The sequence below is a fragment of the Chiloscyllium punctatum genome, chromosome 1, assembly GCF_047496795.1.
Source record: "Chiloscyllium punctatum isolate Juve2018m chromosome 1, sChiPun1.3, whole genome shotgun sequence".
Lineage (NCBI taxonomy): Eukaryota > Metazoa > Chordata > Chondrichthyes > Orectolobiformes > Hemiscylliidae > Chiloscyllium > Chiloscyllium punctatum.
The window spans coordinates 25,638,281-25,710,369 of NC_092739.1; the positions used below are offsets into that span (position 1 = coordinate 25,638,281).

Below are 72,089 nucleotides of genomic sequence, written 5' to 3' on the forward strand. Positions count from 1 at the left end.
GCTATTTTCATTTAGTAATAAATGCCAAATCTCCATCAGCCTTCCTAATAAACTGCTGTATCTGTTTCTGGAATTCATAGAGCCAAGTAACAACTTCAGTCATGTGACTGGTGTTTTGGCTTGAGATACTGAGCAAACAAAATGGATTTTACATTCCCTTGTCAGAATCCTTTGGTATTTTCTTTGGGATAGGTGTGGCATCATTAGCTCCAAATCAAGAATAGTGTCTTCCCATGCCATCTTTCATTCACAACTGGCTGAGACAGACACCTAATTTCCTGTTCCTTTGTGTTACCTTAGCTGAAATGACAATACAAAAAGGGAGTGGTCCAGGAGGATGATGTAAGCTTTTGTCATCCGGTTACTGTTGACCAGAATTTTCTAGAAATTGTGCTCAACTGACATCATGTGATCAGTAGCATCCATGTTGTCAATTGAACAAAGTTTCTATTTTTAAAAGAATTTGAGCAGAAATAAAGTTTATAGAGTCATAGAGATGTACAGCATGGAAACAGACCCTTCGGTCCAACCCGTCCATGCCGACCAGATATCCCAACCCAATCGAGTCCCACCTGCCAGCACCCGGCCCAAATCCCTCCAACCTCTTCCTTTTCATTACCCATCCAAATACCTCTTAAATGTTGCAATTGTACCAGCCTCCACCACATCCTCTGGCAGTTCATTCCATGTACGTAACACCCTCTGTGTGAAAAAGTTGCCCCTGAGGTCTCTGTTATATCTTTCCCCTCTCACCCTAAACCTATGCCCTCTAGTTCTGCACTCCCCGACCCCAGGGAAAAGACTTTGTCTATTTATCCTATCCATGCCCCTCATAATTTTGTAAACCTCTATAAGGTCACCTCTCAGCCTCCAACGCTCCAGGGAAAACAGCACCAGCCTGTTCAGCCTCTCCCTGTAGCTCAGATCCTCCAACACTGAACTCGAAACATTAACTCTGATTTCTCCCCACAAGTGGTGCCAGACGTGCTGAGTTTCTTCACCAATTTTTGCTTTTTTTTAGACATTCAAAGCAAACATTTTGAAACCATATTTCCAACCACGCAAAAACGAATCCCTCAGGACCTTTCAGTTTGCCTCATGATGAGACTTCCCTTTGTTGAACATATTGTCAGATAGGGGCAGGGAATTGGAGACAGATTACAAAATGGGAAGAAGCCATACCATTTGACACCTTCAGATTATGAGACTGATGCACTGCCTACTCTACCAAGAAGGCAGTCTATAATGCTCTCTCATCTGAGTTTTCCAGACAAGCATATGCAGCACTATTTCTATCATCCACCCGATCTTCGTCACAAAGTCTCCCCCCATCGGTCAATCTGATTCCTTCAAAGGAAAACTGCCAGGTTAATCAGATGCCATCTTTACTTCCAAATCCACATTGACTCTGCTGGATTGATCAATCAGACTTGAAATAACCATTTACCGGATCTCATAAATTTTACTCAGCTCTGAAAAGCAGCTGTCCCCACCCTACCCATTCCTAATGAAGGGCTTTTGCCCGAAACGTCGATTTTCCTGCTCCTCCAATACTGCCTGATCTGTTGTGCTTTTCCACACCACATTCTCAACTCTAAATGTCAGCATCTGCAGTCCTCGCTTTCGGCTACTCTACCCCTTTAATTTGGAAACGATTGAAAAATTTCGAGAGATGGATCTGATTAATTTCAACTTGGAGGTTTTGTCATTTAAGAATCAGTTTAACAATAACAGCATTGCGCTGGCTGGGAATGGAACCTGGGTCAACTGTTTGGAAGGCAGCTATGCTCACCATTATACGGCCAGTGCTCGGCCTGACATCTGTTTGTGATTTCCAAAAAAGACCCATCTCTAATCATGACCAATTGAATAGGGCTGAAATAAACAACAAATAAACGGAAATTATTGGTGGAGCTCAGCAGGTCTGGCAGCATCAGCAATAGGTCTCCTCAGTTTGGAAGAAGAGTCACTGGATTCAAAACGTTCACTCTGCTTTCACCCCACAGATGCTGCCAAACCAGCTGAGTTTCGCCGGTAATTATGATTTTCTTTCAGATCTCCAGTATTGACAGTTCTTTGTTTCAAATAGAGTGAGCGTTGACCCAAAGAAGGTGATATCAGGTCAGGTGAGATTAACTCAGCCATAAAGGCAGATGTGTAGAAGCTTCTGAAATCAGCCAGGGATTTGGATAATTGAAGCGGTTTAGGGAGAGAGTACAGAAGTTTAGACAGCTCACTAAATCATGGTGCTTAATGCTCTAAGATTAAGATCAGTTAAGATCTTTCTGTGGCGACATATCATCCAGTCCATAGTAAGAAGGTTTGTATCACTCTCTTTCACTTTCTGCCCTTTGAGAACCACATCTGTAAAAGCAACCTATGTCAAGTAATTAAATAGCCAACTGGCTCATTTAAACACCTAACTAAGGACCACTTCACACCTCTCAGCACATTTTGCCTTGTTGGGAGTGGCTTCTTCATGTGGGGAGATGACAAAGTCAATCATGACTGTTTCCCAGAGGGTTCTGGAGCAAGTTTCCTCTTTGAATGGGTAGTTGGTTGCTACCTTTGCATCAGTGTATCTTAGAGAGTAATGTCTTGTCCTGTAAAGAGCTAAAAATATACATATTCTCTACCTTTTTTTAAGGGAGAAACTTACCTCTACCCTATCATATTGAAATCATTGTGTTAAGGTTTCTATCTGTAAAGTGACCTTGCACTGAAACATGGCAGTGATGATCATGTGAAAACGATGTCAGGGCCGTTTCTTGGAAATGCGTTGACCATAAGAATGAAACTATGAGAACAGAACCAAGAAAAGATTATTCGAGGAAAATGCATGTATTTGAGATGAAGCCACATTGAAGAGATTTGAATGGGGAGTGAATAGAAAATGCACACATTTGGATGTGGATTTGCGAGTAATTAGTTTCTTAAGCAAACAAAAGGTATATAAATAGATATTTATCAACTAAAATGACTGTGACAATGCTGCTCCTTTAACAAGGTTATGTTGTCCTTCACTGTTTTTTTCAGAGACCTCATAAAAGCAGCGATTCTAAAACATCTGGCTTGATCTATTTGAGAATGCTTTCAAATTTAAAAGAAACAATGAAAAGGGAGTGGCCAGTTCTCCCAGCTCACTTTTTCTCTGGTTTGGTTTGGCTTTCACAATCTGGCAGTTCACTGAAAGCAGTCAGTCAGTTTTGAGGTTGCTGGACCCAAAGAAGCAGGTCCATGCTGAATCTCTCTCTGACATCTTTCCTATAACACACTGTGTTTGATTTAATTTTTTTTTGCCAAGGGGTGTTAATGGGGATTATTGCATTAATTTGGAACAGCATAATTATGTTAGAATCGTAGAATCCCTACATTGTGGAAACAGGCCCTTCGGCCCAACAAGTCCACACTGACCCTCCGAAAAAAATCCCAGCAAAACCCATTGCCCGTTATCCTACATTTACCCCTGACTAATGCACCTAACCCACACATCCCTGAACTAGCGTGGCCAATTCATCTAACCTGCACGTCTTTGGATTGTGGGAGGAAACTGGAGCACCTCTCGGAAACTCATGCAGACAAGAGGGAATGTGCAAACTCCCACAGACAGCCACCTGAGGCTAGAATCGAACCCTTATCCTGAGTACTGTGAGGCAGTAGTACTAACCACTGAAGTAATGTGCTGCCCCCAGTTAGGATATTCTGTGGGTTTTGGATAGGTTAAATTATTTAATATTCTGTTCTCTTATGTTTATGTTTCAGTCAGCAATCTTGCAAATAAATTCTGTTTTGTGTAAAACTAAGTGGTTGTACCTGCTGCATCCCTCCTGTAATATCCACAATACACCTGCTTAAAACAACTAGTAAAGGGAGGGTCTGGGTAGGTGGGGGTTTGGTCTGGCCCATAATATATTGAGAGCTTGTCTGGGATTTGTTTTGTAATTTAGGATTAAGGTTGTTGGTCTCGAAGGCAGCAAGTGGTAGGTGATAGTGTCTTGTTGTTGGGCTTCCTGATTTTGATCATTTTAAACAGTGCTTGGGATAACAGTGGCGCTTTCAGTCACCAGGAGTTATCTGGGGATTGAAGAAGTGACTTTGGGAGTTTTACAAAAGGTGATTAAGCTGCTGGAGTTAGCGGACATGCTGGATCTGGAGCAGCCTCCTTCCATGAGAAAAGGAGGGATGATTACAGCAGTAGCTCAGCATGTACATTTGATGGAAACACCAGCAGAATCTTTCAAGATGGCTAAACATCAATTGAAAATGAAGCAGCTTGAGTTAGAGGCAAAAATCAAGGAAAGAGCAACAGAAATGAAACAGTTTGAATTATAATTAAAAGCAGAGGAAAGAGAAAAAGAAAAACACAGAATTGCTTTAGCAGAACAAAAAGAGAGAAAAAAAGAGAAGAGAGAGGAGAGTCTGAACTTCAGAAATTGGCCCTTAGGCAAGAAAATCAGTGTAAAAGGATAGAGATGAAGACTGAAGGTAAGCTTAGTGAAGAGGAGAGTGAGGGTGAGCCATGGTAGCCAAAGGCCTGGAGAGAAGTTGTTTAAAATTTTCAAGCATTGCCTAAATTTGATCAGAAGAATGTAGAAATCTTTTTCATCTCATTTGAAAAGGTGGCTAAACAAATGCGCTGGCCAGTGAACGGGTTTTGTTGATCCAAACAAAGCTAGTAGGTGGAGCTAATGATGTATTCACACCACTATCAGAGGAAGTATCTGCAGTGTATGAGGAGGTGAAGGAAGCCATCTTAGCTGCAGAAGCCTATGGATAATGTTTTTGGAATCTAAGGAGAGAACCTGTTCAAACATGTATTGAGTTTGAAAGAATCAAACAAAGAAACTTTGATGGGCGGATAAGGGCATTAAAAATAGAGCATACCTATGATGCTCTTAGAGAGACAATTATTTTGGAAAAGTTTAAAAATTCACTTCCTGAAATAGTGAGAACTCACGTGGAAGAGCAGAGAGTTAAAAATGGCAAGATCAGCAGCAGAAATGGCTGATGATTATGATTCGTTCATAAATCAAAGTTTGGCTTCCAAAATCAATTTAAATCCTTGAGGGATAGAAATTGGAGTAAGAGAAATCCTTGCTTGGAACAGGAAAGGGTCATCTTGGTGCAGATCAGAAGGATAACTTACCACAGGGTGAAAAGGAAACCCTTGAAGGGAAAGAGAAGTCAAAATGTTTCGGTGTTTTCACTGCAATAAAGTAGGCCACATGAAATCACAATGGTGGTGGGTTAGGATAAGCACTGGGAAGCCAAATGTTGGAAAACAGGATAAGCCAGTAAGTTTTGTTGGACTGGTAATGGAAAGCACAGTGGAAACTAGAAAGCTGAACCTGGTCAGAGGTTAGTTAAGGAGGAAGTGCCAGATCTTCTTAAACCATATGCCAGTGAAAGTAAAGTTTACGTGCATAGGCCAGGAGCAGCAGGTAAAGAGGTTACAATATTAAGGGATATGGGATTCTCTCAATCTGTGACGTTGAAAGATGAGGACCTATGTAGCTCTGACGGACCATTGCCAGAAAGGTGCGAATAATGGGAATTTTAGGTGAGACACGAAGTGCTCAATTATGTAAAGTGAGGTTGGAGTGACCAGTGAAAAGTGGAGAAGTCATAGTAGGATTACTGGTCAAAGTGGTAAAAATAATGACTGCAGATGCTGGAAACCAGATTCTGGATTAGTGGTGCTAGAAGAGCACAGCAGTTCAGGCAGCATCCAAGGAGCTTCGAAATCGACGTTTCGGGCAAAAGCCCTTCATCAGGAATAAAGGCAGTGAGCCTGAAGTGTGGAGAGATAAGCTAGAGGAGGGTGGGGGTGGGGAGAGAGTAGCATAGAGTACAATGGGTGAGTGGGGGAGGGAGTGAAGGTGATTGGTCAGGAGGAGAGGGTGGAGTGGATAGGTGGAAAAGGAGATAGGCAGGTCGGACAAGTCCGGACAAGTCAAGGGGACAGTGCTGAGCTGAAAGTTTAGAACTAGGGTGAGGTGGGGGAAGGGGAAATGAGGAAACTGTTGAAGTCCACATTGATGCCCTGGGGTTGAAATGTTCTGAAGCAGAAGATGAGGTGTTCTTCCTCCAGGCGTCTGGTGGTGAGGGAGCGGCGGTGAAGGAGGCCCAGGACCTCCATGTCCTCGGCAGAGTGGGAGGGGGAATTGAAATGTTGGGCCATGGGGCGGTGTGGTTGATTGGTGTGGGTGTCCTGGAGATGTTCCCTAAAGCGCTCTGCTAGGAGACCGCATTGGGAGCAATGGATACAATAAATTATATTGGTGGATGTGCAAGTAAAACTTTGATGGATGTGGAAGGCTCCTTTAGGGCCTTGGATAGAGGTGAGGGAGGAGGTGTGGGCACAGGTTTTACAGTTCCTGCGGTGGCAGGGGAAAGTGCCAGGATGGGAGGGTGGGTTGTAGGGGGGCGTGGACCTGACCAGGTAGTCACAGAGGGAATTGTCTTTGCGGAAGGCGGAAAGGGGTGGGATGGGGTCTGCTTGGAGGTGGCGGAAATGTCGGCGGATGATTTGGTTTATGCGAAGGTTGGTAGGGTGGAAGGTGAGCACCAGGGGCGTTCTGTCCTTGTTACGTTTGGAGAGGTGGGGTCTGAGGGCGGAGGTGCGGGATGTAGATGAGATGCGTTGGAGGGCATCTTTAACCACATGGGAAGGGAAATTGCGGTCTCTAAAGAAGGAGGCCATCTGGTGTGTTCTGTGGTGGAACTGGTCCTCCTGGGAGCAGATACGGCGGAGAAATTGGGAATACGGGATGGCATTCTCAGCTCCAGAACTACAATTTGTCCTTGCTAATGATCTAGCTGGTTCACAGGTATGAGTGCTACCTACTGTGATTGAAAAGCCAGTGGAAGCTCAGGCAACTGGACTATTGCAGGGCACATGGCCTGGGGTTTTTCCTGACTATGTGGTAACAAGGTCACAAAGTCAATCGTGGAAACAGGAGAGATCAAAGCGTACAGATAAGAAAGTTGGAGTGGAATTAGCAGAGACCCTGTTTGATCAGAAGGTTGACACAAACCAGGCGCATATAGATGACAAAACAAACATTTTTAGCCCAGATAAATTAACTGAATTACAGCAGAAAGATGAAAATTTAAAGCAATTGTATCAAAAGGCACACATGGAAAAAGAATCTGGTAGTATCCCTGAATGCTACCATCTTAAAAATGATGTCTTAATGAGGAAATGGAGACTACCACATATTTAGGCAGATGTGAAATGGGCAGAAGTTCATCAAGTTGTATTGTCAGTGGATTATAGAAGGAGGTATTGCAGGTGGCGCAGAATCTAACATCACGAGATCATTTAGGAGTAAGAAAAACTCAAGCTAAAATACAGCAATATTTTTACTGACCTGAACTGCACAAGGATGTAGTTGAATTTTGCCAGACATGTCATACATGTCAGGTAATTGGAAAACCTCAAGCAGAAATAAAACCTGCTCCTTTAATACATATTCCTTTTACAAGAGTCTCAATTGATTGCATAGAACTTCTACCTAAAACAAAAAGTGGGAATCAGCATTTGTTAACAATAATGGATGTGTCCATTAGATTTCTAAAGACTGTTCCATGATGCAATTATGACAGTTAAAAGAATTGCAGAGGAGTTACTCAAATTTCCTCATTAGGACATCATTTTTAAGATGGTAGCATTCAGGGATACAATCAGATTCTTTTTCCATGTGTGCCTTTTGATACAATTGCTTTAAATTTTCAGATATGGACTACTCACAGAGGTACACATAGATCAAAGGTCAAACTTCCCATCAAAACTATTGCAGGAAGGTATGGGCAGCTTAGGGAAAAAGACAATTCAAATCCACTGAGTACCATTCAGAGTTACAGGGAGTGCTAGTGAGGAGCCATTGACACTAAATACCATGTTGCGAGCTTACAGCCAAGACTATCCAGATGACTGGGATAGAGGAATTCCATTTGTACATTTTGCAGTCAGAGATGCACAAAAATTCAGTCCATTTGAATTAGTTTTTGGGCATGAAGTGACAGGACTGCTAAAATTGATTAAGGGTAAATTGATAAGTCATAATTTAGAGGCCACATATGTTGGACTATATGTCAAATGTTTGCGAATGATTAAGTAGAGTGGGGGAGTTGGCTTGATAGTACAATGAAACAGGACGCAGACAAGAAGTCAAAAACTCACAATTTTGCAAATGGAAATAAGGTGTTAATGTTACTTCCAGTGATAGGTGAACCTTGAAAAGCAAGGTTTAGTGGATCTTATCAAGTGGAAAAGAAATTGAGTGAGGTGAACTATTTGATAAGGACTCACTACTGGAAGACATGTTACAGACTGTGTCATGTGAATAAGCTTGAATGGTATTTTGACAGGTCAGGAAAGCCAAAAGAGACTGTGTTATTGGTTTCAACACAAATGGAAGAACCAAGTTCAGAATTGGACATTCCTCAAATTAAATTGGACAATGAGGAAGTTGTCAAAAATGGGCATAAATTATTGAGTTACTTTCCAAAGTAAAATCAAAATGCTCTGAAAGAGTTCTTACTATCAAATGGGGAGATATGTGGAAATAAGCTGGGCAGTACTAACCTAATTATACATGATGTACAGATAGGAAGTGGTGTTCTGAAAAAGCAACATCCTTATAAAGTTGGCATGGGCTCAAAAGGAAATTGACCGCATGCTCAAAAATGACATAATCGAACGGAGTTATAGTGACTGGAGCTCACCCATAGTAATAGTGCATAACCAGATGGTACCCAAAAGTTATGTGGGGACTATCGCAAAGTCAATATAGTTACAGAGACTGGCGCATATCCAGCTCTGCATTTGGAAAACTGTGTAGAAAATGTGAGACAAGTAACTTACATTTCTCAGTTGGACAATACTGGCAGGTACTGTTATCCAAAAGAATGAAGTCAATTTCTGTTTTCATAATGCCTATTTAGTTAAGAAAAGTGGTCAGGAAAAGCCAGGGAACTATAGACCAGTGAGCCTGAAATAGGTGGAGGGCAAGTTGTTGGAGGGAATCCTGAGGGACAGGATTTACATGTATTTGGAAAGGCAAGAACTGATTAGGGATCATCAGCATGGGAAATGTATGGGAAATCCTGTTTCACAAACTTGATTGAGATTTTTGAAGAAATTAAAAAGAGGATTGATGAGGGCAGAGCAATAGATGTGACTTCAGCAAGGTGTTTGACAAGGTTCCTCATGGGAGACTGTTTAGCAAGGTTAGATCTCATGGAGTACAGGGAGAACTAGCCATGTGGACACAGAACTGGCTCAAAGGTAGAAGAGAGCGGGTGGTGGTGGAGTGTTGCTTTTCAGATTGGAAGTCTGTGACCAATGGTGTGCCACAAGGATCGGTGTTGGGTCCACTATTTTTGTAACTTACATAAATGATTTGGATGTGGACATAGGAGGTATAGTTAGTAAATTTTCAGATGTTACCAAAATTGGGGGTGTAGTGGACAGCAAAGAAGGTTACTTCAGAATACAACGGGATCTTGATCAGAAGGACAAATGGGCTGAGGAGTGGTAATTGGAGTTTAATTTTGATAAATGCGAGATGCTGCATTGTGGAAAAGCAAACCAGAGCAGGACTTATACACTTAATGGTAAGGTCCTCAGGAGTGTTGCTGAACAAAGAGACCTTGGAGTGCAGGTTCATAGTTCCTTGAAAGTGGAGTTGCAGGGAGATAAAAAAGTGAAGAAGGCATTTAGTATGCTTTCCTTTATTGATCAGAGCATTGACTATGGGGGTTAGGAGGTAATGTTGCAACTGTACAAGACATTGGTTAGGCCACTGTTGGAATATTGCTTGTAATTTTGGTCTCCTTCCTATCAGAAAAATGTTGTGAAACTTGAAAGTGTTCAGAAAAGATTTACAAGGATGTTGTCAGGGTTGGAGGATTTGAGCTATAGAGAGAGGCTGAATAGGCTGGGGCTGTTTTTCCTGGAGAATCAGAAGCTGCATGGAGTCCAGAACTAGAGGGCATAGATTTAGAGTGAGAGGGGAAAGATATAAAAGGGACCTAAGGGGCAACTTTTTCACGCAGAGGATGATGTGTGTATGGAATGAGCTGCCAGAGGAAGTGATGGAGGTTGGTACAATTACAACATTGAAAAGGTATCTGGATAAGTATATGAATAGGAAGGGTTTCGATGGGCCAAGTGCTGGCAAATGGGACTAGAATAGGTTAGGACATCTGGTCGGCATGGATGATTTAGACTGAAAGGTCTGTTTCCATGCTGTACATCTCTATGACTTTATGAGTCTAAGTCATGCTATTTGGTATGAAAATTGTGCCAGCCACATTTCAGAGACTAACCAATAAGGTCATTGCCAGACGACCCAATTGTGTCATATACAGAGGTGAACTGGTGACTTTTAGTCACACGTGGAAGGAACATTTACAACATTTATCAGAAATGTTCAATCAATTTCAGAAGGCAAACTTGTTGATAAACCTGGCTAAATGCAAATTTGTCAAAACCCAAGTTGCCTTCCTGGGCCATGTTATTGGATATGGAAAAATGGCTCCATGGAATGCAAAACTAAATTAATTGGAGAGTTTCCCATGCCGTTGACAAAAAAGAGCAATACTATGACTCCTGGGATTGAGTAGGTTTTATTGAAAATTTGGACCAAACTTTAGCAGTGTGGCTGCTCCACTCACTGAATTGCTAAAGAAAGGCAAGAAGTTTCAATGGACAGCGGACTTTCAGAAGACATTTGACAGCGTGAAAGCTGTGTTAACCACTTCCCCAATATTAGCCAGTCAAGGTGGCTATCAATGTGAGTGATGTGGGTGTCAGTGCTGTGCCTTAAAGGAATATGATGTGAAGATAGAAAGACTTATCAAGTATTTCTCCAGGAAAGTGGACATTTTTCAGTAGAAATATTTGACAGTTGAAAAGGAGACATTGAGCTTGGTGTTGGCGTTACAACATTTCAATGTCTATGTTGCCAAAATGTATCTGAGGCAATCATTTACATTGATCATAACCTATTGAAGTTTGTGGAGAAATTTAAGAACAAAAATGCCAGACTGTTTCGATGGAGCTTGTTGTTACAGTCATTCAATTTGAAAATTGTGCATGTGGCAGGATGATAAAACGTGATTGCCAATGCCTTATCGAGGACTTGAATAAGAAACAGTCGCATTTGGTAACAAGAGTAAGACAGTCTGAAACAGAATGTAATAGTGCATGTTTGCACGTTTATAGTTAATGTCAGGTGTATGCATATTGTACAGTATTAGTAGTTTAAGATTAATGGGTTTTAAAATGAAGTCATCTTTGGATATTGATGGTTCTTTTAAGGGGGAGGTGTTCCTTTAACAACTCCTTTAACAATGAGGTAGGTCCTTGCTACTCCTTTAACAAGGTTATGCTGTCCTTGGCTTTTTTTCAGAGAGGTCATAAAAGCAGCAATTCTGAAGTCTGGTTTGAACTACTTCAGAACGTTTTCAAGTTTAAAAAAAACTTGTGCAATGAAAGGGGAGTGGCCAGTTCTCCCAGACCACCTTTTCTCTGGTTTGCTTTGGTTTTCACAGTCTGGCTGTTCACTGAAAGCAGTCAGTCAGTTTTGAAGCTGTTGGACCAAAGAAGCAGGTCCATGCTGAATCTCTCTCTGACATTTCTCCTGTAAGACCCTGTGTTTGATTTTTACCTTTTTTGCTGAGGTTTTTTTTAATGGGGATTGTTGCAAGTATTTGGAACAGCATCATTAAGTTTGCCTCGTCTGTTGGGTTTTTGGATAGGTCAAGTTATTTTATATTTCTTTTTGTTTGTGTTTCAGTCAGTAAGCTTACAAATAAATTCTGTTTTGTTTAAAACTAAGTGGTTTGACCACCTGCATCCTTCCTGGAATGTCTGCTTTACACCGACTTAAAACAACTCACAAAATTAGGGTCTGGCTGCTTTCTTGAAATGTTTTGAGGGCATCTGGCCTAGTCCATAACAGGCAACCATGATCTAATTGAACGATAATGTAGTGTCAGGGAGCTGAATAACGTATGCTTACTTCTTTGCTCCTTCATATATTTCCAATAAAGTCAAATTTATTCAGTACCATTTACAATCAGCATGCGCTCTAAATCCACACTGGATGATTCTGTAAAATATTATTGTCCTATTTCAGTGTTGAGTTTCAGCCGTCTCGATTCCTGGCTCAGGTTCAAATCAGGGATATGAAAACTTAAATATTAATCCTTGTGTTTAACTAATTTATTATTTCACTGAATTATTGAATTAGTGAGTTATTATTGTTCATAATTAATGATGAAGGAATTTTTAAAGATTCATCTATATCTAACTATCTTTTACTGTGCAAGTGAAATTTCACTTGTGCAATGGTTACCAGACAAAAGTAAACTTCTATATCCTGCCAAAACAAAAACCCACCATTTTATCAATAATTCAAAATGTACATCCTGTTTATCTTCCAAATCATCTTACACAATTAAAATAATATATTTAGCAGGGGAACCAAATGTTCTTTATTTATAAATTAAGTTTAAAAACCAATTCAGGAATAAGTTTGCAACTAAATATATTTGCTAAACATCTTACAAAGTGAACTTCTTCCATCTCATGGTTAAAAATCCCTTTTAACAGAAAATAATGAAAATCTGTCACAATCTTAAGTAATTAATGTTTTAAAAAGTTTTGTTTGAATTTCAGTTGGCAAGATTAGAGGGATAGGAGAAATGACACATTTAGCACACAGTGATAACATTCTGTAACTTTAAAGAGGCAAGGAAGGATGATAAAATTGCTGGTTAGAAAGAAACAAGTTTGTTAAATCTTTGAGAAAGGATAATTTTTTAAGAATTGTGTTAATTATGGCACTCAGAGAAGATGAGGGAAATTTTAATAAGCAACTGGAATCTGATTTTGGCACAAAACATAACTTCAAAACAGGGTCCACCACCGCTAATAGTGGTAGTTGCAATTCAATCATTTGAACAATATCTTCAAGGTATTGAGTACCCATGATTTATATTTGAAACCATTTATAAACTTACCAAAGGTCTTATGTGTTATCTAAGTAGAAAGGGTGATTATTCCATCAAGAAAACAAATAATATAGGAAAGATGACAAAACCTTTTTTTTCAGCTTGTGCATAATTTTGAGATATGAACTGGATGTTCCAAACTTTATTTCTTAGCTACTGATCCCACTCTTTTTCGTGGTAATAGACCTGAGATTAAGTCAGTCTGTTAGCAATCTTTGTGTTAAATTTGATCCTGAGAAAAGCATGTCATCTCACATTCATACTGTGGCTAAATCGATTATTTCCACTTCCATGGCATTGAAACTCACAAACCAGCCTTTGTTATCACTAGTCTCAACCATTCCAATGCTCCTCTGACTGGTTTCCCTCATTCTCCCTTCCATGAAGTTGTATTCATCTCCTCGTACTCTGTCCATTTCATAAATCACATGAAGCTTTTTTTAAAAATTAATTTATTGGATATGGGTGTCAAGGGCCTGGAACAGCATTTTTGAACATCCCTGGCTGCAGGGGCAGTAATCCTTAATCTGAATAGTCATTAACCCTGACTGAGTGCTGGTTAAGCATGTCTTGATTTAAAAATTCCCTTTATTGTTTTCAAATCCTTCATGTCTTGTAATTCCCTTTCAATGGAAGTATCTCCAGTACCACATCCTCTAAGATACACGAGCTTCCTTAATTCCAATCTTCTACGTTTCTCATATTTTACTCCACTTTAATAGCTAAGTTGCCTAGCCCCAGGCTCTGAAACACCCTCCATATGCCTTTCTACCTCACTTTCCCCTTTTAGGATACTCCTTAATAGTTAGCTTTCTGAGCAACCTTTTGGTCACCTGACTTCAAGTCTGCTTGTTTGGCTCTCTGTCCTGCTCTGCTTCAGCAGGATGTTTCCGTGAAATGTTTTGGTACATTTTGTCACGTTAAAGGGGCTGTAGGAATATATGTTGTTGCTATTGTTGCTTTCATTTGGAGGCACAGAAAAGTGGGAAGCTGCATTCTTGGAAGTGTGCAGTCCATTTGCTGCAGGAACATTCACAATCTTGTTCTTTTGATGTGGAGATGCCAGTGCTGGACTGGGGTGGACAAAGTTAAAAATCACACAACACCAGGTTATAGTCCAACAGGTCATTTGGAAACACTAGCTTTCGGAGCACTGCTCCTTCATCAGGCAGCTACTGAATGTCAATGATGGATAGTGTAAATGTTTGTGGATATTGTGCCAATCAAGCAACTAATAGTGTAAAGTATTTTTGTTGTGATTCAGTCCCTGTATCAGCAGAAAGAGTGGCCCAGGGAGATAACATTCTGGTATATAACAGGGAGAGTGGTTACAGGGAGATTAAATCCTGATATCACCATGGAGGATGGTTACAGAGAGAGATTCGATTCTGAAGACAGCAGTGAGGGATGTTACAGTATAATTCAACTCTGACATCTGCAGCCTGAGTGGTTGCAGGGAGCTTCATTCATGTTATGGAGTCATTAAGATCAACAATACAGGCAAAAGGCCCTACATCCCATTGTGTCTGCACCAGTGAAATACAACCACCTAACTATTCTAATCCTATTTTCCAGCATTTAGCCCATAGCCTTGTATATGTCTTTGCATGTGCACATCTAAATACTGCTTTGATGTTAAGATGGTTTCTGCTGCTACCACCATCGCAGACAGTGAGTTTCAGATTCCTACCACTCTTCTTCACATTTCCTATAGTCCTCCTAGATCTTGTCTTAAATCTATGATCCCTCAACCAAGAGGAAAAGTTCCTGCCTGTCTACTCTATCTCTGCCACGCACAAATTTATACATCTCAATCATGTTCCCCCTCAGAATCATCTGCTCCAAGGAAAACAACAATCCAATCTCTCTTCATAACCAATACTCTCCAGCATGGACAAAAACCTGGTAAGCAACCTTTGCAACTTCCTCCAGTGCTATCACACCCCTCCTATTCCAGAGCTGTACACAAACTCCAGCTGTGACCTAACTGGAAATATTATATACAGTTCCAGTTCCTGCTTTTAAGCTCTATGCCTTAGTCACTGAAGGCAAATATCTCGTTTGCCTTCTTAAACACTTATCTACATGTCCCGATGCCTTAAGGGGACAATATCAGCAGGGAGAGTTGCAATCCCGATATCAGCGGGCTGAATGGTCAAAATACATAAAATTATGAGGAGCATAGATAGAGCAGACAGGAAAGAACTTTTTCCCTTGGTTCAGGCATCATTGACCAGGCCGTTTAATTAAGGTAAGGGTCAAGAATGTTTCGATGAGATGTGAGAGAAAAATCCATGTGAATGAGTATTTTCCCTCTTCATGTAATCTTTCTGCCAACTACTTTAAATCTATATTACTTGCCAATGAACTCTCTATTTAGATCCTTCTCACCCATTTGATCTAGGTCACTCAGTTTCATATATCTCCCTCAAATATGCCTTCAGCCTCCTCTGTTTCAAGGTGAACAGACTCAGCTCATTTATTTTTACCTCCATCACTGCATTGCGCAGCCCCAGTGACATTCTCACTTTTATACTGCCTCCCAGCATCAGAGATGCCATTATGCTGAAATGGGGAAGTCAGTTAGTTAGTTACAGAAGGAATCCTTTGAGAAAGGAGCACGTGAGTGAAGTGACAGCAGAGACAATAAGACAACCAGCTGGCTAAAAGGCTTCCTCAAAAGCCCTTCCAAGTTGTTGTGTCCAGGGATTTGAAACTGACTGGGTTAGTTCCTAGTGCAGTTTGGTCACTCTGCATCATTAGTGCACCCAGTCTTTTCTCAGTGAAGCTGCCCAACCCCTAATGCTATATGACCTTCTGACTACATTGCTGATTATTGAAAAGGGCATTCTCTGAGTATGTTGGAAGGCTGAAATTCACCCACTGCTTCTTTAGTTTGTCCCCTGATTGGGACATTACTTAATTTCCTGTGCTTGATGATCTATTTAGAATGCAATGTTCCACTTACCAATTCTTTGCGAAGTAGGTGGTAATTACAGAAGCTCTTTGCATAGAACTCTGATCTTTGATCTGTCAATAGACATTTCAAAGGGTCAAAGACAGGGACAGAATTTTGTGCAACAGTTGAATGGTAAATAATTAACATGATTTCCACATTTCAGGTAAACAGGATGTCCATGCATAGTCTGATGGTGATTTTAGGGTTGAAATTTGATGAAAAGGAGAGAGAAGAGGCATTTTCTCAAGTGATTGCTGCGGAGCTGGTAAAATGAAGGCAATACTGACCTTGGGTTTGATACTATGTTCCATTGGTTTGGTAAGTTTCCTTTCTTTAACAGGGAGCTAAGTACAGATTCAGCTGTTCAACAAGTCAAAGCTGCACATTTTGATTTCCTTTCCTGGTTTCTTACAAACAAATATTTACTATTGAAAATAAATGAAGCTAAAACAGAATTGCTGGTGAAATTCAGCAGATCTGACAGCATGCTTGGGAATGAAGTAAGGGGAACTCTGCTGAGTTTCATAATTCCAACATCCACAAACAATTCTTTGTTTTAGCAAAAAAGGGTGAGTTGGTTGTTGGATTGTTTTAACAGCAAACTTTTGCCAAGATTCAAATGCTCCAAGAGAACATGGATGGTGTCTTTGAAACCAATGTCTTTTGCTTTCTTCTGTTTGCAGACATGGACTGAACAGGCTCTCAAGCCTCGGGGTCCTAGACCTGAAGTAGACGAAAACCAAATGAAATCCAGACACTATTCGGGGTCGTCAAGCCCACTTTGTACTGATGAAGAATGGGTAAGCTGTTATATTGCTTCTTTTTTTTTGTGAAATGATGCATTGCTAATAACTAGGACAATATATTTCTGCTTTAACCCAACAGGGCCCTAAATGTCCATCTGGGTGCAGAATTCTTGGATCAATCGAGTCTTGGAGTCGCAAAAATAACGACAGAATTGAAAAGTTTCGACAGTACAAGAACGAGTATTCCAGAATATTTTGGGATACTCAGGTAACTGTGATCGAAACTGCCAACAGAATGAAAAAGATTGTGGAGCAAATTGGAAGTGAGTTGTTGTGAAGTGTTGGTGTTGCTTAAAGAAAGTTTCAGCTTTTATTTCTGTGATTTGAAATTGATCTCAGAAATAGCTGGAAAATCTCAGTAGATTGCTGGCAGCATCCATCGAATGTTCTGAAGAAGAGTTACTGTACCTGAAGCGTTAACACAGATGCTGCCAGACCTGCTGAGATTTTTCAGTAATTTCTGTTTTTGTTTCTGATTTGGAGCACCTTAGTTTTTTAAAAAATATTCACTTTTTGTGTTTAGTCAGCCTCACCTTAAAGTTGAACTGCTGACTATGGGTTGTGTGGGAAGGTTTTTCTTTTGTAGCTGCAGTTATATTTTCTCTTGTTTCCCCTTTACCAGCGAAATCAAGATTAGCAAAGAGATGTGGATTAACTGGTGCCTTCATTGCAACAACTATTCTTTAAATACAAGTTTCCTAGCTCTTATTTCACCAATGGCTTTTGCAGAATCAGAAGTTTTCACTCTGAATAAAGTTCCACAAAGCTCTCCACGTGCCTATTAACAGAGCTAGGAGTATAGTTCAAACTCCAAGAGTTTGTGGTTTGTTTGTGGTCATTAGAAATGCTTTTTTATTATGAGTTAGTTCTTTATTATTCCAGGAATAAACAAACAATTTCTTTGAAATCTGCCCATTTTAATTCTTACATCTATCACGAAAGAAAGCAATTTGCTAACTACCAATCTTCTTCCAAGGCAACATTTTTATTTAAGATACATGCTTTGCAATAATATTAATCATTTCATCATTGTTTGTATGTGGTGACATTCCCAATAGGAATAGACTAACTGTTAAGTATAGACTTTTATTAGCTGCTTCATCTCTTCTTTCAATATTATGTATTCTTTAAATTCAAATCTAATGATTCTTCACTAATTGCACAAATTATAACTTCCAAACAAATTCCATCAAAGCCTCTTTCCCACCCTGAGCCAGTTCTATCATGTCATCTACCTACTCCCAAGCCACCCCACTAAGCAAAATCCTTCCTCCCATGCTATTCCACTCTCCCAATGCCAATCTTATTATACATCCCCATCCTATTCCTTCAATCTCTTTCATGCCATCCCCATCCCACGAGTGCCGTCCTCATGCTTATCAGTAAATCCTTTCCCAACTCTCACAAACACAGTCTGTCCAGCTTGGAAAATTTATTGTTGGGCCTCCCTTACTTTTCTTTGTTTGTATCTCCATCCACATTCCCACCCCTCCAGCGATTCTCAGCAGTCAATGAGTCATGTGCATGTGGTAACTCCAGCTACTACCCATAAAGTAATTCGACCAGTAGGTTCACTCATCAAACAGACCACGCAAAACTGGATTAGTGGTGCTGGAAGAGCACAGCAGTTCAGGCAGCATCCAAGTAGCTTCAAAATCGACGTTTCGGGCAAAAGCCCTTCATTTATTCCTGATGAAGGGCTTTTGCCCGAAACGTCGATTTCGAAGCTCCTTGGATGCTGCCTGAACTGCTGTGCTCTTCCAGCACCACTAATCCAGAATCTGGTTTCCAGCATCTGCAGTCATTGTTTTTACCTTTTAGACCACGCAAAACACCCATGCAGCAAAATATCAAGTCACTATTACAGATTTTCTGCACTCAAAACAAAACAAAACTACCCATGAACATTGAAAATTTCAATCAGCCTAAATTAGTTCATAAAAAGATAATTGTTTTCAAACTTTTCACTCCTTCCTCACTCTATTTTAAATCTAAAAAATAAACGTTCATTCTGGGAATTTAAATATGTTTATTAGTAGCCCATTTCAATCATATTAATTTCCACTCTTATCATTTGCTGATTTTTAGAAATTGAGGACAGCTGTCAAGAAGAGATGAATCCTCTGAATTACAAACTTATCGACTTGCAGAAAAAAGTTGATGAGCACATTGCCAGAGAAAACATACTAAAAAACAATATAATAGAACAATACAAAGAAATCTCAAGGTTGGAGGTAAGTAGTGCAGTAAAATATCTGTGTCCCACTAAATTCTTGCACTGTGCAGAAAGAGTTCTGTTCATATTTTAGAATGTATTGTCAAATTGATTAATTTATGGCATATTTGCAAAATCGAACTTTTTATTTTGTTATATTGCAGACAGTTTTTTAAAAAACAGACTATGCAATCATTTTTCATCATCACAAAGTTGTAATTGTGTGCACTTCTGAATATTACACTTCTGTTGAGTGCAAATCAAAGTAGTGTCTGTTCAGGATAGCACAACATGCAGAAAAATAGGGTAAACTCTGCTTTGGAAACAAATAAGACATTTCGGGTACTGCTGTTTAATGCTTAAGATATTCCAATACAAGAGACATTTAAGGTGAGAGGGGAAAGGTTTAAAAGGCACCTAAATAACAACTTTTTCACTCTGAGGATGGTGCATGTATGAAATGAGCTGCTAGGGGAAGTGGTGAAGGCTGGCACAATTACAATATTCAAAAGTAATCAGGATAGTTATATGAAAAGGAAGAGTTTAGAGGGATATGGTCTAGATGCTGGAAAATGGGACTAGGTTTATCTAGATATCTGGTCTGCATGGATAAATTGGACCGAAGGGTCTATTTCCACACTGTACATCTCTCTGACTATGAGTCTAAGAATTTTTTGGTTAGGTGCAGCAAGCTGGATTTTAGTAGAAGTTTACAGGCATTTGTTTGCAACGATGAAAGCATTTACTTTGAATGTGGATTAAAATAAAATTAGGCTGAAAGATACGAGTCATGTCTATTGCTGGGTCTGGAATCTGTTGCTCGGAGGAAACGTTATTAATTGGAAATTCTGCCTTGATTGGCATGCAGACAGACGCTCTGTCCATTTAAGGGCTGCATACTAGTTCTTAGGCTTGAAGGCCAATTAGAGGCAATCCAGCTCGAGAGAAGCAGCAGACAATATAAGTAACTGAGAGAACATTTCAATATGAATGTGTTCTCTCACCAAGTTTGTAAAAGAAAAATCAAATGAAATATAAAATAAATCAGCCATGCCATCACTGTGAGGTGGTGTAGAAAATCCATCAACAGACCAACCTGCCAAAACTATTAGCTAACCCTGGCCTACTGGACGTATACTTCAAGGCAGCTAACTGCCTCTTGTCATATGGGGAAACTGAAGATTGCAAAATCAAAATCCTTTATCTCCTACAGGCTTAGAGGTATCTTCGTTGGTATTGAGCATGAAGCAGCATGCTGATTCCTGCTGAATTTTATGTAATTGCTTTCTGGCATTGTCCAAAGTTTACAATGGCTGAGTAGTAGGTGTACTTAAAAAGGTAGCCCTGAAAGGTTGCATACTTTTCAGATCAACTGAAAATGGTGTTTGGGTGGCTGGAGGATGGAATTAGAATGTAAGCTAGGTGGATCCCATTCCGTTCCCTTAATTAGTTGGGGATTTCCTCTGTGTTTGTCGACTACCTGATAGTTTCAACTGTGTTCCAGTCAATTTTACGCAACAGACCTTGTATGCACAACAGCAGCAAGCTCCAGGTAGAAAAGAGTGACCTATTCATTCTGGTCAGTTAAAAAGCATTGGATAGCACAGCAAGACCTGGGCCTGGAAAATATTTGGTCCGGTGCTGAATGGTTCTTGAATCAGACTGAATTTTATATTTTTGGAGCCTGAAGGAACAATTGTGCTAGTTTTGAATCCATAAAGATAAATTAAGATTTGTTTTTCAGGTATCTTTTTAGTTGGAACACCAATTGAAATTGTATGAAGTACACATGGGGTGTACTTCGAGCAGTGCCAACTTGTATTGGATATTAGGTTATATCTGTCACAGAATGTTTTTTAACACTTTAATAGGATCTACTGCCTTTCTTAAACAAGCATTCCAACCTCTCACTGATAGGTTACATGAAGACAGTGTTGACCACAGCAGTGGGCATGTGATATTTCCCACTTTTTTCTAGTTATTACTGCAGATGATATCAAAGTGATTGCTCCTTTTGCAAATAATACACAATGGAGCTGGCATGAAGCATTAGTCAATATGCTTGTAAGTGGGGAAAGCAAATGCTGGTAAGCCTGTTGCCTACAGTATTCAGTCACTTAACAACTTGTGTAAGCAAAGAGGTCCTCCTAGAGAAGCTGCAATGGAGCGTCAGAGGCTGAGGTTTACAAAAATATGAGGGGCATGGATAGCGGAAATAGACAAAGTCTTTTCCCTGGGGTCGGGGAGTCCAGAACTAGAAGGCATAAGTTTTGAGTGAGAGGGGAAAGATATAAAAGAGACCTAAGGGGCAACTTTTTCACGCAGAGGGTGGTACATGTATGGAATGAGCTGCCAGAGGTTGTGATGGAGGCTGGTACAATTGCAACATTTAAGAGGCATTTGGATGGGTATATGAATAGGAAGGGTTTGGAGGGATATGGGCCGGTTGCTGGCAGGTGGGACTAGATTGGGTTGGGATATCTGGTCAGCATGGATGGGTTGGACTGAAAGGTCTGTTTCCATGCTGTAGATCTCTATGACTCTATGACTTTTCGATGAACCTGTAGCTTTTGACCCCAACAGCAGACAGCAGCACATTCCCATGTTCCACCCACGTGAGGTTATGATGTTGCTGTGTCTATCATCCACAATGTGCAGTCGCCTCATTCTATAAATTCAGTTAATTAAGTCCATGATTAGTTATAAGTTTTCCCATTATTCTTATGAACTTAAAAGAAATTTTTGAAGAAGTTTTGCTAATTAATGCTTTGATCGCTGCAGTTTTGCTGATCTGAATAATATTAAGTGCCATTGTTCTTTTTAAATAGTTTGAAAGTTGACAAAGAACAATATTTCAATTTAAAATGCATTATAAGCTATACATTTATTTTCTTACCAGCTTTTAAATTCTGTTTATTTGATAGGTGGACATTGATATCAAGCTACGAGCTTGCAAAGGATCTTGTGCAAAATCATTTACTTACACCATTGATAAAAATCTGAATGAGGAAATGGAGAAAAATATTACGTCAATAACTTCTGACAGCATGGAGAATAATCTGTCTGAGAAGCTAACTGCGTCACTTAAAACTAGGAATTCTAAGGATTGTGCATATGTCAGCAAATATAAATCTTTTGAAACAAAATATGTGCCAGAAACAACATTGTATCCTAATGTTTGGGAAGGAGCAGATGTTAGGACACTCATCCTAGAAGAAAATATAAAAGATCCAAGTGTTAGCAAAATTCATCCGACCAGTAGTAGCATTAGCACTGGAAGCAGTCATAAAGTAGTCAGTGAATTTTCACATCCAGACCGGTCAGTGACCACCAAAACAATTGTTTCAAAACAAGGTGAAGTTACTAAAACAGTCACAACAGAGGTTGATTCTGATTCTTTTCCTCTTTCAATAGATGAGCTAATAGCGAAATATGGATTAGATGGTAAGACTAAGGGTTCGACTGTCACTTTAACTGAGACACGCACATCTTCACATCATGTAGATGATGGTTTAGAAAGCTTACTAAATACTGGAGTTAAATCAACTGGGTCTAAGACTGTAGTTCACACAAAAACATACGTATCTACTGATGAGGGAAGTGATTTTCAAAATGTAGGAGACTTTACCACTGATTTTTCTAATTTTCGTCATGAAGATCTTTTGGATCCACTAGATGGGGCTAGTGGTTCAAGCAAAACAATTAGTTATGCATCAAAAAGTCAACACTCATCCAGTGTTGGTGGTACTAAGGGATTCAAAGCAACTGCAGATTCAAATCATGACGTTGCCCGTCTATCTGAAGATGAAACTGGAGGAAGTGATCCAGGTATTAAAACGTTTTAGAAGGAAACAATAATTAAATGAAAACAACACTTAGAAAAGGTAGGTTTCGTAAGTGTGATCATATTTCTGGAAATGGCTGATTCCTTTTATGTGTAGAATTAGACAACAGTCAAGAAAATATAACCATGGAATCTATATATTGTTTCCTGGGACAAACTGAGCCTTAATGAGCTAATGTTTTACTTTTAGTTGAAATAGTGTTTGTAATCTCAAAACAAAACTTGAAATATTTTCATATACTTCCAAAGAATGTATTTAATGGTCAACAATGATGAACGATAATGATGAACAAAATAATATTAAGCAAAATAATATTAAGCAAAGAGCTAAGCTCAGACTTGCTTTCTGTCCAGTTGAGGACAGTGAACAGGGGTCCCAATGTTGCAAAACCAATTAAACAGCTGGCAACTCTAGTGTCTCAGTAAATACTAGAGATGCTTTCACCAGCCGACACAAATACAAGTCATCAGATTCTAGATCGAAAGGTCAATTGAAATGGGGGAAAGTTATCCCATCTCATCAGTCTCGGCCATTATTTTGGCCTTTCATGTAAGCTGATTCTCTTTGGGCTACATGAAGCTTCAGTGGCTGACCAGTTTTCTGCCTTCATTGAGCTGGCTACCTCCACATTGACAGCGGTGGGTGGGGCAGGATGCAGGTTCAGCCACAAGTGGCAAAATTCCTTGTAGTTGTGACCTTAATGAGCAAGACCTGCATTTTTGGAGCAGGTAACTAATCTTCTTCTCAATCCAACTCAGAGAAAGTTCTGTGCTTGGGGAACTGCATTGGAGATCCATTTCAACTTGGTTCCTGTCTATTTTCCTGGTCATGACTCAAAAGCCCCTACTTCCAAACCCACTATCAAAGAAGCAGCAAAATTCTACCCAAATACCCCAAAACTCATCTCACAGGTCAGCTGCCTGTGACCAAGCAAGTTTCAAGAAAGACACTTACTTAAATCAGTTTTTCTGCTCTATCTCCATGGCCCACTGAGTATTTTGCCTTCAACTATTCATCTAATTTGCTCTGAATTTGCTTCTAAAACCCTTTCAGATAGTAAGTCCCAATAATAAAAACTCACTGCATATGAAAAGAATCACCTACTCTTCCTTTATTTAAGTTGAGTTAGTTATTTCAATTTCATCATAATTCCAGGTGGCAACCAGTGCTTCCAATGTTCCAACTTTACCATGCTATGTGCACTTCTGTACTCACATTTCCCCAGAAGCATGTATTGAAATGTTGTATGTTGCATGTTGATGTGAGTTAGCTATTTTGAAAAAATAGTTTTATTGCTAACTTGTGTCGGTTAAAATTTCCAATTTAATTGCTGTGATGCCTAAGAAATTAATGTTTGTGTACTACAGCTTTAAGTTTAATGGACGGTTGATTAGATAGATTTCTGAATTCTTCTAATACTGTTTCAATTCACCCGGTACGGAGGATGGAGGGCAGGTCTGAAGACCTCCTTGTGGGTCTGCTCCTGGGCCTGGCCAAACTGGCCATCAACAGGTTGAGGCAGCGGGCCGTGGAGGGGGTCGTTAGGGCCGACTGCCTGCCCCTCTTCCAGGGTTACGTTAGGGCCCAGGTGTCCTAGGAGAAGGAGCACGCAGTGTCCACCAACACCCTGTAGTCGTTCAGGGAGAGGTGGGCGCCCCAGGGAGTGGAGTGCATTATTTCCCCCTCCAACTCTATTTTGATTTAGTCCCTACCCTCCCCTTCGCTGTTTTTGATCACACAGCATTGCCCTTTGATGTGAAGGGCAGTGCTTGTCACTGGCCACTCAGGTGTTTTCCTATCATCCTGGTGGTGGAAATTGAATAAAGATTCATACACCTTGTGTCTTTCACTATGTCTCACAGCTGCACACACACAACATGGGTGCTGGGGAAAAAATAAGCACTACCGCAGTTAGGCGGTAGTGTGGGGGTTTAAAAAAAATAAACCGTAGTTTTTAGCAAAAAGAAAAAAAAACGAAAAAAAAATAAACTGGAGTGTCCCCTTCACTGTTTTGATCACACAGCACTAAAAATAAACTGTTTCAATTGTATGAAAATACCCAGTATCTCAACACATGTACAGAAGATATTATTATTACGTGAAGGCATCACCTCATAAATGAGCTAGTGAGAATGAAAAATATCCTCTGAACACTAAAACGTAACCTCTGAAAGTCAAAAGGTAGCCCTCAGAAAGGAATGTGAGGGGAAAGGATAATGGTAGTGTGGGGGGTTGCTGGGTAATATGTGGCTCAGAAGCAGAAGCAGCAGTAGGATTTCGCTCTCTGACCGTATGGTTGAGCAGACAGACTATGCATTAGATGTGTGCAGAATAGTTTGGGATGAGCTCAAGTTTGTAGATGGTATTTGATGGGTGGTCAGTGAGAAGAACATTGGAGCAGGAAGTAATAAAGGTATGATGAGTGTTTTAGCTGTATGGGTCCTAAGACAGGCACACAGATGGATGTTATAGAGCTGGGAATAGCTGTTTTGTGTTAGAAAAAATAAAGGCAGAGGTTCACATCTGGATCAAATAGATCAGAAGTATCAAACAATCTGTTTCAGCCTGAAACTGGCCAAGAATGAATTGAAATTGGTAATTGTGGAATTGTGGTAATCGTAAGGGCTGAAAGCAATGACTTCAGTCTTTGTGTGCTTTCTACAAGGAATGAGAGCTCATGTTCACTGAATGTTACACAAACATGATGACAACATCGAGGCTGTGGAGGATTTGGCAGAACTGGCAGTGAGGCAGTGATTGCTTACTTGGAACCTAATGGCTTGTCTTTGGATGCTGCTGCTGAAGGAGAGTATATAAGTGAGAAATAGATGCAGAAACCAAAAGATACCCAGGAAGTCTGAAGTAATGGCCTAACAGTGGGTTCTTCCTTTTACTTTCATTTTTATAGTTCCTAATGGACCTTCAGGATTGCACATTATAAGAGGACTTGAGATTAAACAAGGGACAGATGTGGGTGGCATGGTGGCACAGTGGTTAGCACTGCTGCCTCACAGTGCCAGAGACCCAGGTTCAATTCCTGCCTCAGGTGACTGACTGTGTGGAGTTTTGCATGTTCTCCCCCTGTCTGCATGGGTTTCCTCCCACAGTCCAAAGATGTGCAGGTCAGGTGAATTGGCCATGCTAAATTGCCCATAGTGTTAGGTAAGGGGTATGGGTGGGTTGTGCTTCGGCGGATCGGTGTGGACTTGTTGGGCCGAAGGGCCTGTTTCCACACTGTAATGTAATCTAAAAAAAAAGTCGAATCTAAACTTTACTCCTTGTAATGGAGCTCTAGCTGAAGAAAGATAGATAAAAATATATGGTAAAAAATTTGAAACAAAATATAAAGAACAGTACAACAGAATTTTGTCCACAATAAAGTTCCAGTGAGATAATAAAATATTCTAAATATTTAGCCTTCTCAATATTTAGTGAGAATATGAATTAAAATCAATTGGATCACAGGAATAGTTATAGTTTTGATTGTATCAAACACTTGAAAAGAAGGTAACTGAAAACAAATAAAAGAAGAAACCCCTTTATATATTTGGTCTATAGTATAATGCTGACTGTATTAGGTTCACTTCTGTAGAAGAGTTTAGATAATGTGCATCTATAAAGCTTCTCTGATGGCCTCAACACATCCCAAGCAGTGAGATAAATAACCAGATAACTGTTTCCTTGACACTGGTTGAAGGATAAATGTTTCCTACATGATTGAGACATCTTCTCCTGCTTTTGATAGATGTCGTGCAATTTGTCTAAAAACTCAAGAAACCTTTGTTTTGTTTTGCAGCAAATCAACAGGGAATGGAGGCCATCTTTAACCTGACTCCCAGCTCTTATCAATGATTTTATTAACGATCTTCTCAATTCATTTATTGCTTAAAGAAAGAATGATCACCTTTTGAAGATCTATAAAGACATTTTACAGCAAACATGAGGCTTTGTTTGGTATTTTCTAAAGAAATGGTGGCAGTATTGATCAAAGACACTGTTAAATACAGAAAAGGGATGATATGCTTGATGTTTCCATTGATTGAATAAATAGTTGAATAAATTTGCTATACTTTTTGGAAAGAATGTGGGAATGGCACTAATTGGATAATTCCTTCAAAAGAGCTGAAAAGACATAATGAGCTAACTTGTCTTCTGTACTTTATCATTCTATGACTCTATTTTGCACTCTAAGTTGCTGAAACAAACAAAATTAAAAATGATCAATGTTAAACCATGATGTAAATAATGTGAGCACATTTGAAATTCTGCTCGGTAATATATTAGAAAAATACTTATTAATCTTGACCTAAAGTCGATCTGCCATTCCTCCTCTGTACCGATTGAGTCTTGGAAAGTCAATTTTCTTTCAGAACTATTCCATGCCCATTCTCCACAATCAGTAGATCTGTCTCTAAAGTCTTACACCCATCAATTGTCTACTTCTGATCATACATCATCACAAGATGAATTATTTGAATATTTGTTGAATTAATCTTGCATTAAAGGTGAAATATGCTGTACTCCTACTGGATTGAGACAACCAGTAGAGAGTCATCCACTCCTCAAGCATGGGGAGAGTTGAAGAGGAAGAATCTATCACAGTAATTGTGGGAATTGAACCGTATCACAGACCAGTCATCCAGCCAACAGAACCAAACAAACCCCTGTCCTTGTATAATGAGACTGTGCAATATGTGCAGTTGAAGACTGAAACGAGTACTTAATTTGATTTAGAGTGAATATTGGAATGTAGGAATGTCTTTGGAGTCCACCATTATTGAGGAAGCGCTTACATTAGGACTCCCCTTGAAATAGAGAATAACAAAATAGGATTGATGCTAGAAATGGGATAGAAATACACAGAAGTTCTAATATGGAAGCAGATCTTTACGCCCATAATTTTGGGAGCAGATCTGTTAATTGTAGTCTCATTAGGCCAGAGAGCCTGACCATTGTTTTAGCTTACCTAATCATTTGTTTTCGTTCTTTTTCACAATATGGTGTTACTACACTTGTAAATTTGTAACTGCATCTTGGTTGTTCAGGTCTCTGTAAATCTTGTTACTATTTTGTCAGTACGTGTCAAGCACCCTTCACATGATCCAACTGCCAAACGGATATGTATAAAAACTGGTGTGTATATTGTAACCTTTTGCTCTTCCCAGACTGACAGTTAGGATATCAATACCTTGCTGCCAGTAATGTTGGTAGAAATATTAGACCTATATGATCTAAGTAAGTGAGTAATTATATGTGTAGTAAATAAAAATGCAGAAGATATTAAACTGATCTCCCACAACTGGGTCATGAGATTTCATTTACTATTGCCGGTGTTTGACAGTTCCTACGCATACATTCATGCAGTTTCACAGAAGCACTGTTTTGATAGTAAGTTTCTTAAAGGGGGCAGATGCTCTATTTAACATGTATTTTAAAAGTACAGATCTGTACATTAGTACGAGATCGTCCCAAACAAAAGTTAGAAATAGTACAGTGTTATAGAAATAGATAGTGTATAAGGAAATTTTGAAAAGATAAAAACCAGCAGGTTGTGGGAAGCATTGTTGGAGGAAACTGATACCTTGCAACCTATTCAGGCTGTGAGAGATGGTTAATTACTTTTGCAGTTAATATTATAATTTGTCCATTATTTCAAATAAGTCATACAGATATGATGGTGTGGCTGGCATTGTTCTGATTACAATGTTAACACTTAATCAGGGGTAGCCTTTGATACAGAAACAGCTTTGAACACTGATAAGAATTAAAAGGTGTAAAGAAACAGTCATGTGTTGGTAGCTGAGAAGGGGATTTTATTTTGCAAGATTAAAATGTACTACAAAAACGCTGTTTTATGAAAGAATGAATGGAAATGCGGGACAGTAAACATAGAGCACTTCCAAGTGAGTTGGTAAAGAAGATCATAATACAATATCTCACAGCTGCACATTTTGATTCTACTGATAACCTTTGAAGAGAATCACTCAATTTTTATCATAACCTAAATGTACCACTTGGGTCCTTTAGATATTTGAGGATGTTGTGGGGACATGGCTTGTAGTTGGGGATAGTTTATAACTTTAATAGCTGTTGGCAACTGCACTTTATAAAGTACAAGACAACATACACAGCTGGAATAACAATAATTAATATCATGAGTCCCTGTACAATGGAGGTTCCTAAGGATCCCAGCCATCCTGTAGCCCAACTCCACAGGGAAGAGAGAGGAGGTTGTCGATCTTTTCGACCTCCTTCCTAATTTGATTGGCCAGATTAGTAATACTTTCTAAATTATCAGGAATAGAGATACAACATTCAGGGGCAATCAGGGTAGTGATGCCCCCTCTCTTGGCTAAAACAAAATCAAGCTCCATTCAGTTCTGGAGTGCCACTATGAGATAGCGACTATTTCATAATTTATTCTGCTAAAGGCGGAGAATGTATCATTTCTCACCTTTTCCAGAACTGAAGCCAGGATTATAGTTTCTCGAGCTAATCTGGCCATATCATTGAAAGCCAGTGCAATAGCAAAGTAATGCTGGGTTTCAGAGATAGCCATCTTGTGTCTCTGGCTAAGCAGTTTGGCAGAGTGATTTATGTAAGGGACTACATACACAAGGTAGCATTAAACTCACCTGTGAATAGGGAGCCATGTGAATGCTCTCTGGCTGGAGATGAAATAAGTGCCATTAGAGAAGGTGAAGCAGACGATCACCTCAGGGTAGCATTATACAGAGAAGGGACTTGTACCTTTAACAAAATTGGTCAACAGACTGGATTAGGCTGTGATGTTGAAATACCAAAAGCAATTATTATAATTTTTCCATAGTTTTGAGTGAGTTATGGAGACATGATAGTGGGGATAGCCATCGTTACTCAGTAATCTATACTGAGTAGGTTACAGTATTAACACTTATTCAGGGTAGCCTTTGATAAAGTGCTTTTAGCATGGGGCTAATAAGAGTTAAAAGGTGTAAAGAAACAGTAATGGGTTGGCAGCCCAGGAAGCCTGCTCCTCAGATGCTGTCTGACCTGCTGTGCTTTTCTAGCGTCACACATTTTGACTTTGATCTCCAGCATCTGCAATCCTCACTTTTTCCTAGTCTCTGTAACCTTACTGTGAAGCCTCTCCCAAGGATGCCGAACTTGAAGAAGATCGCCTCCTCCCTCCACAAGGATCTCAGTGGGTCTCTCTCTTTCTCTCTCTCATTGCATTCCCCAGGTTGTCTCCTCTATCGTACAGCTTTTCAGCCACATCCTGAAGCAGACCTGCTACTACAGCCATCTCTCAGCGCTTGCCCCCGGAACTCACTGATCCGGGGACTCTGGACTACATTCAGACCATCACAATTTGGACTTGACCAAAACAACACTGCCTACAGCAAATCAAAAGCTTCCAGAAATGGTTTTCCTTCCATGATCCTCCACTCTAACGTTGTAGCCATGCGCCGTCACCTACTCTCCCTGGAGTCAGCCCTGACCCAGCTCAGGGCCACATTCTCCAAGAACTGCAAAGGACCTCTGCTGTTCTTCATCCTGAGAGGGATCCACACACTCAATAAACACTTTCTCTTCAGTTTATTGGACATCAAGGAACGTTAGTACACCAAACTCTTAACGTTCTTAGTCAAACCCTGGGATTCCACAACCACACCAGACTTTTCTCATGGCCTCTGGAACAGGTCGGATGCCATTATCATGTGGCTTCCACAGCCACCAGTACTGCGGCAAATGATGAGATCAGTTTTGCCCTCAACGCACCACAGAACCAGGCCACTGCTGATTACACAGCCTACACAATCCCTGCTAGGACACTGACTCCATGATAACTGCCAGGACCACTGACTCTGTGATCACTGCCAGGACCACTGACTCCATGATCACTGACAGGACCACTGTCTCCATGATCATGGCCAGGACCACGGACTCCATGATCACCGCCAGGATGACTGACTCCATGATTATTGCAGGACCACTGACTCCACAAGCACTGACAGGCAAATGACTCCATGACCACTGCCAGGACCACTGACACCATGATGACTGAAAGACCACTGACTCCGTGATCACTGCCAGGGCCACTGACTCCATGATCACCGCCAGGACCACTGTCTACATGATCACCGCCAAAACAACTGAATCCATGACCACCATCAGGACCACTGACACCACGATCACCATCAGGACCACTGTCATGGTCAGGACCACTGACTCCACGATCACCGCCAGGACCACTGACTCCGTGATCTCTGCCAGGAACACTGATTCCATGATCACAACCATGACCACTGACTCCATGATCCCTCTCAGGACCACTAACTCCATGATCACCGCCAGGATAACTGACTCCATAATCACAGTCAGGACACTGACTGTATGATCCCCTCCAGGAGCACTGACTCCGTGATCCCTATCAGGACCACTGACTCCATAATCACAGTCAGGACCATTGACTGCATGATCACTGCCAGGACAACTGACTCCATGATCACAGTCAGGATCACTGACTCCACAATCACTGCTAGGACCACTGTCTCCATGATCACTGCCAGGACCACTGACTCCATGATCCCTGTGAGGACCACTGACTCCACGATCACCACCAGGACCATTGTCTCCATGATCCCTGTGAGGACCACTGACTCTATGATCACTGCCAGGACCACTGACTCCATGATCCCTGTGAGGACCACTGACTCCATGATCACTGTCAGGACGACTGTCTCCATGATCACTGTCAGGACGACTGTCTCCATGATCCCTGTGAGGACCACTTACTCCATGATCACTGCCAGGACCACTGTCTCCACGATCACCGCCAGGACCAGTGACTCCGTGATCCCTGCCAGGAACACTGATTCCATGATCACCACCATGACCACTGACACCATGATCCCTGTCAGGACCACCTACTCCATGATCACCTCCAGGACCACTGACTCCGTGATCCCTATCAGGAACACTGACTGCATAATCACAGTCGGGACCACTGACTGCATGATCACTGTCAGGACCACTGACTCCATGATCCCCGCCAGGACCACTGTCTCTAATGATCACTGCCAAGACCACTGACTCCATAATCACTATCAGGACCACTACCGCCAGGATCACTAACTCCATGATCACCTCCAGGACCACTGACTGCATGATCACTGTCAGGACCACTGACTCCATGATCATCGCCAGAACCACTGTCTCCATGATCACAGTCAGGACCACTATCTCCATGATCACCGCCAGGACAACTAACTCCATGATCACAGTCAGTATCACTACCTCCACGATCACCACCAGGACCACTGTCTCCATGATCCCCGTGAGGACCACTGACTCCATGATCACTGCCAGGACCACTGACTCCGTGATCAGTGCCAGGACCACTGACTCCATGATCACCGCCAGGACCACTGTCCCCATGATCACTGCCAGGACCACTGACTCCATGATCACCGCCAGGACCACTGTCCCCATGATCACTGCCAGGACCAATGACTCCACGATGCCTGCAGGAACACTGATTCCAAGATCACCACCATGACGACTGACACCACGATCCCTGTGAGGACCACTGACTCCATGATCACTGCCAGGATCACTGACTCCATGGTCCCTGTCAGGACCACTGACTCTATGATCACTGCCAGGACCACTGACTGCATGATCACCGCCAGGATCACTGACTCCAGGATCCCAGCCAGGACCACTGACTCCATGATCACTGCCAGGATCACTGACTCCATGGTCCCTGTCAGGACCACTGACTCTATGATCACTGCCAGGACCACTGACTGCATGATCACCGCCAGGATCACTGACTCCAGGATCCCAGCCAGGACCACTGACTCCATGATCCCTCTCAGGACCAATGACTCCATGATCACCGCCAGGACTTCTGACTCCATGATCCCCGCCAGGACCACCGTCTCTAATGATCACTGCCAAGACCACTGACTCCATAATCACTATCAGGACCACTATCTCCATGGTCACCGCCAGGACCGCTGACTTGTTGATCACCATCAGGACCACAGCCTCCATGGTCACCACCAGGACCACTGAATTCATGATCACTGTCAGGACCACTGACTCTATGATCCCAGCCAGGACCACAAATCCAAGATCACTGCCAAGCCCACTGTCTCCATGATAGCTGCCAGGATCACTCACGGCATGCGCACCGCCAGGAACACTGACTCCATGATCACCGCCACGACTATTGACACCACGATCACTCCCAGGACCACTGACTCCGTGATCACCATCAGGACCACTGCCTCCATGTTTACTGCCAGGATCAGTAACTCCAAACGCACTGTCCCCATGATAACAGACACAACTACTGACTCCATGATCACCGGCAGGACCATTGAATCCACGATCACCTTCAGGACCACTGACTCCATGATCATCGCCAGGACCACTGACTGGATGATCACTGCCAGGATCATTGACTCCATGATCACTGCCAGGACCACTGACTCCATGATCCCTGTCAGGACCACTGACTCCATGATCACCGCCAGGACCACTGTCTCCATAATCACTGCCAGGACAAGTGACTCCACGATGCCTGCAGGAACACTGATTCCATGATCCCTGTGAGGACCACTGACTCCATGATCACTGCCAGGACCACTGACTCGATGATCCTTGTCAGGACTACTGACTCCATGATCACTGCCAGGACCACTGACTCCATGATCACTGCCAGGACCATTGACTCCAAAATCACAGTCAGGACCACTGATTACATGATCACCTCCAGGACCACTGACTTCGTGATCCTTATCAGGACCACTGACTCCATGAACACCGTCAGGACCACTGATTACATGATCACCTCCAGGACCACCGACTACGTGATCCCTATCAGGACCACTGACTCCATAATTACAGTCAGGACCACTGACTGTATGATCACAGTCAGGACCATTGACTCCATGATCACTCCCAGGACCACTGCCTCCATGTTCACTGCCAGGATCAGTAACTCCAAACACACTGTCCCCATGATAACAGACAGAACTACTGACTCCATGATCACGGCCAGGACCACTGACACCATGATCACAGTCAGGACCACTGACTCCGTGTTTACCGCCAGGACCACTGTCTCCATGATCAGTCAGGACCTCTGACTCCATGATCACTGCTAGGACCAGTGACTCCACGATGCCTGCAGGAACACTGATTCCATGATCAAGGCCATGACCACTGACACCATGATCCCTGTGAGGACCACTGACTCCATGATCACTGCCAGGACCACTGACTCCATGATTACCGCCAGGACCACTGACTCCATGATCCCAGCCAGGACCACTGACACCATGATCATCGCCAGGACCACTGTCTCTAATGATCACAGCCAGGACCACTGACTCCATAATCACAAACAGGACCACTATCTCCATGATCACCGCCAGGACCACTGAATTCTTGATCAACATCAGGACCACTGCCTCCGTGTTCACCGCCAGGATCAGTAACTCCAAACGCACTGTCCCCATGATAACAGACAAAACTACTGACTCCATGATCACCGCCAGGACCACTAACTCCATGATCACTGACAGGACCACTGAATCTGTGAACACCACCAGGATCACTGACTCCGTGATCACTGACAGGACCACTGACACCACGATCACCGCCAGGACCACTGACTCCATGATCCATGTTAGGACCACTGACTCCATGATCACCTCCAGGGCCATGGACTCCACGATCACCTTCAGGACCGCTGACACCACGATCACCATCAAGACCACTGACTCCATGATCCCTGTCAGGACCACTGACTCCATGAGCCCTGTCAGGACCACTGACGCCATGATCACCGCCAGGACCACTGACTCCATAATCACGATCAAGACCACTATCTCCATGATCACTGCCAGGACCACTGACTCCTTGATCACGATCAGGACCACTGCCTCAATGTTCACCGCCAGGATCAGTAACTCCAAACGCACTGTCCCCATGATAACAGACAGAACTACTGACTCCATGATCACCGCCAGGACCACTGACTCCACAATCACTCCCAGGACCACTGACTCCATGATCACCGCCAGGACCACTGACTCCATGATCACTGCCAGGACCACTGACTCAATGAACACCGCCACGACCACTGACTTCGCTATCACTGTCAGGACCACTGACTCCGTGATCCCTATCAGGACCACTGACTCCATAATCACAGTCAGGAGCACTGACTGCATGATCCCAGCCAGGATCATTGACTCCATGATCACTGTCAGGACGACTGACTCCATGAACATCGCCAGGACCACTGACTCCATGATAACTGCCAGGACCACTGACTCCATAATCACAGTCAGGACCACTGACTCCATGATCCCTGTCAGGACGACTGACTCCATGATCACTGCCAGGACGACTGACTCCATGATCACTGTCAGGACCACTGACTCCATGATCACAGCCAGGACCAAGACTGCATGATCACCGCCAGGATCACACACTCCATGATCACTGCCAGCATCACTGACTCCATGATCCCTGTCAGGACCACTGACTCCATGATCCCTGTCAGGACCACTGACTCCATGATCACTGTCAGGACCACTGACTACATGATCACTATCATGACCACTATCTCCATGATCATCGCCAGGACCACTGACTCCATAATCACAGTCAGGACCACTGACTCCACGATCCCTGTCAGGGCGACTGACTCCATAATCACAGTCAGGACCACTGACTCCATGATCACTGTCAGGACCACTGACTCCATGATCATCGCCAGGACCACTGACTCCATGATCACTGCCAGGACCACTGACTCCATGATAACTGCCAGGACCACTGACTCTATAATCACAGTCAGGACCACTGACTGTATGGTCATCTCCAGGAGCACTGACTCCATGATCACTGCCAGGATCACTGACTCCATGAACCTTGTCAGGACCACTGACTCCATGACCACCGCCAGGACCACTGACTCCATGATCAGTCAGGACCTCTGACTCCATGATCACTGCTAGGACCAGTGACTCCACGATGCCTGCAGGAACACTGATTCCATGATCAAGGCCATGACCACTGAAACCATGATCCCTGTGAGGACCACTGACTCCATGATCACTGCCAGGACCACTGACTCCATGACCACCGCCAGGACCACTGACTCCATGATCAGTCAGGACCTCTGACTCCATGATCACTGCTAGGACCAGTGACTCCACGATGCCTGCAGGAACACTGATTCCATGATCAAGGCCATGACCACTGAAACCATGATCCCTGTGAGGACCACTGACTCCATGATCCCAGCCAGGACCACTGACTCCATGATCACCGCCAGGACCACTGACTCCATAATCACGATCACGACCACTATCTCCAGGATCACCGCAAGGACCACTGACTCCTTGATCAACATCAGGACCACTGCCTCCATGTTCACCGCCAGGATCAGTAACTCCAAACACACTGTCCCCATGATAACAGACAAAACTACTGACTCCATGATCACCGCCAGGACCATTGACACCACGATCACTCCCAGGACCACTGACTCCATGATCACCGCCAGGACCACTGACTCCATGATCACTGCCAGGACCACTGACACCACAATCACCGCCAGGACCACTGACTCCGTGATCACTGCCAGGACCACTGACACCACGATCACCGCCAGGACCACTGACTCCATGATCCATGTCAGGAAGACTGACTCCATGATAACTGCCAGGACCATTGACTCCATGATCACCTCCAGGACCATTGACTCCACGATCACCTTCAGGACCACTGACACCACGATCACCATCAAAACCACTGACTCCATGATCCCTGTCAGGACCTGACACCACGATCACCATCAAGACCACCGACTCCATGATCCCTGTCAGGACCACTGACGCCATGATCATAGTCAGGACCACTGACTCCACGTTTACCGCCAGGACCACTGTCTCCAGTGATCAATGCTAGGACCACTGACTCCATGATCACTATCAGACCACTATCTCCATGATCACCGCCAGCACCACTGACTCCTTGATCACAGTCAGGACCACTGACTCCATGGTCACTGCCAGGACCACTGACTCAATGAACACCGCCACGACCACTGACTTCGCGATCACTGTCAGGACCACTGTCTCCATGATCACTGCCAGGACCACTGACTCCATGATAACCGCCAGGACCACTGACTCCGTGATCACTGCCAGGACCACTGACACCACGATCACCGCCAGGACCACTGACTCCAGGATCCATGTCAGGACGACTGACTCCATGATAACTGCCAGGACCATTGACTCCATGATCACTTCCAGGACCATTGACTCCACGATCACCTTCAGGACCACTGACACCACGATCACCATAAAGACCACTGACTCCATGATCCCTGCCAGGAACACTGATTCCATGATCACCACCATGACCACTGACTCCGTGATCCCTATCAGGACCACTGACTCCATAATCACAGTCAGGAGCACTGACTGCATGATCACTGCCAGGATCATTGACTCCATGATCACTGCCAGGACCACTGACTCCATGATCCCAGCCAGGACCACTGACTCCATGATCATCGCCAGGACCACTGACTCCGTGATCACTGCCAGGACGACTGACTCCATGATCACTGCCAGGACCACTGACTCCATGATCCCTCTCAGGACCACTAACTCCATGATCACCGCCAGGATAACTGACTCCATAATCACAGTCAGGACACTGACTGTATGATCCCCTCCAGGAGCACTGACTCCGTGATCCCTATCAGGACCACTGACTCCATAATCACAGTCAGGACCATTGACTGCATGATCACTGCCAGGACAACTGACTCCATGATCACAGTCAGGATCACTGACTCCACAATCACTGCTAGGACCACTGTCTCCATGATCACTGCCAGGACCACTGACTCCATGATCCCTGTGAGGACCAATGACTCCACGATCACCACCAGGACCATTGTCTCCATGATCCCTGTGAGGACCACTGACTCTATGATCACTGCCAGGACCACTGACTCCATGATCCCTGTGAGGACCACTGACTCCATGATCACTGTCAGGACAACTGTCTCCATGATCACTGTCAGGACGACTGTCTCCATGATCCCTGTGAGGACCACTTACTCCATGATCACTGCCAGGACCACTGTCTCCACGATCACCGCCAGGACCAGTGACTCCGTGATCCCTGCCAGGAACACTGATTCCATGATCACCACCATGACCACTGACACCATGATCCCTGTCAGGACGACTGACTCCATGATCACCTCCAGGACCACTGACTCCGTGATCCCTATCAGGAACACTGACTGCATAATCACAGTCGGGACCACTGACTCCATGATCCCCGCCAGGACCACTGTCTCTAATGATCACTGCCAAGACCACTGACTCCATAATCACTATCAGGACCACTACCGCCAGGATCACTAACTCCATGATCACCTCCAGGACCACTGACTGCATGATCACTGTCAGGACCACTGACTCCATGATCATCGCCAGAACCACTGTCTCCATGATCACAGTCAGGACCACTATCTCCATGATCACCGCCAGGACAACTAACTCCATGATCACAGTCAGTATCACTACCTCCACGATCACCACCAGGACCACTGTCTCCATGATCCCCGTGAGGACCACTGACTCCATGATCACTGCCAGGACCACTGACTCCGTGATCAGTGCCAGGACCACTGACTCCATGATCACCGCCAGGACCACTGTCCCCATGATCACTGCCAGGACCACTGACTCCATGATCACCGCCAGGACCACTGTCCCCATGATCACTGCCAGGACCAATGACTCCACGATGCCTGCAGGAACACTGATTCCAAGATCACCACCATGACGACTGACACCACGATCCCTGTGAGGACCACTGACTCCATGATCACTGCCAGGATCACTGACTCCATGGTCCCTGTCAGGACCACTGACTCTATGATCACTGCCAGGACCACTGACTGCATGATCACCGCCAGGATCACTGACTCCAGGATCCCAGCCAGGACCACTGACTCCATGATCACTGCCAGGATCACTGACTCCATGGTCCCTGTCAGGACCACTGACTCTATGATCACTGCCAGGACCACTGACTGCATGATCACCGCCAGGATCACTGACTCCAGGATCCCAGCCAGGACCACTGACTCCATGATCCCTCTCAGGACCAATGACTCCATGATCACCGCCAGGACTTCTGACTCCATGATCCCCGCCAGGACCACCGTCTCTAATGATCACTGCCAAGACCACTGACTCCATAATCACTATCAGGACCACTATCTCCATGGTCACCGCCAGGACCGCTGACTTGTTGATCACCATCAGGACCACAGCCTCCATGGTCACCACCAGGACCACTGAATTCATGATCACTGTCAGGACCACTGACTCTATGATCCCAGCCAGGACCACAAATCCAAGATCACTGCCAAGCCCACTGTCTCCATGATAGCTGCCAGGATCACTCACGGCATGCGCACCGCCAGGAACACTGACTCCATGATCACCGCCACGACTATTGACACCACGATCACTCCCAGGACCACTGACTCCGTGATCACCATCAGGACCACTGCCTCCATGTTTACTGCCAGGATCAGTAACTCCAAACGCACTGTCCCCATGATAACAGACACAACTACTGACTCCATGATCACCGGCAGGACCATTGAATCCACGATCACCTTCAGGACCACTGACTCCATGATCATCGCCAGGACCACTGACTGGATGATCACTGCCAGGATCATTGACTCCATGATCACTGCCAGGACCACTGACTCCATGATCCCTGTCAGGACCACTGACTCCATGATCACCGCCAGGACCACTGTCTCCATAATCACTGCCAGGACAAGTGACTCCACGATGCCTGCAGGAACACTGATTCCATGATCCCTGTGAGGACCACTGACTCCATGATCACTGCCAGGACCACTGACTCGATGATCCTTGTCAGGACTACTGACTCCATGATCACTGCCAGGACCACTGACTCCATGATCACTGCCAGGACCATTGACTCCAAAATCACAGTCAGGACCACTGATTACATGATCACCTCCAGGACCACTGACTTCGTGATCCTTATCAGGACCACTGACTCCATGAACACCGTCAGGACCACTGATTACATGATCACCTCCAGGACCACCGACTACGTGATCCCTATCAGGACCACTGACTCCATAATTACAGTCAGGACCACTGACTGTATGATCACAGTCAGGACCATTGACTCCATGATCACTCCCAGGACCACTGCCTCCATGTTCACTGCCAGGATCAGTAACTCCAAACACACTGTCCCCATGATAACAGACAGAACTACTGACTCCATGATCACGGCCAGGACCACTGACACCATGATCACAGTCAGGACCACTGACTCCGTGTTTACCGCCAGGACCACTGTCTCCATGATCAGTCAGGACCTCTGACTCCATGATCACTGCTAGGACCAGTGACTCCACGATGCCTGCAGGAACACTGATTCCATGATCAAGGCCATGACCACTGACACCATGATCCCTGTGAGGACCACTGACTCCATGATCACTGCCAGGACCACTGACTCCATGATTACCGCCAGGACCACTGACTCCATGATCCCAGCCAGGACCACTGACACCATGATCATCGCCAGGACCACTGTCTCTAATGATCACAGCCAGGACCACTGACTCCATAATCACAAACAGGACCACTATCTCCATGATCACCGCCAGGACCACTGAATTCTTGATCAACATCAGGACCACTGCCTCCGTGTTCACCGCCAGGATCAGTAACTCCAAACGCACTGTCCCCATGATAACAGACAAAACTACTGACTCCATGATCACCGCCAGGACCACTAACTCCATGATCACTGACAGGACCACTGAATCTGTGAACACCACCAGGATCACTGACTCCGTGATCACTGACAGGACCACTGACACCACGATCACCGCCAGGACCACTGACTCCATGATCCATGTTAGGACCACTGACTCCATGATCACCTCCAGGGCCATGGACTCCACGATCACCTTCAGGACCGCTGACACCACGATCACCATCAAGACCACTGACTCCATGATCCCTGTCAGGACCACTGACTCCATGAGCCCTGTCAGGACCACTGACGCCATGATCACCGCCAGGACCACTGACTCCATAATCACGATCAAGACCACTATCTCCATGATCACTGCCAGGACCACTGACTCCTTGATCACGATCAGGACCACTGCCTCAATGTTCACCGCCAGGATCAGTAACTCCAAACGCACTGTCCCCATGATAACAGACAGAACTACTGACTCCATGATCACCGCCAGGACCACTGACTCCACAATCACTCCCAGGACCACTGACTCCATGATCACCGCCAGGACCACTGACTCCATGATCACTGCCAGGACCACTGACTCCATGATCACTGCCAGGACCACTGACTCAATGAACACCGCCACGACCACTGACTTCGCTATCACTGTCAGGACCACTGTCTCCATGATCACTGCCAGGACCACTGACTCCGTGATCCCTATCAGGACCACTGACTCCATAATCACAGTCAGGAGCACTGACTGCATGATCCCAGCCAGGATCATTGACTCCATGATCACTGTCAGGACGACTGACTCCATGAACATCGCCAGGACCACTGACTCCATGATAACTGCCAGGACCACTGACTCCATAATCACAGTCAGGACCACTGACTCCATGATCCCTGTCAGGACGACTGACTCCATGATCACTGCCAGGACGACTGACTCCATGATCACTGTCAGGACCACTGACTCCATGATCACAGCCAGGACCAAGACTGCATGATCACCGCCAGGATCACACACTCCATGATCACTGCCAGCATCACTGACTCCATGATCCCTGTCAGGACCACTGACTCCATGATCCCTGTCAGGACCACTGACTCCATGATCACTGTCAGGACCACTGACTACATGATCACTATCATGACCACTATCTCCATGATCATCGCCAGGACCACTGACTCCATAATCACAGTCAGGACCACTGACTCCACGATCCCTGTCAGGGCGACTGACTCCATAATCACAGTCAGGACCACTGACTCCATGATCACTGTCAGGACCACTGACTCCATGATCATCGCCAGGACCACTGACTCCATGATCACTGCCAGGACCACTGACTCCATGATAACTGCCAGGACCACTGACTCTATAATCACAGTCAGGACCACTGACTGTATGGTCATCTCCAGGAGCACTGACTCCATGATCACTGCCAGGATCACTGACTCCATGAACCTTGTCAGGACCACTGACTCCATGACCACCGCCAGGACCACTGACTCCATGATCAGTCAGGACCTCTGACTCCATGATCACTGCTAGGACCAGTGACTCCACGATGCCTGCAGGAACACTGATTCCATGATCAAGGCCATGACCACTGAAACCATGATCCCTGTGAGGACCACTGACTCCATGATCACTGCCAGGACCACTGACTCCATGACCACCGCCAGGACCACTGACTCCATGATCAGTCAGGACCTCTGACTCCATGATCACTGCTAGGACCAGTGACTCCACGATGCCTGCAGGAACACTGATTCCATGATCAAGGCCATGACCACTGAAACCATGATCCCTGTGAGGACCACTGACTCCATGATCCCAGCCAGGACCACTGACTCCATGATCACCGCCAGGACCACTGACTCCATAATCACGATCACGACCACTATCTCCAGGATCACCGCAAGGACCACTGACTCCTTGATCAACATCAGGACCACTGCCTCCATGTTCACCGCCAGGATCAGTAACTCCAAACACACTGTCCCCATGATAACAGACAAAACTACTGACTCCATGATCACCGCCAGGACCATTGACACCACGATCACTCCCAGGACCACTGACTCCATGATCACCGCCAGGACCACTGACTCCATGATCACTGCCAGGACCACTGACACCACAATCACCGCCAGGACCACTGACTCCGTGATCACTGCCAGGACCACTGACACCACGATCACCGCCAGGACCACTGACTCCATGATCCATGTCAGGAAGACTGACTCCATGATAACTGCCAGGACCATTGACTCCATGATCACCTCCAGGACCATTGACTCCACGATCACCTTCAGGACCACTGACACCACGATCACCATCAAAACCACTGACTCCATGATCCCTGTCAGGACCTGACACCACGATCACCATCAAGACCACCGACTCCATGATCCCTGTCAGGACCACTGACGCCATGATCATAGTCAGGACCACTGACTCCACGTTTACCGCCAGGACCACTGTCTCCAGTGATCAATGCTAGGACCACTGACTCCATGATCACTATCAGACCACTATCTCCATGATCACCGCCAGCACCACTGACTCCTTGATCACAGTCAGGACCACTGACTCCATGGTCACTGCCAGGACCACTGACTCAATGAACACCGCCACGACCACTGACTTCGCGATCACTGTCAGGACCACTGTCTCCATGATCACTGCCAGGACCACTGACTCCATGATAACCGCCAGGACCACTGACTCCGTGATCACTGCCAGGACCACTGACACCACGATCACCGCCAGGACCACTGACTCCAGGATCCATGTCAGGACGACTGACTCCATGATAACTGCCAGGACCATTGACTCCATGATCACTTCCAGGACCATTGACTCCACGATCACCTTCAGGACCACTGACACCACGATCACCATAAAGACCACTGACTCCATGATCCCTGCCAGGAACACTGATTCCATGATCACCACCATGACCACTGACTCCGTGATCCCTATCAGGACCACTGACTCCATAATCACAGTCAGGAGCACTGACTGCATGATCACTGCCAGGATCATTGACTCCATGATCACTGCCAGGACCACTGACTCCATGATCCCAGCCAGGACCACTGACTCCATGATCATCGCCAGGACCACTGACTCCGTGATCACTGCCAGGACGACTGACTCCATGATCACCGCCAGGACCACTGACTCCATGATCCCTGTCAGGACGACTGACTCCATGATAACTGCCAGGACCACTGACTCCATAATCACAGTCAGGACCACTGACTCCGTGATCACTGCCAGATCCACTGACACCACGATCACCGCCAGGACCACTGACTCCATGATCCATGTCAGGACGACTGACTCCATGATAACTGCCAGGACCATTGACTCCATGATCACCTCCAGGACCATTGACTCCACGATCACCTTCAGGACCACTGACATCACGATCACCATCAAGACCACTGACTCCATGATCCCTGTCAGGACCTGACACCACGATCACCATCAAGACCACCGACTCCATGATCCCTGTCAGGACCACTGACGCCATGATCATAGTCAGGACCACTGACTCCACGTTTACCGCCAGGACCACTGTCTCCAGTGATCAATGCTAGGACCACTGACTCCATGATCACTATCAGACCACTATCTCCATGATCACCGCCAGCACCACTGACTCCTTGATCACAGTCAGGACCACTGACTCCATGGTCACTGCCAGGACCACTGACTCAATGAACACCGCCACGACCACTGACTTCGCGATCACTGTCAGGACCACTGTCTCCATGATCACAGTGAGGACCACTGACTCCATGATCACCTCCAGGACCATTGACTCCACGATCACCTTCAGGACCACTGACACCACGATCACCATCAAGACCACTGACTCCATGATCCCTGCCAGGAACACTGATTCCATGATCACCACCATGACCACTGACTCCGTGATCCCTATCAGGACCACTGACTCCATAATCACAGTCAGGAGCACTGACTGCATGATCACTGCCAGGATCATTGACTCCATGATCACTGCCAGGACCACTGACTCCATGATCCCAGCCAGGACCACTGACTCCATGATCATCGCCAGGACCACTGACTCCATGATCACTGTCAGGACCACTGACTCCATGATCCCTGTCAGGACGACTGACTCCATGATCACTGCCAGGACCACTGACTCCATGATAACTGCCAGGACCACTGACTCCATAATCACAGTCAGGACCACTGACTGTATGGTCATCTCCAGGAGCACTGACTGCATGATCACTGCCAGGATCACTGACTCCATGAACCTTGTCAGGACCACTGACTCCATGACCACCGCCAGGACCACTGACTCCATGATCAGTCAGGACCTCTGACTCCATGATCACTGCTAGTTCCAGTGACTCCACGATGCCTGCAGGAACACTGATTCCATGATCAAGGCCATGACCACTGAAACCATGATCCCTGTGAGGTCCACTGACTCCATGATCACTGCCAGGACCACTGACTCCATGATCACTGCCAGGACCACTGACTCCATGATCACTGTCAGGACCACTGACTCCATGATCCCAGCCAGGACCACTGACTCCATGATCACCGCCAGGACCACTGACTCCATAATCACGATCACGACCACTATCTCCAGGATCACCGCAAGGACCACTGACTCCTTGATCAACATCAGGACCACTGCCTCCATGTTCACCGCCAGGATCAGTAACTCCAAACACACTGTCCCCATGATAACAGACAAAACTACTGACTCCATGATCACCGCCAGGACCATTGACACCACGATCACTCCCAGGACCACTGACTCCATGATCACCGCCAGGACCACCGATTCCATGATCACTGCCAGGACCACTGACACCACAATCACCGCCAGGACCACTGACTCCGTGATCACTGCCAGGACCACTGACACCATGATCACCGCCAGGACCACTGACTCCATGATCCATGTCAGGACGACTGACTCCATGATCCATGTCAGGACGACTGACTCCATGATCACCGCCAGGACCACTGACTCCATGATCCATGTCAGGACGACTGACTCCATGATAACTGCCAGGACCATTGACTCCATGATCACCTCCAGGACCATTGACTCCACGATCACCTTCAGGACCACTGACACCACGATCACCATCAAGACCACTGACTCCATGATCCCTGTCAGGACCTGACACCACGATCACCATCAAGACCACCGACTCCATGATCCCTGTCAGGACCACTGACGCCATGATCATAGTCAGGACCACTGACTCCACGTTTACCGCCAGGACCACTGTCTCCAGTGATCAATGCTAGGACCACTGACTCCATGATCACTATCAGACCAATATCTCCATGATCACCGCCAGCACCACTGACTCCTTGATCACAGTCAGGACCACTGACTCCATGGTCACTGCCAGGACCACTGACTCAATGAACACCGCCACGACCACTGACTTCGCGATCACTGTCAGGACCACTGTCTCCATGATCACTGCCAGGACCACTGACCCCATGATAACCGCCAGGACCACTGACTCCGTGATCACTGCCAGGACCACTGAAACCACGATCACCGCCAGGACCACTGACTCCATGATCCATGTCAGGACGACAGACTCCATGATAACTGCCAGGACCATTGACTCCATGATCACCTCCAGGACCATTGACTCCACGATCACCTTCAGGACCACTGACACCACGATCACCATCAAGACCACTGACTCCATGATCCCTGCCAGGAACACTGATTCCATGATCACCACCATGACCACTGACTCCGTGATCCCTATCAGGACCACTGACTCCATAATCACAGTCAGGAGCACTGACTGCATGATCACTGCCAGGATCATTGACTCCATGATCACTGCCAGGACCACTGACTCCATGATCCCAGCCAGGACCACTGACTCCATGATCATCGCCAGGACCACTGACTCCATGATCCCTGTCAGGACGACTGACTCCATGATCACTGCCAGGACCACTGACTCCATGATCACTGCCAGGACCACTGACTCCATGATAACTGCCAGGACCACTGACTCCATAATCACAGTCAGGACCACTGACTGTATGGTCATCTCCAGGAGCACTGACTGCATGATCACTGCCAGGATCACTGACTCCATGAACCTTGTCAGGACCACTGACTCCATGATCACTGTCAGGACCACTGCCTCCATGATCCCTGTCAGGACGACTGACTCCATGATCACTGCCAGGACCACTGACTCCATGATAACTGCCAGGACCACTGACTCCATGATAACTGCCAGGACCACTGACTCTATAATCACAGTCAGGACCACTGACTGTATGGTCATCTCCAGGAGCACTGACTCCATGATCACTGCCAGGATCACTGACTCCATGAACCTTGTCAGAACCACTGACTCCATGACCACCGCCAGGACCACTGACTCCATGATCAGTCAGGACCTCTGACTCCATGATCACTGCTAGGACCAGTGACTCCACGATGCCTGCAGGAACACTGATTCCATGATCAAGGCCATGACCACTGAAACCATGATCCCTGTGAGGACCACTGACTCCATCATCACTGCCAGGACCACTGACTCCATGATCACTGTCAGGACCACTGACTCCATGATCCCAGCCAGGACCACTGACTCCATGATCACCGCCAGGACCACTGACTCCATAATCACGATCACGACCACTGCCTCCATGTTCACCGCCAGGATCAGTAACTCCAAACACACTGTCCCCATGATAACAGACAAAACTACTGACTCCATGATCACCGCCAGGACCATTGACACCACGATCACTCCCAGGACCACTGACTCCATGATCACCGCCAGGACCACTGACTCCATGATCACTGCCAGGACCACTGACACCACAATCACCGCCAGGACCACTGACTCCGTGATCACTGCCAGGACCACTGACACCACGATCACCGCCAGGACCACTGACTCCATGATCCATGTCAGGACGACTGACTCCATGATAACTGCCAGGACCATTGACTCCATGATCACCTCCAGGACCATTGACTCCACGATCACCTTCAGGACCACTGACACCGCGATCACCGTCAAGACCACTGACTCCATGATCCCTGTCAGGACCTGACACCACGATCACCATCAAGACCACCGACTCCATGATCCCTGTCAGGACCACTGACGCCATGATCATAGTCAGGACCACTGACTTCACGTTTACCGCCAGGACCACTGTCTCCAGTGATCAATGCTAGGACCACTGACTCCATGATCACTATCAGACCACTATCTCCATGATCACCGCCAGCACCACTGACTCCTTGATCACAGTCAGGACCACTGACTCCATGGTCACTGCCAGGACCACTGACTCAATGAACACCGCCACGACCACTGACTTCGCGATCACTGTCAGGACCACTGTCTCCATGATCACTGCCAGGACCACTGACCCCATGATAACCGCCAGGACCACTGACACCACGAACACCGCCAGGACCACTGACTCCATGATCCATGTCAGGACGACAGACTCCATGATAACTGCCAGGACCATTGACTCCATGATCACCTCCAGGACCATTGACTCCACGATCACCTTCAGGACCACTGACACCACGATCACCATCAAGACCACTGACTCCATGATCCCTGCCAGGAACACTGATTCCATGATCACCACCATGACCACTGACTCCGTGATCCCTATCAGGACCACTGACTCCATAATCACAGTCAGGAGCACTGACTGCATGATCACTGCCAGGATCATTGACTCCATGATCACTGCCAGGACCACTGACTCCATGATCCCAGCCAGGACCACTGACTCCATGATCATCGCCAGGACCACTGACTCCATGATCCCTGTCAGGACGACTGACTCCATGATCACTGCCAGGACCACTGACTCCATGATAACTGCCAGGACCACTGACTCCATAATCACAGTCAGGACCACTGACTGTATGGTCATCTCCAGGAGCACTGACTGCATGATCACTGCCAGGATCACTGACTCCATGAACCTTGTCAGGACCACTGACTCCATGATGACTGTCAGGACCACTGCCTCCATGATCCCTGTCAGGACGACTGACTCCATGATCACTGCCAGGACCACTGACTCCATGATAACTGCCAGGACCACTGACTCCATGATAACTGCCAGGACCACTGACTCCATAATCACAGTCAGGACCACTGACTGTATGGTCATCTCCAGGAGCACTGACTCCATGATCACTGCCAGGATCACTGACTCCATGAACCTTGTCAGAACCACTGACTCCATGACCACCGCCAGGACCACTGACTCCATGATCAGTCAGGACCTCTGACTCCATGATCACTGCTAGGACCAGTGACTCCACGATGCCTGCAGGAACACTGATTCCATGATCAAGGCCATGACCACTGAAACCATGATCCCTGTGAGGACCACTGACTCCATCATCACTGCCAGGACCACTGACTCCATGATCACTGTCAGGACCACTGACTCCATGATCCCAGCCAGGACCACTGACTCCATGATCACCGCCAGGACCACTGACTCCATAATCACGATCACGACCACTGCCTCCATGTTCACCGCCAGGATCAGTAACTCCAAACACACTGTCCCCATGATAACAGACAAAACTACTGACTCCATGATCACCGCCAGGACCATTGACACCACGATCACTCCCAGGACCACTGACTCCATGATCACCGCCAGGACCACTGACTCCATGATCACTGCCAGGACCACTGACACCACAATCACCGCCAGGACCACTGACTCCGTGATCACTGCCAGGACCACTGACACCACGATCACCGCCAGGACCACTGACTCCATGATCCATGTCAGGACGACTGACTCCATGATAACTGCCAGGACCATTGACTCCATGATCACCTCCAGGACCATTGACTCCACGATCACCTTCAGGACCACTGACACCGCGATCACCGTCAAGACCACTGACTCCATGATCCCTGTCAGGACCTGACACCACGATCACCATCAAGACCACCGACTCCATGATCCCTGTCAGGACCACTGACGCCATGATCATAGTCAGGACCACTGACTCCACGTTTACCGCCAGGACCACTGTCTCCAGTGATCAATGCTAGGACCACTGACTCCATGATCACTATCAGACCACTATCTCCATGATCACCGCCAGCACCACTGACTCCTTGATCACAGTCAGGACCACTGACTCCATGGTCACTGCCAGGACCACTGACTCAATGAACACCGCCACGACCACTGACTTCGCAATCACTGTCAGGACCACTGTCTCCATGATCACAGTGAGGACCACTGACTCCATGATCACCTCCAGGACCATTGACTCCACGATCACCTTCAGGACCACTGACACCACGATCACCATCAAGACCACTGACTCCATGATCCCTGCCAGGAACACTGATTCCATGATCACCACCATGACCACTGACTCCGTGATCCCTATCAGGACCACTGACTCCATAATCACAGTCAGGAGCACTGACTGCATGATCACTGCCAGGATCATTGACTCCATGATCCCAGCCAGGACCACTGACTCCATGATCATCGCCAGGACCACTGACTCCATGATCATCGCCAGGACCACTGGCTCCATGATCCCTGTCAGGACGACTGACTCCATGATCACTGCCAGGACCACTGACTCCATGATAACTGCCAGGACCACTGACTCCATAATCACAGTCAGGACCACTGACTGTATGGTCATCTCCAGGAGCACTGACTGCATGATCACTGCCAGGATCACTGACTCCATGATCACTGCCAGGATCACTGACTCCATGAACCTTGTCAGGACCACTGACTCCATGACCACCGCCAGGACCACTGACTCCATGATCAGTCAGGACCTCTGACTCCATGATCACTGCTAGGACCAGTGACTCCACGATGCCTGCAGGAACACTGATTCCATGATCAAGGCCATGACCACTGAAACCATGATCCCTGTGAGGACCACTGACTCCATGATCACTGCCAGGACCACTGACTCCATGATCACTGTCAGGACCACTGACTCCATGATCCCAGCCAGGACCACTGACTCCATGATCACCGCCAGGACCACTGACTCCATAATCACGATCACGACCACTATCTCCAGGATCACCGCAAGGACCACTGACTCCTTGATCAACATCAGGACCACTGCCTCCATGTTCACCGCCAGGATCAGTAACTCCAAACACACTGTCCCCATGATAACAGACAAAACTACTGACTCCATGATCACCGCCAGGACCATTGACACCACGATCACTCCCAGGACCACTGACTCCATGATCACCGCCAGGACCACTGACTCCATGATCACTGCCAGGACCACTGACACCACAATCACCGCCAGGACCACTGACTCCGTGATCACTGCCAGGACCACTGACACCACGATCACCGCCAGGACCACTGACTTCATGATCCATGTCAGGAAGACTGACTCCATGATAACTGCCAGGACCACTGACACCACGATCACCGCCAGGACCATTGACACCACGATCACTCCCAGATCCACTGACACCACGATCACCGCCAGGACCACTGACTCCATGATCCATGTCAGGACGACTGACTCCATGATAACTGCCAGGACCATTGACTCCATGATCACCTCCAGGACCATTGACTCCACGATCACCTTCAGGACCACTGACACCACGATCACCATCAAGACCACTGACTCCATGATCTCTGTCAGGACCTGACACCACGATCACCATCAAGACCACCGACTCCATGATCCCTGTCAGGACCACTGACGCCATGATCATAGTCAGGACCACTGACTCCACGTTTACCGCCAGGACCACTGTCTCCAGTGATCAATGCTAGGACCACTGACTCCATGATCACTATCAGACCACTATCTTCATGATCACCGCCAGCACCACTGACTCCTTGATCACAGTCAGGACCACTACCTCCATGGTCACCGCCAGGATCACAAATCCAAGATCACTGCCAAGCCCACTGTCTCCATGATAGCTGCCAGGACCACTGACTCCATGAACACCGCCAGGACCACTGACTCCATGATCCCTGCCAGGATCACTGACTCCATGATCACCGCCACGACCATTGATTCCACGATCACCTTCAGGACCACTGACACCACGATCACTCCCAAGACCACTGTCTCCATGATCACCGCCAGGACCACTGACTCCATGATCACCGTCAGGATGAGTGACACCACCATCACCGTCAAGACCACTGACTCCATGATCACCATGAGGACCACTGACTTCATGTTCACCGTCAGGACCACTGACCCCATGAATACCGCCAGGATCACTGACTCCATGATCACTGTCAGGACCACTGACTCCATAATCACAATCAGGACCAGTGACTGTATGATCACCGCCAGGATCATTGACTCCATGATCACTGCCAGTTCCACTGACTCCATGATCCCTATCAGGACCACTGACTCCATGATCACAGCCAGTACCAAGACTACATGATCACCGCCAGGACCACTGACTCCATGATCACCTCCTGGTCCATTGCCTCCAATGATTAATGCTAGCACCACTGACTCCATGATCACCACCACGACCACTGACTCCTTGATCACAGTCAGGACCACTGCCTCCATGGTCACCACCAGGACCACAAGTCCAACGTCAATGCCAAGCTCACTGTCTCCATGATAACTGCCAGGACCACTGACTCCATGAACACCGCCAGGACCACTGACTCCATGATCCCTGTCAGGACCACTGACTCCATGATCACAGCCAGGACCAAGACTACATGATCACCGCCAGGACCACTGACTGCACGATCAGTAGCAGGACCACTGACTCCATGATCATCGCCAGGACCACTGACTCCATGATCACCGCCAGGACCACTGACTGCATGATCACCGCCAGGACCACTGACTGCATGATCACTGTCAGGGCCACTGACTCTATGATCCCAGCCAGGACCACTCACTCCACGATTACCGTCAGGATGAGTGACAGCACCATCACCGTCAAGACCACTGACTCCATGATCACCATGAGGACCACTGACTTCATGCTCACCGTCAGGACCACTGACTCCATGACCACTGCCAGGACCATTGACTCCAAAATCACAGTCAGGACCACTGATTACATGATCACCTCCAGGACCACCGACTACGTGATCCCTATCAGGACCACTGACTCCATAATCACAATCAGGACCAGTGACTGTATGATCACCGCCAGGATCATTGACTCCATGATCACAGCCAGGACCACTGACTCCATGATCACTGCCAGGATCACTGACTCCATGATCACCGCCAGGACCACTGACGCCATGATCACAGTCAGGACCACTGACTAAATCATCACAGTCAGGACCTCTGACTCCATGATCACCGGTAGGAGTACTGACTCCATATTCACCACCCGAATCATTGACTCCGTGATCACTGCCTGGACCACTGGCACCACGATCACCGCCTGGACCACTGACTCCATGATCACTGCCTGGACCACTGACTCCGTGATCCCTGCCAGGACCACTGACTCCGTGATCCCTGCCAGGAACACTGATTCCATGATCCCTGTCAGGACCACTGACTCCATGATCACCGCCAGGACCACTGTCTCCACGATCACCGTCAGGATGAGTGACACCACCATCACCGTCAAGACCACTGACTCCATGATCACCATGAGGACCAATGACTTCATGTTCACCGTCCGGACCACTGACTCCATGAATACCGCCAGGATCACTGACTCCATGATCTGTGTCAGAACCAGTGACTCTATGATCCCAGCCAGGACCACTGACTCCATGCTCACCGTCAGGACCACTGACTCCATGAATACCACCAGGATCAATGACTCTATGATCACTGTCAGGACCACTGCTTCCATGATCACTGTCAGGACCACTGACTGCATGATCACCTCCAGAACCACTGACTCCATGATCACCGCCAGGACCACTTTCTCCATAAATACCACCAGGACCACTGACTCCATGATCCCTGTCAGGACCACTGACTCCATGATCACAGCCAGGACCACTGACTCCATGATCACAGCCAGGACCACTGACTCCACGATCCCTGTCCAGACCACTGACTCCATGATCACCGCCAGGACCACTTTCTCCATGAATACCACCAGGATCACTGACTCCATGATCACTGTCAGGACCACTGACTCCATGATCACTTCCAGTTCCACGGACTCCATGATCAGCGCCAGGACCAGTGACTCCGTGATCCCTGCCAGGAACACTGATTCCATGATCCCTGTCAGGACCACTGACTCCATGATCACTTCCAGTTCCACGGACTCCATGATCAGCGCCAGGACCAGTGACTCCGTGATCCCTGCCAGGACCACTGACTCCATGATCACCACCATGACCACTGACACCATGATCCCTGTCAGGACCACCTACTCCATGATCACCGCCAGGACCACTGACTCCATGATCCCTGTCAGGACCACTGACTCCATGATCACCGCCAGGACCACAGACTCCATGATCACTGTCAGGACCACTGACTCCATGATCCCTGTCAGGACCACTGACTCCATGATCGCAGCCAGGACCAAGACTACATGATCACCGCACCCAAGGAAAGGTCGAACCTCCGATACACTTGTGGGAGCCGAGGATCTCTTAGTTGTTCTCGCTTTATTTTTGGATGTGTTAAACCCGCACTTGTCAATGCGGTAGCTCAAGGACGTCACTGGGGGTACCTTGAAACACTCAGCTTTTCCTTCATTAGATCTTGGAGAAACATTCACTGCATTTTAAAAAAGTCTTCCCCACTATTAGCACATCATTTAGATAAATAGCAACTTGGGGTAGATCTTTTAAAATGTTCTCCGTCATTAACTGGAAAGTTTCACTGACTGATGATACCCCCTAAAAAAGGCATTCAGGTAAATTGGTTCCACTCCTTATGGGTATTAATTTTAGCATATTTATGGGAATCCTCATTGAATCACAATGGCAAGTTCGCATGGCTCATATCGAGCTTTGTGACAGACAGGTCCTGTGCAGTTTTACGTACAAGTCCTCGACGCAGTGGAGCAGTTACTTATCTGGCACCAAAAATTTACAAAAATGCAACTCGTTACATTTATTTAAATTAAACTCCATCTGCCACTCCTTACAAGCCATGTTTCTGTATATTCTCATCCAACTCTGTTATATAAATGACAAATTGCATTGGAACTACCACCGATCCCTGTATTCATCAAAGGCCTCCAGCCTGAAAAACAACCCTCCACTCTTTTAAAACCAAAGGGGTAAATGGAGAAAGCCAAGATTGCTTCAAGCATTCCCACAACAGGTGCAGCACCTGGAGAAACACTCTGTTCTTTCAAAACAGAAACTCAAACTGTTTTCACTTTGTTAAACAAAAGAGACACTATTCCTTTGGGGAAAGATAATAAGAAATAAACAATCAAAAAATGGCTCTCCCTGGACTCCATCCCCATCAATTACTCATAGGCTGGATCCACAGTAGAGCAAAATAAAAATAAACTCAAGCAAATCAAAGAAAACAAATAATAAATGAACAGCACTGATGAGGATTCATTGTGGCTTGAAATCTTACCTTGCTCTCTCTCTCTCGGGTGCTGTCTGATTGGCTGTGATCTCCAGCATTTGTTCCTTTCAACTAAATAAATACACCCCTTTTGCTCAGACGCTATGAAATATTCCTGAGAAAGGTATAACGATGGTTTAAAATACAGAGGAAGCACACCTGCTCATTTCAACAAAAAGTAACTTACCCCACACCGATTCTCATCAAGAGGTTCAGGAACAGCAGCAGTGCAGGATTTCAATACAAGCCCCCTGGGCTCAAAAGTGTGCAGCTTGTCTGCCGTAAGGTAGAATCAGAAGTGTTGAGGTGATGACACAGCCCTACTCAACACCCATTTAAATGTGGAATGGGTAGGTATTGAAGCTGTTTGTCATTGTGATGACTTACACGTTGTTGTGGATCAGTCAAACGATGATGAAAAACTTCAAGTTGCAACTGAAGTGGAGAAGAACGCATTACAAATGCTCCCCGATTGCTGGTGTCAAAAGCCTTTCTGAGATTCAAGGGAGTCATATACAGCTGTGAAAACCATGTCCATTATGTCCATTTGTGACAACATGCCACACTGAGGCTCCGGGAGGAGTTCCTCTGCCACAGGCAGGAAACAGTTAAAAAGGAACTTGACGATTGGTTTGCCAGAGGTTGACATCCCCTATCATTTCACAGACTGACAAGTTTCCTGTTTTGGTGCCTGGGAGTTCTCCTGGGATGCCCTCCTCCTTCCAGATAAGGCAGACAAGGGCATGCAACTGTGCTGGGAATTTAGTGCCTCTGCACTTCAATGCCTCAGGGGGACTGCCATTTGCACCCGTATCCTTGTTCTTGAGCTGGAGGACAGAGCCCTGTTGTGTTCAGGGCTTGGCCATTGCTGAGCTCCTTGTGTGTAATATTCTGTGGGATCCATTTAAGAATTTAAACATACACAGTACACTGACTTAGCTTTCATAGACAGGGCTCCTCAAACAAACAGGCCTCCTGCCGATGAGGACTCCTGGACTGGACCAGGTTAAAAGTCCCAACCTCAGACATTATATTCAATAAGGATCACTCACCGACCGCATTTCAATCACTACCTCCCTCCCCAATTATTTCCTAGTACAAAAGCCCATTCTCTTACCTGTAGCACCACTTGAGTCACTTTCCCACTAGGTCCACATCCTCAGATTATGGCTTGGATACTGCCAACATGTGAAAGACTGTGGCCCACCTCTTGCATCTCAGAAGAAATTTCTCTTCTTTCACAGGTAGTAATGGTGTCAACACTGCAACATCTGCTGTGCCCATCTCACCCTCAGAAGCTTCTTCCACACTAGGAGGATGTGGAGAACCCACAGGTGCAAACAGCCTTGCCAGATGTTCTGAGGGGCGGGTATGTTTTGCTCCTGGCCACTTGCGAGGTTACAGCTATCATGTGATCCTCACATTTGTTCAGGACCTCAGTCTGACCCAAGCATTGTACAGTCTTGCATTTTTTTCAGAGTAACAGGGCAACACTTAGCATTTATCAAAATTAAACTCCATTTGCCACTCCTTGTTTCCTATATTCTCATCCAAACCATTACATAAATGACAAATGGCATTGGACCCTGCACCAATCCTTGTCTTCATCATAATATAGCCTGCAAAACAACGCCCCACTCTTTTAAAATCAAAGGCAGAAATGGAATAAACCAAGATCCCCTGATACTGCCTGTATCATACACTCCTCCAAAAGGTACCACCAAAGGTAGAAATACTTTGAACTTTCAAAACAGAAACTAAAGCTGCTTTCACTTTGATTATTCCTTTCTTTCTCTCCCCAGATTAATAGTGTCTCTTTTGTTTAACAATCAAAAGTTGGCTCTCCCTGGACTCTGTCCCCACCAACCACTCATGGACAGGGTCGCCAGGGGGGCTAAATAAAATACACTCAAGCAAATCAAAGCAAACAAACAATACATGTACAGCTCCGATGAGGAATCATCTAGAAATGAAATCTTAGCTTGCTGTTCTTTTCAACACATCTCTGTTCTGTTGCTATTGAACACTACTGGAAAGGAAGAACAATGGTTTAAAATCCAGAGAAAGTACAACTGCTCATTTCAACTAAAAAATATCTTATCCCTCATACCAATCCCCATTAAGAACTTCTGGGACAGTGACAGTGCAGAACTAAAATAAACGCTGCCTTGGCTTACATGTCATTCTGGACCAGATGAAGGATGGTGACAAACTTCATGGTGCAACTAAAGCAGAGGAGAACACTTCACAAATGCCTCCCAATTGGTGGCATCAATGGCCTTTGTAAGGTCCAAGAAGGCCATGTACAGCAGTGAAAATCATGTCAATTGTTACCTCTATGGCTAAAAGCTGCACAGACTCCAGGAGGACTGTTGGAAGGACTTTGGTGACGAGTTTTCCAATCGTCAATATCAGGGATATTCCCCTGTGGTTACCACAGTCTGAGATGTTGCCTTTTTTCCAGACATTATGATTGTGGCATCTCGGAGCTCTCCTGGGATGCTCTTCTCCTTCCAGGTCAGTCAGACAAGGGCATTCAGCTGCACTGGAAGCTCAGTGCCTCAGGGGGAATACCGTTTGTACCTGTAGACTTCTTCTTCATCTGGTGGATGGCTGTCTCTATTTCCTCCAAGACTTGAGTATTGCTGAGCTCCTTATATGTAATATGCTGGGTGATCTAATTCAACCATTTACATGTACACAGTACATGACACTTAACCTAGCGTTTCCAGAGATGGCAAATCAAGTGACCAGAACGCCTAACACATCCGTCAATCTAGATTCCCTGATTGGGGCTGGTAAACTGGTCCAGTCTGGAAAATCATTTTCAGTGAGGTCCAGCTGCTGACATCATTCCAATCACTAATTCATCCTCAACACTTTCCTTATATATGGGCCCATTAGCCTCTCCTGGGACATACCTGCACCAGATTTGGTTCCATGGACTCTGGATACTGTTGGATACTGTTGGCTTGTACTGGCTGCAGCCCGCCTCTTGCCGATGGAGCATTTCAACAGGAATTCATCTTTTTATGCAGGTGGTAATGGCATCAAGGCTGTGACATCTGCCGTGTCCATCCTGCTCTCAGAGGATTCTGGGAGATTGGGAGGACAGGGAGAACCCATAGGTTCCAACAGCCCACCCAGATGTTCCAAGTAGATGGGTATGTTTTGCACCTGCCTCACTTTGCATATTACAGCTATCAGGTGATACAAACACTTATTCAAGACTGCCTTTCCGCCTTGAGCAGTGTACGTCATAGGAGTTCTCCTAACTTCCACCATGCCTCTGACCCATGCATGGCCATTCCCATGGGTTTAACAGCAAATTTGTCTCCTGAACTGCTTCTTTCACATAGAAAACTCTTCTGGCCAGCATCGGCGCTCGTGATGCCTTTTCACCCACCCCACAAGGTCCAGGACATCAGACTTAACCTGGTGTGGAGTCTTTCTACACTAGCAATTCTGCAGTTCCTGTATGTGCATGAGTGCTGGTTCTCTAATCAAACAGAAATTGGGACATTTGATATTGAGTAAAGTCTGTATCGTTAACCTTCTTTCAATGTTCGGACTGCACTTTACACCAGACTATTGGACAACAGATTCTGGATTAGTGGTGCTGGAAGAGCACAGCAGTTCAGGCAGCATTCCAAGTAGCTTCGAAATCGATGTTTCGGGCAAAAGCCCTTCATCAGGAATAAAGGCAGTGAGCCTCATGCTTCAGGCTCACCGCCTTTATTCCTGATGAAGGGCTTTTGCCCGAAACGTCGATTTCGAAGCTACTTGGAATGCTGCCTGAACTGCTGTGCTCTTCCAGCACCACTAATCCAGAATCTGATTTCCAGCATCTGCAGTCATTGTTTTTACCTCACTTGGACAACAGATACAGCTGGCCTGACATGCTGAATATCATTCCACGTGAGGAAATACACAAGACTCTCTCCTGGTAAGTGATTGCCTGTTACATGTGACCAGCAAATGCAGTGTCCGTGTATTGTAAAAGATGCTCACAAATTTTCAATTGTTATTCCCACATTTGACAGATGCACTTCATGCACATCCAACCACTTTGGGTATGCACAATGAGTAAACGTATAAACACCATGAAAGGACTGGCACAGTCGATGTGTAATTGAGCCCAGATCTTACCTGGCCTGAGCCATCAATGTCACGCAGCTGCTGGCAGAAATTTTTGTCTTTGTTAGCACTCTAGACATTGACACACTAACATGGTTGTGTTGGCATCTAATCCCAACCACCAGTCATAATGTCTCATTAACATCTTCATTTTGGGAAGCCCAGGATGACATTGGTGGAGTTCAGCCAATAGCTGACAGTGACCTTTGCTTGCGACAAACACTCTTGCTCCCCATATTATTATGCTGTCCACAATGGTCATCTGACCTTGCCAGAACAAGTGATGACCCTTTCTTTCCCAAAACCACCAACAGGACAGGATATTTTTGCATCCACAGTTTGATATTATCAGAGATGATGGGAAGTGTGGAGAAAGTGAGGACTGCAGATGCTGGAGATCAGAGCTGAAAAATGTGTTGCTGGAAAAGCGCAGCAGGTCAGGCAGCATCAAAGGAGCAGGAGAATCGACGTTTCGGGGATAAGCCCTTCTTCAGGAATGAGGAGGGTGTGCCAAGCAGGCTAAGATAAAAGGTAGGGAGAAGGGACTTGGGGGAGGGGCATTGGGAATGCGATAGGTGGAAGGAGGTTAAGGTGAGGGTGATAGGCCGGAGAGGGGTTGGGGGCAGAAATGTCGGGAAGAAGATTGCAGGTCAAGAAGGCGGTGCTGAGTCCGAGGGTTGGGACTGAGAAAAGGTAGGAGGAGGGGAAATGAGGAAGGTGGAGAAAACTGCATTCATCCCTTGTGATTGGAGGGTTCCTAAGCGGAAGATGAGGCGCTCTTCCTCCAGGCGTCGTGTTGCCATGGTCTGGCGATGGAGGAGGCCAAGGACCGGCATGTCCGTGGCGGAGTGGGACAGGGAGTTAAAGTGTTCAGCCACAGGGAGGTTGGGTTGGTTGGTGCGGTTGTCCCAGATGTGTTCTTTGAAACGTTCCACAGGCCTGTGTCCCCAATGTATAGGAGGCCACATCGGGTGCAGCGGATGCAGTAAATGATGTGTGTGGAGGTGCAGGTGAAGTTGTGATGGAAATGGAAGGATCCCTTGGGGCCTTGGAGGGAAGTGAAGGGGGAGGTGTGGGCACAAGTTTTGCATTTCTTGCAGTTGCAGGGGAAGGTACCGGGAGTGGAGGTTGGGTTGGTGCAAGGTGTGGACCTGACGAGGGAGTTGCGGAGGGAGTGGTCTTTACGGAACGCTGTTAGGGGAGGGAAGGGAAATATATCCTTGGTGGTGGGGTCTGTTTGGAGGTGGGAAGTGTGTCCACAAAGTTTAAAACCAGACGGACTTTTTCAATGGTGGCACCCACCATGGTGTATCCGCCATTGGCTTCAGGCATCTGCATTTACCACTTGATTGCCCAGTGTTCCAAGTTGTAATGCAGTCAGCATGACAGCCCACTACTGAATTTGACCTGAAGCTCGAGGTGTGATGGCCCGGTCATCTTCAGGGAGCCATAGCAGGGCTGAGTGGTCCATTTCTACTTGAAACTAATGTCTGCAAAGTTATTGGTGAACTTCCTCACACAAAAGATGACCGCCAAACCTTTCTTCTCTATTTGGACATTTATTCATTCGCCATTATTCAAAGTCTGAGAAGCACGTACTATCTCTGCTGAGCCATCAGTGAACCAACAGTATCCTGAAACTGCATCAGGAGGCATCGCATGTCAGCACCATATCACCCTGAGGGTCATTGTGTGCCAACACCATCAATAATATCTGCTGTCTCACTTCCCTAAAGGCTACTTTGGAGTGAAGCAACCACTTGCAATGCTGATCCTTTCTGAGTATAAAATCCAAGCTGCCAAGATGGAGGCCAGGTCATTCCAGAAGTTTTGTAATATTTAACAAACCCAAGGATAGACCAAACCTCTGGTACCGTTATGGAAGCAGGGGCATCCTGAATTGACCTCACTTAACCTTCCAACATGTTTAACCCGGTCTTTTACAAGCTGTAGCACAAGGAGGTCACTTGGGTGCCTTGAAAGATACAATTTTCCTTCCTCAGGCCTTGGAGAAACATCTAATCACTGCACCCAATCTCTCAAAATGCACTTCCCAGTTATTAGCACATCATTCAGACACACAGCATCCTGAGGTACACCTTGTGAAATGTTCTCCATTGTTCATTGGACATTTTCACAAGCTCAAGGGAGCTCAGTGCCTCTGCACTTCAATGCCTCAGAGGGAATACAATTTGCACCCACAGCTTTGTTCTGAAGGACAGCCTTCTGTTTTTCCATCCAGGATTGGGTAGAACAATACATTGCAGAACAGGCCCTTCACATTCACTGTTGCGCCGAACTGTGAACTAATCTAAGCCCATCCCCCCTACACTATCCCATCATTATCCATGTGGTTATCCAAGTATTGTTTAAATCTCCCTAATGTGGCTGAGTTAACTACATTGGCAGGCAGGACGTTCCACACCCTGACCACACTCTGAGTAAAGAACCTGCCTCTGACATCTGTCTTAAATCTATCACCCATCAATTTGTAGCTAAGCCCCCTCGTACAAGCTGACTTTCACTGTCTAATCCTTTGATTATCTTGTAAGTCACTATCAAATCCCCTGTTAGCCTTCTTCTTTCCAATGAGAACAGGCCTTTCCTCATCCGACCTTCTCTCCAGACCAGGCAACGGTCCTGGTAAATCTCCTGGGCCCTTCATGTAATTGGGGGTCCAGAACTGCGCACAATATTCCAAAAGCAGCCGGACTAGCATTTTGTATAGTTGCATCATGACATTATGGCTCCTGGTCTCAATCCTTCTACCAGTAAAACCGAACACACCACAACCTGGATGACAACTTTCAGGCATACTCTGGGTATGTGCTGGACTGTGGCCCACCTCTTGCGTCTCAGAAAAAAAATATTTTCTTGCACAGGTGGTAATGGTATCAAGGTTGCAACATTTATCGTGTGCACCGCACCCTCATATTTTTCTTCCACACTGGGAGGATGGAGAGAATCCACAGGCTTGTACAGCCTTACGAGATGTTCTGAGCAGCTGCGTACAATTTTTGCTCCTGGCCACTTGCGAGGTTACAGCTATCATGTGATCCTCGCATTTGTTCAGGAACCTTTCTGTCCCAGACATTGAACATCATGGAACCTGTTCTCACTTTGACCATGACTCTTCCCTATACATGGTCATTCCCATGGTTTCAACAGCATATTTTGCTCCATGAAGTAAACTGCCTCACGTTCGGAGGGGTTTGTGGCAGGCATTGGAGTTCCTGATGCCGTTTCACCCTCCCCACAGGGTCCGGGATATCAGACATAACCTGGTGTGGAATCGTCTCCACATTAGCTGGTCTGCTAGTGCTGTCCCTTCAGTTGTGTGAGGGCTGTTTCTAAAATCAAACAGAAACTGGGGCAGTTTGGTATCCAGAGAACCTTAACCCTGTCTTTAAGGTTTGGAATGTTCATTCCACCAAACTACCGGAAAATGGACACGACACTTGCATGCCGAATGCCATTCAACTTCAGGAAAATCTGAAAACTCCCTGCTGGCGAATGAATGCCAGCACAAATTCAAATGACAGCACAACTTCCACAAATGCAAATTGACCAATAATGGATACAAACAGTGCTGCCCCGAAGGCAATCTATACTGGTTTGATAAACGCACGGCTATCCTGGCTCTGGATTTATGTCTCTACTTTTGCATGCAAGGCAAGTGGCACTGGTGGTATGAACCTGTTGTGCCTTACTGTTATCTGTGACCAACGCAACAGATGCCAGACACTAACAAGTTTTCAATCTTAGCCCTCACTTTTGCCAGTTGAACTTTATGAACCACTTTGAATGGGCGTACACAATGACTAAAGCTTTTGATCTCACAAACGAACTGGCACATTCGAAATGTGACTGAGTCCAGGCTATATCTGGCCAGTCCCATGAATATGGCACACTACTGGAGACAATTCTTCTCCTTGTTGGCACTTGAGGTACTGCCCCACCAACATGGCTGTGATGGCATCCAACATTGCCCACCGGACATAAAGCTTCATCATTTTCGAAATCACTGGATAACCCTGGTAGACTCCAGCCAGAATCTGACAGTGGCCTTTGCTTAGGACAAACACATTTTTTTGACATAATATTATCCAGACATCAATGGTCATCTGATCTCGCCAGGTCCAGAAACGATACAATCCCGCTTCTGATGACCCTTTCATTTCAACACCACCTACTGCTCTTGTTTTGCCAGGATGAGACCATATTGTACAACGGTCTGATATTATCGGAGATAACTGAAAGGGTATCCAGAAGGTTTCAGAACAGACTCTTCTGGTGGTGGCACCTGTCATGGTGCATCCATCATTGGGAGTTGGCTTCAGCCATTAACCACTTGACCGCTCGGATGGTGTTCCAACTTGTAATTGCATGCACTGAGAATAAGAGCTCACTGTTGAATTCGACCTGAAGCTAGAAGTGGGGATGACCCTGTCCTCTTCAGGTAGCACTATCAAGGACTGGTTGTCCATTATCATTTCAAATTTATGTGAGAAATGTATTGGTTGAACTTTAAAATTTCCCACCAAATTTTCCTTCTCTACCTCAATGTATCTTCATTTGGCATCAGCTAAAGACTGGGAAGCATATACTATTGGGCAGACCTCTCTGCTGAACCATCGGTGAGCCAACAGTAACTTGACATCATATGGGGAGGCTTCGCATGGCAGTGCCACATCTCACTGGGGATTATTTTGTTCCTAGACATAAAACAATGATAGCTGCTTTTTCACTTCCCTAAAGGCTACTTCTGGGCAATGTGACTATTTGTAATGCTATCCTTTTCTGAACAGCAAATCTAAGCTGCCAAAATGCTCATTTCAGAAGTTTTCATAATAATTCACTTACCCAAGGAAAAACAAAAACTCTGAAGCTGATGTGGGGACCGAGGAACCCTTGGTTGCCTTCATGTTACTTTTGAATGTGCATGACCCACTCTTTTCGATGCTGTAGCTCAAAAAGGTCACTTGGGGTGCCTTGGAACACCCATTTTTCCTTCCTCAGGCCTGGAAGAAACAGTAAATGCTCTTTATTCATCTTCCCAGTTATTAGCACATCATTTAGATAAATAGCGACTTGGGTAGACCTTGTAAAATGTTCTCCGCCGTTCCCTGGCTGATGATACCTCAAAAGAAAGGCAGTCAAGAATATTGGTTCCACCGATTATGGGTATTAATTGTAGCATATATAGGGGAATCCTCATTGAATCACAACGGCATGTTCGTATGTATCATATCCAGATTCATGACGAACAGGTCCCTGCAGTTTTGCATACAAGTTCTCGATGTGATGTGTTGTGATGTGATGTTATGTATCTGGCTTCAAAAATTGATTCACCATTTCCATAAAACTTCCACAAATGCAAATTGACCAATAATGGATACAGACAGTACTGCCTGAAGGCAATCTATACCTGGTTTGATAAACGTACAGCTATCCTGGCTCTTGATTTGTGTTTCTATTTTTGCATGTAAGGCAAGTGGCACTGGTGGTGTGGACCTGTTATGCCTTATGGCCTGCTTCTGCACTGTAGAGGTTCTGTCAACCCTTAGGATGCTCTGTTGAACAACTCTACACAAGCCCAACTCCTGCATAATTCTTGCCCTGTTCCTCTTACCAAAATGCAACACTTTGTAATGATCAATATTAAATGTCACCCGCTACTTCTCACAAACCATGCATCTGAGATGCTCATACAAATACTTCACATAAATGATAAATGGCATTGGACCCATCAAAAATTCCTGGATTTGTCACAGGCCTCCAGTCTGAAAAATAACCCTCACTGTATGCATCAGAAACTCCCACAACATGCACAGCACCATGACATAAACTCTGTTCTTTCAAAACAAAAACTACAGCTGCTTTCACTTTGTGAAACATGAAAGACGTTATTACTCTGCAGCAAGACAAAAAGAAAGAAACAATCTCAAATTGGCTCTCCCTGGAATCTGTTCCTATCAACCACTTGTGGGCAGATGTTACTGGGGGCCAACATGAAAACAAACTCAAACAAATCAAATAAAATAAACAATAAATGAATACCTCTGATGAGGAGTTACCCAGACATTAAATCTTAGTTTGCTCTCTCTCAGGGATGCTGTCTGACCTGCTGTGACTTCCAGCATTTGTTCCTTTTAACTAAACACATAATCTTCTCTGTTCTGTCGCTTTTGAAAACTCCTGGGAAAGGAACAACAGATTAAAATCCAGAGGAGGTACACCTGTTCATTTCAACTAAAAATAACTTACTGGTCACACATATCCCCATCAAGAGCTTCTGGGACAGCAACAGTGCAGGAGTAAACTAAAAGCCCCCTTGGCTCAAAATTGGACAGTTGTCAGTGGTGAGGTCCTGCAGTGAGGTACATTCAGAACAGTGTTGAGTTGATCAGACAGTCCGGCTGGACACTGGTTCAAAGGGGTAGTTGGGAGGTGCTGAAGCTGTTTGTCATTATGATGACATATACATCATCGTGGATCAGGAGAAAGATGGTGGCAAACCTCATGGTGCAACAAAAGTGGAAGAAGAACTCTCTACAAATTCTGCATGATTTTTGTGTCAATGGCATTTGTAAAGTCGAAGAAGGCCAAATGTAGCAGTGAAAATCATGCCTATTGTACTCCTCTCTGACCAAAAGGCGCACTGAGATTCCAGGAGGAGTTTGTCAGGCACTGGGATGAGACAGTTCAAAAGAATCTTGGCGATGCGTTTTCCAATGTCGACATCAAGGATTTTTCCTTTAGTTACCAGACTGATGTGTTCTGTTTTGTAAAAGTACACATGACTGTGGCATCTGGGAGCTCTCCTGGGATGTTCTCCTTCCTGATAAGGCAGAAAAGGGCATGCAGCTACACTGTGAGGTCAGTGCCTTCACACATAAATGCCTCCGGTAGAATATGTTTTACAGCAGCCGCCTTGTTCTTATGATGGAGGACAGCCTTCTCTGTTTCATCAAAGGCTTGGGTATTGCTGAGCTCCTTGCATGTAATATACGGTGGGATACAATTTAAGAATTTAGATGTGCACAGGACAGGCCACTGTCCTATCCTTCATAGAGATGGTTCCTCGAGTGAAGCAGAATCTCTGACACACCTGCCAGTCGGGACTCCCGAATTGGACTGCGTGAATAGCACCAATCTGTGAAATCTATTCAATAATGCTCACTGGCTGACTGCATTCCAATCATTGCTTCCACCCCCGTGTAATTCCTGGGAAAAAGGCCCAGTCCTTTTCCTGTAGCATCTCCTGAGGCATTTTCCGACTAGTTCTAATTCCTCGGATGCTGGCTTGGATACTGCTGGCATGTCCTGGACTGTGGCCCACCTCTTGAAGAGAAGAACACTCCACAAATGCTTCACAATTCATGGGGTGTCAAAGGCCTGTGTAAGGTCCAAGAAGGCCATATACAGCAGTGAAAATCATGCCCAATGTGCCCCTTTTTGGCAAAAAAAGGCACAGAGTCTCCGAGAGGAGATCCTCAGCCACAGGCACGGGTCCATTGAAAAGGACTGTCACGATTACATTTCCAAAGGTTAAGATCAAAGATATACCCCTGTAGTCACCATGATCTGACATGTTCCCTGATTTGAAAACAGTCACAAGTTTGGCATCTGGGAGCAATCCTTTCAGATAAGGCAGACAAGGGCATGCAGGTGCACTGGGATCTGAGTGCCTCCGCAATTCAATACCTCAGGGGGAATATCATTTGCACCCGCAGCCTTGTTCTTAAACTGGAGGACATCCTTCGCATTTTTGTCCAATACATGGATATTACTAATTTCTTTGCGTGTAGTTTGCTGTGGGATGCAATTAAAGAGCATACACATGCACAGTCTATGACACTGACCCAGAGTTCATAGAGACAGCTCCTTGAGAGAAGCAGAACCCCTGACTGGAGCAAGTGAATAACACTAACCTGGGAAATTGTATTCAATGAGGTTCACTGGCTGACTACATTCCATTCATTACCTCTATTCCCCCTCTAAGTGCTGGGACAAAGACCATTCCTTTTCCTGGAGCATCTCCTCAGGCATTTTCCCATGCGGTCCACTTCATCAAACCCTGGCTTGGCTAGTGCCGGCATGTTCTGGACTGTGGCCCACCTCTGGCATCTCAGGACAAAATTACCTTCTTTTGCAGGTTGTATTGGTGTCAAGGCTGCAACATCTGGCGTGTCCATATCACCCTCAGGGATTTCTTCCACACTTAGGAGGATGGGGAGAATGCATAGGTTCGGACAACCTTGCTGTTGGTTCTGAGGGGCTGGGTATGTTTTGCTCTGAGCCACTTGTGAAGTTACAGCTATCGTGTGATCCTCACATTTGTTCAGGACTGCCTCTCCTAAGCATAAATTGTACATCATGGGACCTGTTCTCACTTCAACCATGCCTGTTACCCACACAGGGCTGTTCCCATGGTTTCTCTAGCAGATGTTTGTCCCATGACGTATTTTGTGGCCAGCATTGATAATCTGTTTGCAGATTTACCCTCCCCACAAAGTTCGGGAAGATCAGATTTAACGTGGTGTGGAGTCTTCTCTGTGTTAGCAATTCTGCTGGAGATGTCTCTGCTTTTTCTGCATGAGTGCTTTTTCTGAAATCAAACACAAACTAGGACAGTTGATATCCAGTGCTGTTGTAGGCTGTTTTCTTAACCCTACTTCAGTGTTTGGACTGTCCTTTCTGCCAGACTATCGGACAATGGATGCAGCTGTCAGTACATGTTGAATACCATTCGACTTCCAAAAATACTCAAAACTCCCTGCTGGCAAATGAATGTCGTCATCTTTGACCAACAAATACACAAGCCAGATGCTAACAATTTTTCAATCGGAGTACTCATATTTGACAATTCAACTTTATGCATCTCCAAACACTTTGAATGGGCATGCACAATGGTTAAAAGTATAGATCCATGAACGGACAGGCACAGATGAAATGTAACTGAGTCCAGGTTATATCTGGCCAGTCCCATGAATATAGTGCCCTGTTGGAAAAGTTTTTGTCCTTGTTTGCATTTGGAGTACTGCCCCACCAACATGGCTATCATGTCATCCAGTCCTGGCCACTAGACATAAATTCTTGTCAACATCTTCATTTTGGAAATTACAGGATGACCCTGGTGGAGTTCAGCCAGTATCTGACAGTGATACTGTTCCCCATGCTTGTTCCCCATATTAGTATGCCATCCTCAATTGTCATCTCGTCTCACCAGGTCCACAAATAATTCAGTCTTGCTTGGGATGACACTTTCATTGCCAACACTACTTTTGTTTTGCCAGGTCTGATATTGTCAAAGATGACCAGAAGGATGTCCCGAATGTTTACAATCAGAATGGACTCTTTCAGTGGTGGCACTTGCCATGGCATATGCACTGTTGGCAGTTGGCTTCAGGCATTTACCACTTGACAGCACAAATGGTGTTCCAACTTGTAATTGCATGTGTTCAGAAGAAGAGTTCACCGCTGAATTCGATCTGACGCAAGAAGTGGGATAGCCCAGTCTTCTTTGGGTAGCCCTAACAAGGGTTTGTGATCCATCACTATTTCAAATTTATATAGCAAAAGGTATTGGTTGAAGTTTCTCACACAAAAGGTTCTGAGAAACTTTCCTTCCTTATCTCAACATACCTTCATTTGGCATTGGCTAAAGTCTGGAAAGCATAATCTATCAGGCTGCCCTTTCTGCTGAGCCATTGGTGAGTCAGCAGGAACTTGATACAGGATGGGGCGGTTTTGCATGTCAGTGCCACATCTCACTGGGGATTTTTCTGTGCCAAGACAAAAAACGATGATAGCTGCCTTTTCACTTCCCAAAAGGCTACTTCCTGGCAATGTGCTTATTTACAAAGTTGTCCCCTTATGAATACCAAATCTAAGTTGGCAAGGTCGAGGCCAGGTCATTACAGAATTTTCTGTAATAATTCACCAACCCAAGCTACGATGCATATGTGGGAGCCGAGGATCCCTTGGTTGCCCTTTCTTCATCTTTGAATGTGTGTAACCCACTCTTGTCGATGCTGTAGCTCAAGGACATCACTTGGGGGTGCATTGGAGCACACATTTCTTCACTGCTAAGGTTTTAGAGAACATTAAGTGCCCTTCATTGATCTTGCCAGATAGTAGCACATCACTCAGATAAAAAGAGAACAGGGTTTGATGTTGTAAAATGTTCTCCATCATTCACTGGAAAGTTTCACCAGCTGATAATGCCCCAAAAGTAAGGCAGTCAAGAATATTGGTTCCACCTCAAATGGGTATTAATTGGAGTTTATTTATGGGGATGCTCATTGAATCAGAATGGCATGTTCAAATGGCTCATATTCAGCTTTGTGACGGAAGTGTCCCCTGCAGTTTTGCGTACAATCCTCGATGTGATGGATCAGTTATTTATCCAGCTTCAAAAATTGGTTTATCGTTTCTTTAAAATCTCCACAAAGGCGATTTGACCCACAATGGGTATGAACAAGTGCTGCTCAGAGGGAAAACTACAGTGGTTTGATGATTGCTTCGCTTTCTTGATTTGTGCTACATTTGCAGGCAATGGTGCTACTATTGTGCCAAAATGCCTGTTTCCGAACTGTCGAGTTTTTGTCAACTCTGACAATACTCTGTTCAACAACACTCCAAGGGCCCTACCCTGAACGTTGTAAGTCTTGTCCTGTTACTCTCACCAAAATGAAACACTTTGCATTTATCAAAATTGATCTCCATCTGCCACTCTCTAAAAACCATGTTTCCTATATACTCATCCAAATCATTTACAGAAATGACAAATGGCATTAGAACCAGAACTGATCCCTGTCTTCGTCACAGGCCTCTAGCCTGAAAAAAACCCTCCACTCATTTAAAGCCAAAGATGCAAATAGAAAAACCTAAAATCCCCCAACACTGTCTGTATCAGACACTCCCAAAACAGTCACAGCACCAGGAGAAAAACTCTGCTCTTTCAAAACCTGCTTTCACATTGTAAAACAAAAAAAAATACTATTTCTCTAGGTAAAGTCAGAAAGAAATAAACTATCAAAAAATAGCTCTCCCTGGACTCCGACCCCAGCAAACACTCGTGGGAAGGGGCCAGTGGGCCGAAATAAAAATAAACTACAAAAAAATCAAAGAAACCAACCAATAAATGAACAGTGCTGATGAGGAGTCATCTAGACTCAAAATCCTATATTGCTCTCTCTCATGGATGCTGTCTGACCTGCTGTAATCGTCAGCATTTGCTCTTTTCAATTAAATAGTTAAATCCACTCTGCTTAGTCATGATTGGACACTCCTGGGAAAGCAACAACTATGGTTTGAAGTCCAGAGGAAGTACACCTGCTCATTTCAACTGAAAATAACTCACCACTCACACCAATCTCCATCAAGAGCTTCTGGGACAGCGACAGTGCAGGACGACAATAAAAGCCCCTTTGGCTCAAAATTGGGCAGCTTGTCAGCACTGAGCACCTGCAGTGACGTAGATTCAGACCAATGTTAAGGTAATGCCAAAGCTCTGTTTGAAAATGGTTCAAGGAGGGAATGGGTAGGTGTTGAAGCCATTTGTAATTACAATGACTTACATGGCATTTTGGACCAGGCGAAGGATGATGAAAAACTTGATGGTGCAAATGAAGCCGAGAATAACGTTGCACAAATGATGGTGTCAAAGGCCTTTGTAAGTTCCAAGAAGGTCATTTACAGCAGTGAAAATCATGTCTATTGTGCCCCTCTGTCACCAAAAGCTACACTGTGATTCCAGGAGGAATTCCTCAGGCACTGGGAGGAGTCAGTTGAAAAAAGACCTTTTCCAATGTTTGACATTAGGGATATTCTTCTGTAGTTACCACAGTCTGACATGTTCGTTTTTTTGAAAATACTCACGAAGGTGGCATCTAGGAGCTCCCTGGGACACTCTCCTGCTTCCAGATAAGGCAGAAAAAGGGATGCAGCTGCACTGGGACCTTATTGCTTCCACATATCTATGTCTCAGGGGGAATACAAGTTGGAGCTGCAGCCTTGTTCTTAAGCTGGAGGACAGCCTGCTCTGTTTCATCCAATGGTTGGGTATTGCTGAGCTCCTTGTGTCTCATATGCTGAGGGATGCAATTCAAGAACTTCCACATGAACAGTCCATGAAACTGACGTAAACTTTATACAGACAGCTCCTTGAGTGAAGCAGAACCCCTGACACACATGCCAGACAGGAGTCCCTGATTGGACCAGATGAACAGCCCCAACCTGGGAAATTATATTCTCTGGGGTTCATTGGCTGACCACATTACAATCATTATCTCAATCCCCCTCAAAGTCCTGGGACATAAGCCTATTCCTTTTTCTGTAGCATCTCTGGAGACATTTTCCCACTAGGTCCACGTCCTCGGAATCTGGCTTGGCTAATGCCAACCATATAGAGTGCCGTCCTGAAATACATATACATATACCACTTTACCATCATCCACCTGTTTGGTCACCTTCTCAAAGAAATCAACAAAGTTTGTGAGGAACGACCAGCCCTTCACAGAACTGTGTTGACTATCCCTAATCAACTTATTACTTTCTAGAAAGGATGCAAAGATTGTACATCATGGGACGTGTCCTCACTTCAACCAAGCCTCTTACTCATGCAATGCCATTCCT

The 72,089-nt window shown here is 45.6% G+C and overlaps 1 protein-coding gene across 1 annotated transcript; it reads left to right on the top strand.

Annotated features, from left to right (window-relative positions):
* Positions 1-16,170: 16,170 nt before the first annotated feature.
* Positions 16,171-26,789, top strand: LOC140483354 (uncharacterized). Its single transcript, XM_072581597.1, has 6 exons — positions 16,171-16,303; positions 16,669-16,785; positions 16,871-17,054; positions 18,880-19,025; positions 21,931-22,890; positions 26,648-26,789. Exons 1-5 carry the CDS (start codon positions 16,256-16,258, stop codon positions 22,849-22,851), a joined length of 1,416 nt encoding a protein of 471 aa, XP_072437698.1. The 5' UTR covers positions 16,171-16,255; the 3' UTR covers positions 22,852-22,890; positions 26,648-26,789.
* Positions 26,790-72,089: the final 45,300 nt, after the last annotated feature.

What these genes read in the sequence shown, in the direction of transcription:
- LOC140483354 (XM_072581597.1), top strand. Translation starts at nt 16,256, where the DNA reads ATGAAGGCAATACTGACCTTGGGTTTGATACTATGTTCCATTGGTTTG. An exon ending in GATTGTGGAGCAAATTGGAA is followed by an intron (nt 17,055 to 18,879) that starts GTGAGTTGTTGT and finishes GCTGATTTTTAG; the next exon opens with AAATTGAGGACAGCTGTCAA. An exon ending in AAGAAATCTCAAGGTTGGAG is followed by an intron (nt 19,026 to 21,930) that starts GTAAGTAGTGCA and finishes TTTATTTGATAG; the next exon opens with GTGGACATTGATATCAAGCT.